Source organism: Clarias gariepinus, chromosome 14 (assembly GCF_024256425.1).
Source record: "Clarias gariepinus isolate MV-2021 ecotype Netherlands chromosome 14, CGAR_prim_01v2, whole genome shotgun sequence".
NCBI classification, from domain to species: Eukaryota; Metazoa; Chordata; class Actinopteri; order Siluriformes; family Clariidae; genus Clarias; species Clarias gariepinus.
In genome coordinates, this window is record NC_071113.1 from 1,827,029 (window position 1) to 1,882,606 (window position 55,578).

Sequence of the window (55,578 nt, forward strand, 5' to 3'; positions counted from 1 at the left end):
ATGCTGGAGACATATTCAGGATTTTGTGTTTTTGACAGATTTAGCATCGGTTTTGTCAGTGTGGTCCAGTAGTTAAGAACCTCGATTAGTCTTCAATAGAAACATTTCTTCATCAGAATAATCTAACATAATATGATCGACTAATATCAATTTGATTGATAAAAATAGGAAACACAGCTAGTTTTGCTCTCTTGACTCCTGGTGATGGATCACTGCAGAGTCGTTGGGATTCAAACTCACATCTCTCCCAGGAATATTACAGTTGACCTTATGTCAGTTTCTCCACTTGGTAAACGACCACCTGTGAGATCCTGCAGAAAGCGGCAAAAAAAAAGTGGTGAAGTCAAGGTTTTTATACTCGTATAGAGCTTGAAAGGCTGGGTTTTTAACATGGCAGGACAGGTTGCCAGATTTCTGCAACATGTCTACCTCAACTACAATAGACCATCCCCACAAAACACCTTCAGAAGGATGGTGGTGTGCACAGATTTCTGGATTTAGATTTTATACTGTAAAATATAATGAACAATTTCTTGTTTTAGAAACACATCACTATTTGGAACAATAGCTGGTTTTTGCTTTTTTTTTTTAAGTAATTATTGATCTTAGTGCTTCCAGGTCATAGTGGTAGGATACAAATATTTGTAGCATTGAAAACAGATACAGTATAAAATATTTGCAAATATTATGTCAGCTTGCTTGACCTGACACAAGAAATCTGTAGCATACTGTAATGTTTTTAAATTTTGGGCATTTTGCTTAGAATTATTGTTTAAAGTGATAGCACAATTAAGATATTGAATACAGTTATATATGTCTCACAATTTATTATTACAATAATTTAAATTTTCGATTTGATGGAAATTTCCCCAGATAAATCATTAACAGATTTTAAAACTGGGCATTGCCATGTCAAATTTAGTCAATTTGTGGGCTTAATTAGTTTTCCTAACCAGTTTTAGGGCAAAATATTTAAAATATTATTCAGAATTTAACTGTTTACATTTTATGGCTTTGCAACCGCTTATTTTGCAGCAGCTGCTTGTTTTCGTCGTTTGAAATTGTCGTAGATTGAATCAGGAAAAAAGATTTACTTAAGTAAAAGTCAGTCTCTTGTTTATGTATCATGGTTTCACTTTGGTTTAATTATATTAATTTGTCTTTTTAAAAAAAAACCTTTAAACCTAATGAAAGTTGCTGGATTATGCTTAAAATTGTACCCACGTTTCAGGGTTTCAAAATCTAGCAGTTGGTGCAATAATTAAGAGGGACAGAGACATTTTCCACTACAGTATCTGAAACGCAGGTCTACGACTCAGGACTTTGCTTTGACTTCTGAATTTTAATGGTGTTTTGTGAAACATGCCCTTCTTCCATGTCGTTCTTTACTGAGGGCTTCCCATTGCCTGTCCAAATTTGACATCCAGCTGTGAGAATGAAATTTTATTGCTTGCACACAGTCACTCTATTGATGCAGTCTTTCCTCCAGAGTGTTGCTTAAACCCGTCTCAACCCCTTGCGGTAGTGAAAATCCAGGACTGAAAAGTTATACAATTTATTTTTTTGATGACAGTTATTAAGCTGTGATTGCTAATCGTGTCCTGATATAAACACATGGCTGTTTTTAAATAGTGTTCTGTAGTGATTCAGTTTTAGTATTTTACTTATTACTTTGGTGTGGAATTCTGTGTATTATTTTTATCATACACTATAATTTTATTTTATTTATTTATTACCATAAATCTTTCAGCGCTGACCAATTTTTATAGTTATTCAGTCTGTTTAAAAGGTTTGTTAGAGTAATTATCATAAATATCTGTTTTATTTCAGGGTACCAACCCCAAAATGGTGGCTTTGGCCAAATGTTAATGCCATTTAAAGGTAACACAGTCTCTTTAAAACAAATCGTAAAATTGTTTAAAACATTATTTTTTTAGATTTATATTGATCTTAAAAATGGTTTCCTGTTTTAGGTTACGGCATCGGTACACAAAATGCCAATGCTTACCAACCCAACACTAAAGCACAAGGTAAGAGATAAAACAGACCCTTTTTTGTTTGTCTTGTTTGTGAATGGACATCATTTAATCAGCTTTTATCGCATTTTATGATTAAGTGAACATATTGCTAGCTAGAAACTTCTACATGCTGCATATTAAATTGGGTTTCATTAGCTAGCTATATCTAACCATGGCAAAAGCTGCAAATAGAACTATTATTGGTAATTAATAATAAAAAAAAACAGATTAAGCTCACAGTTTTAAATGGATTTATCATTCTTTTAAGCTGTTCTGTCTCAATTGGTTTATAAAAAGGCAAACATTTTACTATTTTAAATACAACTTGTATGTAACATATCTTTATTAATTTTAATATTGGTTAATGTAGGTTTTTTTAGTTACTAGTTCTTCATTTTAGTACAGTTTATTGTGTATAATTAATATGATAATGTTTAGATTTTTGTTCAATATTCATTTATTCAGGCTAATTTTGGTCTCTCTCTCTCTACAGATATTAGTACATATATGCATTTTATATGAATAGTTAATTATATGTAAATGTTAAAAAGCTTTTTAGAAATTCTTAAGCAAGTTTTTTAAAAATACTTTATTAACTGATAAGTGAATTGTATATTATCTTAAATAATATTTGATATAATGATAATAAGATGTAAAAATTAAACAAATAATTAAACATTCATAAATACAATAAAAGCATGTTGAATAAAATAAAATGTAATAAGCATGTTTGTCTGATTTCTTTTTATTAGGTTACGGACCTGCAGCTCCTCAGCCCAATGGAAATGGAGCCAAAGGTAAATTTACGTTCAGTCAAAAGTTGATTTAGATGAGTTTGTTTAGTGTTAAATGTGTCTGAAAGTGTTTAAATTTTTTTTTAAATGTTCTTTTTACAGGTTATGGTGCTGCACAGACTGCTGGAAATAGTGGCACACCCAATGGTAATTTTTTATAACAAAAAAAGGGTTTATTTTGATTTATTCATTTAAGTTCACATTTGAAAAGCAATTTTAACAATATACATTGTTTCACAATTTTAACAATACATGGTATAAGATATAATAATAAAGATAAACAGACTTTTAAAATGTTTGTGAATTAGTGCTTTGAAAGTTTAAATAATGAAATAATTGTATGTTTTAGGTCCTTATAAAGGGTACGGTGCTCTACCTGCTGGAGCACCGCTCAGGAATGGAAATGGAGCCAAACCTAATGGTAAATATAAACATGTCAAAATACACAACACGCCACAGACAGACATTACCCTTTTGCCAACATAACATGATAAAACTATTGAATTTAAGTCAATTATAGTTTTAGGTTTACCATAGAAAATATTATTTAAAAGTTTGGGAAGCATTAATAAAAATACAAGTGTAGTAAATGCTAATGTTTTTCCTCATAAGTAGACGTTTATTGCCATACACAGTTAGTGCTATTAAAGTTATATAACGAAATAAATGTGCATATTTTTTGTTAGGTCCATATAAAGGGTACGGTGCTGTACCTTCTGCTCTTGGAAATGGAAATGGAGCTAAACCTAATGGTAAATGAAAATATGTCAGAATACGCTATACTGTACTATTTATTGTTACATTTTCAATTAAAAAAGCTTTAAAAAACTCGATTTCAACAGAGAAATTGGTTTTAAACTAGATGTAGAGATAAGTTTAGATGTTAGTTTCTATAGCATATTCTATTCTATTCTATTCATGCATATAACAAAACTGTTTTATAAACCAAGATACATAAGATTGTTTTTCATTTTGTTACTGGGATCTTAAAAAGGAGTAAATAATGAAATGAAATGGAAAACTCCAGTGTTACGTGAAATGGGTATTGTCTTTAACTTTTTGGAAGTATGCAACTAGTCTTTTGTATACAATGTGTACATGTGAATTACTAATTAAATAAATATTGTTCAGGTCCTTATAAGGGATATGGTGCTGCACCTGCTTCTCTTGTAAATGGAGCCAAAGCTAATGGTGAATAATAATAATAATACATTTTTTTATGTTGGCAATTAAAATTAACTGCAACCTAGAATATAAATCTAAATTCTATATGTATTCCTATATATTGGAAGAGCATGATTCTTTATGGATGTTACATTTTAATATATCTTGCATGTCAAGTAATTAAAATTAATATTTTTTATCATTTGCAGGTTATGGAAATGGCGGCAAACATAATGGTAAATTTTGTACATTATAAGCTTATTTATACTGTACTTGTATATGTTTTTGTATGTTTTCAGAATCTAACATTTTATATATGTGTTTTTTTGTTGTTGCACTTGTATTACTCGTATGTAATCTTACATGTATTAATAAGATTAAAATAGATAGAGTCCTTTTTAATCCTAAAGGGAAATTAACATATATTGTGTAGTTTCAAGCTATAGTTTATAGCTATATGTATGTACGTTTGTTAGCGTATTTGCGGTACTACTATAGCAGTTATGTTAAGGTTCACTACTTTAAACCAGACAATGTATATACTGTAAAATTCTATTTTTTAAATTTTGTTGCATTTATAGCTGTAGTTAAAGAAAATTAATGAAGGAATGAATTAAACATTTTGAATGATACATTTTGAGTAAATTAAGCTCTAATGTAAGTTGTAATTTTTTTTGTTATTTTGTTCTCATTTACTGTAAAGGTTACAGACCTGCACCTGTAGCTACTAAAGGACAGGGTCACAAACCCTATGGTAAATTATACAGTACTTATTTTATTTATTCAAAATATTTGACATTTTTATATTTACATTCAAAAGGAAACATTAATTTTCAAAACAATTTAAAATATCTAATGCGTTTCTAATATTTCGTTTTTAATACTTACCAGGCTATAGAGCTTCACCTCTTACATCCAATGGCCAGCAAGCCAAGCCAATCTCTAATGGTATCACCATCCTCTTTACATTATATGATATCTTTAGAAGTCACACAATTAATGACATTTGACCCTGAGCCCAGTTAAAAACTCTATTTAACCAGACAATCTGAAAATGTCATATTTGGAAGAAGTTTACGCTTAAAACTTTTTCATCCATATATTTTTATCTGACAGGAGGTTATGGGTCCAAGCCCAATAAGCCTGGATATGGAGCACAACCTTTGTATGGTATGATCTGTATTATGTTTTATTCTTAAATAGAATTAAATAAACATAGATATATAGTTATTATATGCATCATATTTACTTGTTAAATCTCCTCTTAGGTGGGTTTGGAGCAGCGATGAGGATGGCACCACCACTGGCCACCAAAGGTAGAGGAGGTGAGCAGATTTCCCAATTTATCTCTGGGATTTACCTTCAACCAAATTTTATTGAAGTTAATTAAATACATAAAACATTTTATTTATTTATTTATTTATATATTCATTTATTTTTATACCAGGCTATGGGAAAGGCAATGGATTTGGCCAGGCAGATTCCTCAAATAATGGTATACATTTGATATAATATTGCATTTCTCTGTGTCAACTCGGTATCAATATAACGAAATATTTAATCACTGTGCATCCAGGCTACAGAAACAAACCGGCTGCTTATCCCCAAGCTGGAGCTGGCTTCGGTAATCATGGTTCAGCAATTTGTAAATTATAAATGCCTGCTGTGATATTAAACCTTAAACTTATTATAATTACTCTATCTTGTAGGCGGAGGATACACAAAAGGAGTAAAAGCTGCCAAACCAGGTAAGGACATTTTATTTGTAGACTGAATCCCAATTATTTTTTTCCCTATTCCATAATAAATGTATACAGCATATAAACCGTAAATTATATTTTCCAGGCTATGGTGGTAAACCATTTGTGCCAAGTGGACAAGCAGCCAAGCCCAATGGTAAAAAAGAAAGTTTATAAAGTTACACACATGTTAGTTTAGGAACAACACATCATACTTTTTATCCATCCATCAGAATCTGTAATCCAACAGACAACTTCCTGTGTGCCTACTTTAATCCAGAAAGGACTAAAAGTTTAGGAGCGTTCTGTTTGAACTGCAGAGAAAAACAGGATATTAATTTGGACGTTTTTAAAAAAAAATTAAAATGTTTATAGCTTTTGTTCCAGGCGCTGGTGGTCCGAATGCACAGGGAGCAAAACCTGCAGGTAAATCTCGAACAACATTTACATTAAATACAATTTTATTTTGATGTTATCTATTTGAATCAGAAATTAATTTAGACTTTTGTGTAATTTATATATACACACACACAGTGGGGCAAAAAGTATTTAGTCTGCCACAAATTGTGCAAGTTCTCCCTCTTAAAAAGATGAGTGAGGCCTGTAATTTTCATCACTGGTATACCTCAACTATGAGAGACAAAATAAGAAAAAAATCACATTGTAGAATTTTTAAAGAATGTATTTGGTCAATAACAAAATTTCATCTCAATACTTTGTTCTATACCCTTTGTTGGCAATGAGGTCAAACGTTTTCTGTAAGTCTTCACAAGGTTTTCACACACTGTTGCTAGTATTTTGGCCCGTTCCTCCATGCAGATCTCCTCTAGAGCAGTGATGTTTTGGGGCTGTCGCTGGGCAACACGGACTCTCAACTCCCTCCAAAGATTTTCTATGGGGTTGAGATCTGGAGACTGGCTCTGCCACTCCAGGACCTTGAAATGCTTCTTACGAAGCCACTCCTTCGTTGCCTGGACGGTGCGTTTGGGATCATTGTCATGCTCCAGACCCAGCCAAAATGCCCTTGCTGATGAAAGGGGGTTTTCAGTCAAAATCTCACCATACATGTCCCCATTCATTCTTTCCTTTACACGGCTCAGTCGTACTGGTCCATTTGCTGAAAAACAGCCCCAAAGCATGATGTTTCCACCCCCATGCTTCACAGTAGGTAAGGTGTTCTTTAGATGCAACTCCTCCAAACCTGACAAGTTAAGTTTTTACTAGTTTTCATCAGACCATATGACCTTCTCCCATTTCTCTTCTGGATCATCCAAATGCTCTCTAGCAAACTTCAGATGGACCTGGACATGTACTGGCTTAAACAGGGGGACACATCTGGCACTACAGGATTTGAGTCTCTGGCGGCGCAGTGTGTTACTGATGGTAGCCTTTGTTACTTTGGTCCCAGCTCTCTGCAGGTCATTCACTAGGTCCCCCCCATGTGGTTCTGGGATTTTTGCTTACAGTTCTTGTGATCTTTGTGACCCCACGGGGTGAGATCATGCGTGGAGCCCCAGATTGAGGGAGATTATCAGTGGTCTTGTATGTCTTTCATTTTCTAATAATTGCTCCCACAGTTAATTTCTTTATACCAAGCTGCTTACCTATTGCAGATTCAGTCTCCCCAGCCTGGTGCAGGTCTACAATTTAGTTTCTGGTGTCCTTTGACAGCTCTTTGGTCTTGGCCATAGTGGAGTTTGGAGTGTGACTGTTTTATACTGATAACAGATGCCATTAATACAGGTAACAAGTGGAGGACAGAGGAGACTCTTAAAAAAGAAGTTACAGGTCTGTGAGAGCCAGAAATCTTGTTTGTTTGTAGGTGACCAAATACTTATTTTCCAATTTTCCTACAATATGATTTTCTGTTTTTTTTCTTATTATTTTGTCTCTCATAATTGAGGTATAACTATGATATGATAAAAATTATCATGATAAAAATCATGACGATAAAACGTGTGATAAAAATTATGATAATTACAGGCCTCTCTCATCAATTTAAGTGGGAGAACTTGAGCAATTGGTGCCTGACTAAATATTTTTTCCCAACTGTGTGTGTGTGTGTGTGTGTGTGTATATATACACACACACTGTATATTCATACTGGTCTCTCATCATCTAATTCTCAGGATACGGAGGTGCCACAGGAGCCAAAGCTGGTAAATTATAACAGCAAATGTTTTTAAAAAACGTATCGCACATTTCATGTCATCACTGATTGCAAATTTGTGTTAACAGGATACAGCAGATTCCCCAACAATGGTGGATTTAAGGGACCAAAACCAGGTAAAGTTTATATCCTTTTGAAAACAATTTAAAGTTAAAAATGTGTTTTTGGGGCCATTTTTCACATTTGCCGTTCTCATTATGCTAGGTTATGGTGGTTTGCCCACAGGTTATGGACAGAGACTCAATGGTAAATAGGCAAAATTTACCTTATAGATATCAGGTTACACTTAACTTATGATGAAAAATGGAATGCATTGACATTAAATGTTGCTTAGATGATTGTATTTTTTACAAATTTCCCCCAGGATATGGAGGTTATCCCAATGGGGGCGCTAAAGCACCAAAACCAGGTAAACTTTAAAACAGGTTTCTGTTTTGAAAATGATTGTTGGAGCATTGTTGGTACAGACTGATGGAGTTATTTACCATCCAATTAGTCAATATGATAATAAATCTGTCTGTAATCTCCCCAAAGGGTATGGTGGTGTTGGTAATGGAGAAGCAAGTAATGGACAAGGAGCCAAATCCAATGGTAAAGTATATATAATTATTTATTTGATTTTTTTTTTGCCATTTTCTTGTTATAAAAGTAATTGAAAGAGTATGAATCAATTTAATTTTACATTTATTATCTAATTCAAGCATTAGAGTGTGAATAAATTTGGATTTTTGATTTTCTTTATTGGTATCAATAATAATTCACATAAACATTAGATATTCAGTATTTTCAATTTTCCCTTAGGATTTGGTGGCTATCCCAATGGGGGCGCTAAAGCACCTAAACCAGGTAAACTGTCTTTATTTGTGTACGACTGTTGCAGGATTTTATACACTGATGGAGTTAATAAACATCCAGTTACTAAGTATGCAAATAAATCTGTCTCTAATCTCCATCAAAGGGTATGGTGATGGTGTGGGTAATGGAGAAGCAAATAATGGACAAGGAGCCAAGTCCAATGGTAAAAAAGTTAAGCTAAATAATCAATTTTTTATTAATTAAAATTTATTTGTTTAGATTTAAAAAAAAAAAGTTCCTTATTGGTGTCATTGTATCATCAGTTTTGTTAATAACATCTATATGAAGGGTGCCAATAATTTTGGAGAGCACTGGTGGGGAAAACATACAAGTCTCCTGTATTCCCCTGAGTATTTTTTAAATGCTGTGTGATTTTTGCTAAATAAATATCTGGAAATTATTAACGGTAAGTTCATCTTCTTGTTTCCAGGTTATGGCGTTCCTGGTGGTGTACCGAAAATTCAAACGGGTAATTTATGCCTCATATTTGTGTCTTTGTGAGTTTCATCGTGTTAGTGAGATACGGTTGATTTGCTTATGTTTGCTGAAGACTAACCGAAACCCTGATGAAAAATTGTAGGATTGTTGATTGTTTTTGTTTATTTGGGTGTTTTTGGGTCTGTGAGTGTGATCCTGAGAGATTCTGTATTATATACACAATATACCACATTTACAACCCGTACAAATAGTGAATAACTCCTGTGTTTTATTTGTATTTTATGTACTTATTATGATGTGCATGTTTTAATTGTCCTGCTAACATGGAACTGTCTGTTTATGTCCACAATACTGTATATTTTGCTTCTAAATGTAAATTATGGATTTTTCTATTTTCCATAAAAGTGGTTCTCAGATCTAGTCGTTACATCATTTGTGACATTGTAAAATGTCATTGTCATTGTATGTTATTGTTGTTGCACTGTTGTTAGAGCTGCTGTTATAGATTATTAAGCAACACCTCCTGACCACTCTGACATTCAAAAACAACATATGTTAGGGCAGTGCGACCCCATGACTTAATCTGAGCACCACTGCATGAAGGAGCATGATATTTTTTATTTTCCAGTTTGCTGTAATATTTCTTTGACTTCTAGGACTCAAAGGAAAAAGCCTTAACCATGAAGTCCCAAGTCTTTCACCAGTAACAGGGTTCATCAAAGGAGTCATAAAGCCAGTTGAACCTGAGCCTACCGTAGGAGTACCTGCACTCCCACTCACCAAGGGAATGCCATCACTTGTAACGAGTTGGAAAACCCCAAAACCTCAGGATCCTGTAGTTTCACAAAGCTCCCCATCTAAGCCAATACCTCCAGAGCAGACTCCAGTGATTCCACAGGATAACACACCCAACCCTGTGCCGTCTGAGCCACAAGGACAAACGCCTGCACCTCTCCTTCCTCAGGCTAATGGTACCAATCCACCTGCACGACCATCTCCAGAAATTCCTCAAGACAGTTCTCAGAAACCAGTTGCTCCCATTTTATTTCCACAAGAGAATGACTTAAAGCCAACCACTGAAGTGCAACAATCTGTTTCACCAGCGTCTCCACAGGGAAATGATCCAAAGCCAGAAGTTCTACACCCAACTACACCACAAGGGGACAGTCCAAAACCGACTGCTGCTCCAGTGCTGCCCTCAGTGCTCCCTCAGACCAAAGACACCAAACCGGTTGCTCCAGTTCCTGAGATTCCACAAATGAAAGATCCCAAACCTGTAGCACCAGAACCAGATGTTCCACAGACCACAGTTCCTTCACTTGCTATTGAACCAACCCCTGCTATGCCTCAGATGAAGGGTCAAAAATTACCAAATCCTGGTAAAAGCCTGTCAGTCAATAAAAAATGCATGTCCTGCATGTTAAAGGACCTGACTAAAAAATATTATGGATGTTCTTTAACCCTCAGAGTGCTTCAAAGTTTAATACATTCCCATTAGATACATCTAATCAGAGAGGTTGTAATTTTATTAACTCATTTATTTATACTCATCGTAATTGGAAACTTACTCGTTCTGTTTGTATGTTTAATTCTTGTCAACAAATGGTCAGGTTTTGAGCATAATTCTTTGCTATGATATTGGGTATGATATGATGTCACTGTAGATTCCAACGTTTATATCACTCACTCACTCACTCTTATCCTGTCGCCAGGTGTCCCGGAGCCTTGGCCTTGGTATTTAGACAGTGGGGATTCCCAGAGGAAACCCACAGAGCATGGGGAGAACATGCAAGTAGTCTGGTGACTAAAACGGTGTTCTGTGTAGGGAACTTATAACCCAGGCATTGGATTGTACCTGATATGGTTTAGGAACATATTTGCATAGTTTGGCAGACTGGTATTGAGTACCAAGCTTCTACTTATAGATAGTGGGTAAGGTTTGTGAATGAACATAAGAAATAACTCCTTACCTTCAGTGATTGATTTTGTCATTGGGCAAATACATGAGGGTATCTTCATGTTCACTCACTGCTAGGCATATGTACAATAAGTGTTCATTTATTGGGTCAAGCGTCCAAGAAAGCCAGTCCTGCTGTTCTGTAATGGACATGGTACGTGTGTGTATGAGTGTGTGTGTGTGTTTCTGTGTATATATATATATATATATATATATATATATATATATATATATATATATATATATATATACAATGTAGAAAGAAATAAAAATCACGAACCATCATGGAGTTAGAAAGTGACCCCAAACTTTTGAATGGTAGTGTATATTTATATATATAGTCTAAAACCTAGAGACGGAAGGTTTACAGAGCAGAAGTAGCAGATATACATCTCAATATTAACTGTTCAGAGGAGATTATTGTGTGTTTTGGATAAACGCTTTCAGTATTGTTTTACAGTGTAGAAAGAAATACAAATCAGGAAACACCATGGAGTTAGAATGGGTGTCCAAACCTTTGATTGGTAGCGTGTAGGTATTTTGTGGTGGTCCTCTAGCCAGTGATTTTAATTTAGACTAATTGCAGACTAATTGCATGGACTATATCATGTTAAAAACCTGGTAAATTCACATTTAAACTCAGTAATATTTTAAACCTAAATTAGAAATGCAGATTTTAATGTTACCCGATGTTATGTAGATTGTGGACATGGTGTGTCTGGACAATGGACTAAGCTACCCAGTGCTGGTAAACACTGATCATTTACTGTATATTTGTAATTATACATATATATTTGTTCATGTTTTGAATTATGATTTGTGTAAGAGCATGTTACTGTTATGCATGATTGCATTGCATTTATTACATATTTGTTTATGTCTGTCTTTCTGCATGGACGTAATGGGTTCTTGCATGAAAATGTGAAACTGTTGAAATGTTATGTCATTCATTATTTACCATTAAACTTTGTGTTTATTTTATTTGCACACTGATATCATCTTTATAATTGTGATCCAGTAATACAAACTGTTGTGTTGTTTTTCCTGCTCTATATAAAACCTTTTAAATAATAAGAATAATCTTTTACTTTGTAATAATAATGAAGTGTCTGTTTTAAGGTCTTCTCTGTAGGACATTGTGTATGTTTTCCAGTGAGTCCTAGTGTCTGCTGCATGTATGTTCGAAATAATGAATTCAGTTCCAAAGTTAATTTTGTGTCTCTAATATCCTGGACTTTTAACATTATGAGATTCATTTCAGTATACTGTATAATTAAAGATTTTGTTTTAATGTTCATTTATATAATTTTTTTAATAATGTTATAATAATCATTTTAATAATGATAATAAATTATGATTATTTACAGGATATGGTTCTGGACCTTGGTACCCAAACAGTGAAGGAGCCAAAGCTTCAAAACCAGGTCAGAGTCATTTACTGAAGTCCCTCATTGAAATCGCTCAAATATTCACAATTAGTCGCTAATGTGAATGAATAACCCTAAAAATAAGTTAATTTACTTTGCTTTTTCCCCTCTCATTTAGGTCAGGGATATGGCCCTAAACCACAACAGCCAGGTAACACAGGATTTCCTGAACGTGCTTAATAATAATTTGGATGAACTTGACCACCATGTAATGTAATTATGCCTTTGTATCCAGACTACGTTAATCCAGGAGCAGGATTTGGATTTGGTGAGACTATTAGAATATATCATATTATTTTATTTAAATTAATTAAATGTGTTATTGGTTAATATTAATGTTTCCATCTCAACCCTTATGGTGCAGCTGGGCTTGGTGGGATGACCAAAGGCAAATCTGGTACGATTAACAAGTTTGTTGTTTAGTAAGAACATAAAGGGCAGTAGATGAGGTATACCAGGCGTTCCTTAAATTACAATTTTAAATCTTAATTTTAAATTATGTTGCATTGAAGCTCTAATGTTAACCAGGAACGAAGTGAACCTGAGATATTGAAAGTGATATTAAATGTTAATAATAACACCATGGACACACAAATCACTGGTTCGCTACTGGTTGCCAGGTGTCCATTATTTTCTTATAGTCATTCAAATATTGTCAAGGGTTCATCATACAGTATTTACGAGAAGATAACAATTTCGATATTCCTGATAACTTTACCTTGTTAAAACTGTCACTGCTTGTAAACTTAAACATACAGTAAAAAACTGCAGGCTATTTATATTATATATAGTTAATAGTATGTTTTTTGGAGTTTATTAGGACATCTGAGGCAAATGTTGCTGTTTCGACAATTCCTTATAAAACTTGTTCCCCTCGTCAGCTAATTGTTTATTCAACTCATAACTTCCTAAGGTATATTTCATAGGAATTTATTTGCTGATTTAATAATTTGTGTAAAAGCCAGCTAGAGGAATCTTTGACTTAGTCATTAGCTAGATTTCATACTTAGAATTCCACGTTTTTTTTTAGTTGCCTAGCAACAGTTTTCTGACACCGTCACAAATTTACTGTAACTTTGTGCTAGTTACAGTAGTTTTGCTAATTGTACCATGTAGCTTGTAGTGCGACTTTAGTGAACCATTTTAACGTGGAGTGTAAGTGAGTCTGGATGTTTTGTTGGAGCTGAGACATGTATAAATGTATGGTATGATGTTACTTCATATTAAAAGATGCAGGAAAAAAAAATTATATCCTGTCTTACATCAGATCACCATTTTACAGTACAAATACAAAAATGCCCCAAATGACAGTGTTTTGGCCGAATGTAAAAGTATTCTTTTTTAAATTATGTACCACATGTGATGTTTTTCATTTGAAAGTTCCAATTAAGGAAAAATTTTTTATACATTTCAAATCTGGATGTCTTTTTAGGTGGCCCAGGACAACTACCGTACAGCGGTGCCCCCATCATCCCTGCTCGATTAGATGGTAATTTATATTAACCATATATTTATGGTTAGCCACGTATATACAGTATGTATAATGCATACAGGTTGTGTGTATGCGCATGCGCTGGTCAGAAAATAAGTGTGTGCCTTGTTTTAAAACAGGAGCCAGTCCGGTCGAACCGCAGACCGCTGAACTCGGTCCTGAGGTGAAATCTGGCCATGCCTATGGTAAGTTTATGCTGCATACTTTGAAAATTAGCATTTTTAGATGTTCGCAGCTATAATTTATCAATAACCATCCGTGTTTTTCTCTGCTAGGTGGGCCGTATGGAGCTCAGCCAATGGGAATGGGCGCTGAAGGAATGCCACAAGTCAGATACGGTAAACTGTGTCAAGTGCCTTTAAATATAAGTAATTAATTTAACTTTTTTCTTTTTCTAACTGTTTTTGTTCTCTCCTAGGTATTGGTGGCCTCCTTTTTGGTGGCTCGCCGACGGGATACGGCTCCAATCCATATGGAAAATACGGTATGACATGTTCGATTCCTATTTATATATGACATCTTATATAAATGTTACTTTTAATTTATTAAACACTAGCCCAGTAATAAGTTATGATAATATAATGATATTAATATTAGCTAGCTAATTTAACAGAATTTACAAAATTCAACTATCCAGTGAGTTTTCTTAGGTAATTTACAGTTCCAGTTAGGTAATTTAACAAACTAAATAACAATACATAATTAATGTATTACAACATAACTAATTTTCACAAGAATTATAACGAGCTATAATATTTAACAAGCTAATTCACGCACCGTAAGTAACAAAGCTCAATTATACAACTTGAGTAGCTAGCTTCTTTCACAAGCTAATTTACACAACCTCTTTGAATCAATTCAATTCAATTTATTTGTATATCTAACTTTGTTAGCTGGTTAATTTACATAACTTTCTGGCTATTTTAAGTTAATTAATAAAATGTAACTAGCTAGCTCATTTGGTTAGCAAATATACACATCTGAGCTAACCAGCTAATTAACAAGCTGGCTAATAAAACATAACTAGGGAGATCATTGAATCATTTAATAAGCTTATGTACACATTTTAAGTAGCTAGCTGGTTTAACAACCTTATTTTTGAAGCTTGACTAGCTAGCTAATTCAACAAAACTAGCTAGGTCATTTACTAAGCTAATATACACAACTTAAACAGCCAAGTTACTCAATTTAAAGTGAACTCAACTTCTCTGTCCTGAACGTGTTAGAAAACCTAAAATTACAGCTTGGACACTCCTTCCACACACACACACACAAAGTAAACCCATACAGCCTTGCACAGATCTTTATTAATCTTCATGTTTTGTTTTTTTATTTATCTCAGGTAATGCCTACGCTGCACAGACTTTTGGTTCTAAAGCAGCTGGAAACTACAATCCGTTCGGATTTAATGCCGACCCCAAATCTGCCCCAAAATACAGTGAGACCATGTGACCAACTTGACCTTATTATTACTTCTTCAAACCATGATTAAATCATATGTTTTGAGCCTCCATCGCTCTCTCATTCTCTCCTTCCTTAGGGATGGAAGGCTCTCCATATGCTGCTAGTGCTAGTGACGCTAAAGCCTCTGGAAAATATGGTAATTACTTTACACCACAGGATTTATCGACATTTTTCCAGCTTTACTGGTATAACCTTTGACCTTTGACTTTGTGTTAGGACCTTATGGTGGCCAGCAGTTTGGTGTGCCTGTGAATTATGGAAAATACGGTAAAGCCTTATCATGTTCCTATGAGCTTCATCAAGTGTCACATTCACATTATTTGTCTTTATACCAAAGAATTCTGAACTCTGATTGGTGTTGATTTATTTTATAGAGCAGCAGCTCTGACACAGTTTCTCACTTTAACACTATAGATGAATTAACAATTAATTTTTGTTTAAATTCTTTGTTTTCTAGGCCATCCATCCCTCCCCTTCGAGGCCCTTGGTCCAGTCACAGATGGTCAGTCTGTCGATCAGCCCGGTACGACACTCACCTACACCATGTCCCATAGAAGCTCCCTAATCCCTGCTCCCTATTCCCTATGTAAAATCATTTCAGTTTTGGATTTGCTTCATTATCTTTCATAAAGCACGTCCCCTGTTCGCTACTGTATCCAGGCCGCAGAAACTCTATCTGTACGTGATGTGGGTGTCTCCCAAACCCAAAGCCTATGACCTATATAGATCACGTTAACTACTCTGTTGTGGCCTGTGTCCCAAATCACATTCACTACGAATCGATATGAACGAGTGCACTGAGTAATGTGCATGCCATTAGATCCCATAACCCTTTGCTCTTTGTGTGCAGCACTGCCGTATGAAGTTCCTGTTATCGATGGAGTGAAGTCTGTAGATCAGTTTGGTAGGTCGTTCTTCATCATTTATTGTTTTAATGTTGTTGCTAATCCACATCTTAACTTGCTTATTAAGTGTGTGTGTGTTCAGGAGACGGAGAGGTACCGCACCAGCCTATCGCTCCTCTGGTAGACGGTGTTGGAGAAGGTACACACACCTTGTTATACATTTATTCTACATTTACACCGTTCGTTTTTCAAGATGTACGTTACGAATTTGTGGAATGCCCTTGTTTTTTTAACAGGACCAGTCTCGCACATCAAGGGTGGAGTTCAAGCTGAGGGTAAACACTCACATTATTGTTCACAAGACACACACACATAAAAATGTAAATGAAACATCATTTTAAAGGTTTTCTCACGTTTGTCCCTGACTTTAAAGATGAAGGACGTAACTTTTGTGAAGTTCCTCTGGTGGAAATGTGTTGGATAGTTACATAGATGGATAGATTCTTTATCGATCCCTTTCTATTCAGTTTCTTTTGTTGTTTATAATGTGACAATTATATAATCAAATTAATTGCAAAAATTGCATGATGATTTTGAGCATGTAACCATTCCTTGTGTTCTTTAAATTTTCCTGCCTATTTCTTTATTTGATTGATTGCTTATTTACCCGATCGATTGTCTTTTTGCCAGCTGTCCCTACTGGTAGCCCCTTTACCGGCTCGGCAGCATCTCTAGGAAACTCCGCCCACCCGCCAGTGGACACGCCCAGTGAAGCAGTGACACCACAGCATCTTCTCATTCAGCAGAACCTTAAAGGCCCACAGCTGCATCAGGCCAATTCCTGGACAGGTATTAAAACCCCCAAATCATCCCTCAGGGGAGTTTAACAGTATGTTAAGTGCATTTTTTGCGTACATTGTATTTTAAATACTAATTCTGTTTAGGAGACGAGGAGCCAAAACATAACCTGAAAGGATTCTTTGGTAATGGATATCACGGTAAGAGTCCAGATGCTGCTTCTGTTCGGTGTCTTTAATGAATTAAATAAATAAATGAAATGGTTAAGGTTCAGGGGTAATGTAATGTAGGTAGCAAATAAGTGATGCCTCAATCATCACACATTGACCTGGAATAAGTCTTGTAAAAATTAATTATTTAAATTTTTGGCTGGAATTTAAAGATGCCATATGTAACTTAAGTGAGTATATAGTTTACGGAGACCCCGCTGGTGGAAATGTTATATTATGGAATGCAGTAATCGTTAAGGAGAAATGCTTTTCGTGCTTTTCCCTCAGCCACAAAATGTTTTATTTTTAAATAGACTTACTTATACTATTAGTTTTTTTTTTTTTTTTTTAACAAAAATATATATACTGTATTCTATTAAAGAATGTATAATTTAATATTTTTCTTCTTTTTTCAGGTTGATTCTAAAGAAGAGTAAACAAATATCTGTCCTGTTGTTGTTAAAGTTTTAGTAATTATTGTAAATTTATTGTCTGTTTTAAATCTAAACATATCTTTCTTTTCCCCGTCACATACAAATAAAATAAAATGTTTTTAGGGCCACTGTTAAAAAGCAATAAATTAGTAATATGGCAGGTTTTTATTATTATGTACAAAAGTTCATATTTAACACTTTCCCACATCCTTAAAATATAAATTTCCACTTCTAAAAGATTTTAATTCATTTTAGGATTTTTAACAGTAGCCCTAAAATGCCATTTTACCCGTGTTTGGGTTCCCAGTTTATAATGAACATAAATGTTTTTATGCCATATTGTTCATTTCCTTTTCTAAACTTTTCCCTGTCTCTAAAGTGCATGCTTTACTGTCTTATGTGTATTGTTTTGTAACTAAGCACAGGATAATTTATTGATTATGGATTTCTGTCTATGCCAAGGAGCTTTCTGATTTTTATAAAGTTCAGTTTTTAATAAAAAAAAAAAGGATCAAAGGAGGGACACTGGAACCTGCTCTTGGTTGTGAGTGTTTAATTGTTTTAGGAAGTGAAATCCCCTGGGCTTTATGCTTGAGTAAAAAAATATAATGAATGAAAAATAAATAATACTAGAATTAATTTTAATCAGAGTTTAGTATTTAGGCCGGTTATCACTCACATATCGCAGGTCAAAATAATCATTTCTTTAGCAGTCTCTCTTTATTCTCTTTTGAATTTAACACACACACACACACACACACAGGTATCATGACATGTTGTCAAGTCCTTCATCAAATTGTACAAATGACAGTTTTATAATGCGCTGACACTGTAGACTCCTTCCATGAATGCTTACTGAACATCTAACAAAAACTTTTTATACAGATAATTAAATAAAATTAAATAAAAGTGAAGACACTGAAGACATTTGATAAGATAAAGATAAAGAGACTTTATTGTCATCGTAGTGATACAACGAAATTAGTTTGTGCTCTCAGAGACCAACAGCAATAGGAAAATGTAGGAATAAACAAAAGATAATTGCACTAAAATATCAAAAATATAACAATATATACACTGAAATATATGTGAAGTGAGACTTTATATATAGAAACAGTAGAGCGCAAACACTTTTGTGCTTCAAATTAAATGATACATAAGACGGTGGGTCAGACTGTTCAGCTGTCATGTCCTGGTATTTATAACGACATGCGTTAAACAGCGTTGAACATTTCACTTTTTTGTACAGACCCACTTATTTTTCATGTGGTTGATAATATTGGAACAGGTTACTGACCTCTTCTTGTTGCCCAGACGTGTCCTGATTCTATATTGATTGATTAAGTAATCGTTGAATGCTGAATGTCTACTCTTGATTTGAGCTCTGGGTTTTAGCAGTAAAGAACGTATTCCTTGTTAAAATGGATAAACCAACATGGAGACCATGTTGAGAGCTGTATGTTGGGAAACAAAAAAGCCAGTCATTTTAAAGTGCCCCTATTATGCCATTTTAAAGGTTGCTAATATTGTTTAATGAGTCTTTTATGTATGCGAGGTCAAAAAACACCAAAAATAGATTTAATTTTACCCCATTTCTAAATGATTCGTGTAAAGCAGTTAGAAGATTCAGTTCCGCCTTTCCGTGAGCCCTCACTGATTTGTGATTTATGATTGGTCTACCGCTACAGCGTGTGTCGAAAAACGAAACGCCCATGACCATAACTGAACGACGGCTCTGGAGACCCGTCACTACATAGAAAAGATGGCGTCGGTTTTACCATGTAACGACCAGCTAATTTTATATTAACTGTGGCTACAAAAATCGAGAGGTCTTTTATCTTTGTGTCGGTGTTGCGTTGAAAGGCCGGTGAGCAAAAAGGACAAACACAAACAAGTAGATAAAGCAAACGTGTATTATACAAAACCAAATAAAGTAAACGAAAAAGGTGAACCACAACCAAACAAAGATATAAACAATATTTACAAACTGTATATAATAAACGGTATGTGTATGTGTGCGTGAGTGGAAAATGTCCGAAGTCCGTGTTTATTGTATGTGTGTTATCCGAGTATACCGAGTATGGTTCGGTCTCACCGGGGTTAATGAAGTGCGAGAGGCCGATGACGGAGGGTGAGAAGTCCGGGGAATATGTCCGGTCAAAGATAATCCGGTTAAAAAATCTTCGAAAGAAAATGATCCACAGCAATCTCTCCTTCTCTCGTCCAAACAAATAACACCAGTGCTGCTCCACCATTACTACTCATGCATTTTCCCCTTGGGCCATGGGGCATGCGCACTTCGCGAGTGTGTGATGCGTGAAGTTCGCATGCCCCATGCCCTTACACTTCGCGCGCGTGTGTGTATGTGTATGCGTATGTGTGATGCGCGAAGTGCACTTCGCGAGTGTTAATGGTGAATGGTGGTGAATAAACAGTTAAAAAGGATTTCGTGTGCTCTCATTTTTTATTGTTTTTTTTTTTATATTACAAAGTGTTTAAGCGAACCCGGCATGAATGCTCGGTCACATTAACAAGAGTGTGGTAACGTTAATTGTAAGATGGCGGGCAAATTGTTCGTGCCGTAGAACGTGGGCGGACATTATGCAAATATGTTATGGAGTGACGTGGATCCGTAACAAAGTAAAAATTAGATTTGCTAACAACTCGTTTAGGCGAATGTGAGTGTCACAGATAGTGCAGATAGTTTATGTTCACATACAGCTACATGACACACTGCATGAAAGATAATATTTGAAAAAGCATAATAAGACCTCTTTAAGGCTAAGAAAAGTGGGGCAACAATAGAACAACTTAGAATTTCCTGAAAAAGAAAGAAACGGTATACTAACGACCAGAAGCTGAACAGATTGGCCGAGTAAAATGTCAGCAGCTGGTGGCAGCAAAATCATGAAAGCTATGAATAAAAATCCAAAAACAACAGTCTGTGATACCACCAGCAACCTCCACATCACAATCCAGTGTTTGAAGAAGACTTCCAGTCTAGACCACAAGATGCAAACCACTCATTAGCACTAAGAACCAGAAAGTAAGACTGAAATTGGAAAAAAATGTAAAAATACGAGATGAACCCCAGAAGCTCCGGAATTGGGATTATTCATCTGCTTAAATGATGGAAAGATGAAGAAAGAAAGGATCTGCTCAAACCATACAAGGTCATGATTAAAGCACAGTGGAGGTAGCACCATGGCTTGGGTTTGCACATCTGCTTCTGGAACAGACTCGCTAATCTTTATTGATGATGAAACTCATGATGGTGAGATACACACCGCCAATTTACAGAGAAATACATCCAATGTAACTGAGAGATGCGTCATCATACCACAAGACCATGAACGAAAAATACACTGGAAACACAAGATGGGAAAGAAAGTGGAAGGTTTTAGACTTACCAGGTCAGTAACATATTCTCAGTGTATGCATCCAATGTTAATGTACAGTATAGACATACGTGTGCACTTGGTAAATGTAGCTCTTGAACCTTGAAACAATTAGCCTTGCCATTCCAATACTTTTGCAGTGGATGTGCCATTATAAAAAATTAAGCAACACCTTCTGACCAATCAAAAGGCAGAATTCAAAGGTTATTTATTTGTGTAAATAAATTTAAAGCTGACCATGATTTATAATCATTTAATAAATGTAGCAAAGGAGCATTGTACAGAAGACAAGCCTGGACTAACTGTAGGACTGAGGGAGAATAAAGAGCCTGGCACGTAGAGGTCGCACGCTAAGCCTTATCCACACTAAATACAGGTGGAGGATGGGATTGAGATTCTCTGGGACATCCCACTACAAGTCCTAAGTGAGAGTTAAGTCTGGAGGCTCGAGGGCAGATGTGGACTGAAAGTGTACTAATGGAGTGGTGTTCATCCAAATCCATGGAGCTCTACTTTCTGGTGTAGATTGAAGCAAATAGATGCTTGATTTGTTGCATGACAGTTGGTCAGTGTACTTGGTGAGGGTTCTGAGAGTCGCCCCAGAACCACAATGGGGTTCTTTACTGCGCCAAAACTTCTGGACTTTAGGAACTCTCCGCCACACCTTCAGTTCAACAGGTACGTTTTGACCGGATATCGTCCCGCGTCCACCAGCACAGGATGCCTGAGAAGTCTCTTTTACCTTCACAATGAATCAGGAAACATCTACACGCACGGTAAGGGAACGCTGATTTTTTCGACAGAATCTTCATGCAGTTTTTATAACTTTACAACTTTTTTTTTCTGCATTAAGGCATAATATTTATGCATTCATGGTTTTTTGAGAATCTTCTATCAGAAGTGTCAGTGTACTGTAAACGAGTTACATTTGATTAGTATATTGTTTCCATGCATTTAGCATTATATACAACTTTCAAACATAATGAATAAAATTATAAGAAGAATAGAAAACTTTCACTACTAATTTTATACAGATCACTTGGCGCATTAAGGCTCGTTCTTTCTCTCCAGAACTTTTGCTATCACACTGGAGTGTGTAAGTGGTATTAGCTGTAAATCTGTGTGTGTGGAATCGAATTAACGTCTAATCACAGGGTTGAGTTCAGCATACAGTCAGCACACAGCATAAAAAAGTGAAATGCTGGGTAATGATTTAGCGTAAAGGCTAACATTATCTACCAGCTAGCAACACCGTCCACTTGGGTTTATTAGACAGGATTTTTATAGAAACAAATGAAGGCTGCTGTGTAGTAACGCTCTTAACAAATGTCCCAAGTTTGAGCGATAACTAATCTAGAGATAACACATCTGGTGAAAATAAAATAAAATTCCGTTCATCAGGCTGTGCTGAAAAAAAGCATATGTCTAAGGATAACTCTCTATTGCCCGGTCCTGACCCTGTATATATACTGCACCAAAAAATTAAGGGACCACTTAGTCCTGGTATGAGGGGCGTTCAAGTCAAACCGAGACTAAATATTCCCTTAATTTTTTTGAGCAGTATATTTATATTAATATATTTCACACCTGTGGGAAACACTGTTCTGTACTTGTGACCTAGTGTACATCACTTCAAGTGTACTAACAAATGGTAATATAAAGCATTTACTGTACATAGAGAGACCCTTGTAATGTAAGACACTAGCATACTAGCATAGCATAAATGATTGGGCTTTCCTTAAGTTTATTGATGTGCTTGTATATGAAAAACACGCATGGCTACTCACAGCTCAAATCAGTAACTAATGAGGCGATAGTCATGGCATTAGCAGGACTGAAGTGATTGGTATTACATTTATGTAACATTTTTGCCGCGATGTGTTGTCCACTGTCCTGATTATTTAGACCATCTTTAGGCCATTGAACCCAGCTTTAGGTGAGAAATCTGGAGGATCGTTCACTTGGCCGACCTTGAACGCGCAGCCCTCTTTAAGCCTATTACACAGATTAAGAAGGTTAAGCGTCCATACAGGAGCAGGATTACCTACACATGGTCATTTTACTGTTCTTTACTTCCCATCTAGAACCTAAACGCATGTTCAGGGTTCCTCTTTTCTTGGCGGTTTGAGCATGTGATCTGTGTATTATTAGTGCATTACATGTTGCACTCATGCACTATGGAAGGTGACAATCCAAAACATTGCTACATGTTCTGTAAAACTCCGTAACGTTCACAATAATTTTATGTTCTCTCTACCCACACCAGAGAGATTTTGAGTTCCCTTCTGGTTCCCTTTCCCACAGGTGTCCCATTGGTTTGCTTTCTCTTCCTACTGCCTCTAAGCATTCCCTGGTCCGAAGTGGAGGAGAAGTGGCTTTGTGTCGTGCATTACCTAGCTTGCCTGTCTCCCACTGTTGGGTCTGTTCTCTATCACATCTTTATGAATCATGAGGGCGGAGCTGGAGTCTATGACACCCTGCTCTGCTTCGATATGTTCGGCGTCTGTCTCGTCAACACTCTGGGTGAGGAAACTTTTAACACCATAAAAGATAATCAGACCAAATACTCTCATATTTAAAGGATTACTTACACTCACATGAACTCTTGCATTTTCACAAAACACTCACATTCACATAAAACGTTCTTACATTCACACACAGGGCTCACACGTACACACAAAACACTCGTGCATTCCACAAAATGCCTTCACATATACGCCCAAAAAAATCAGTCATAGAAACCCTTTCATTTTCACACAACAATTTGCCCATAAACCTCAGAATTATACTGCGGTGTTGTGGACATATTCGTGCAGTGAGCCAGAGGAGTGATAAGTGGAGCATTGCGAGTGGGAAGGAGAAAAATCCACTCGAATCGAAAGAAAAGCAGGAGAGTTCAGCAGAAGAACAAAATTTGACTCACATGTACCACCTTCTTCTTTTACACAAGTTGTCCTGTCACACTGGTGCCAAAACCCAGAGTTGGAAGTCGTCACCAGAGGTCACCAGGCAGCAGACGGCACACCAACGTGGGTTTGATCCTGGCGCAACAGGAAAATCAACTTTGAAGCCTGGTGCATACCAGGGGTACGCCAATGGAAGACCTGTTGACCTGAGCAATGCCTCACCTCACCCTGGCCAAAATGGGGCCACACAGCTGATCTGCACAGCGGACTGGCCCTAGTCGCAATGCACATGTCTTTCCACTCCTTTTTGGCATTGCTGTTTTGCTGTAGTGTTTTTTTAATTGCCAAGTACGGGTGAGAAAAAGAGAATGGAATAGACTTTTCTGATAAACCCAAAAGTTTGTCCCATGGAGACGATGTCTCACCATTATAGAGAGTTGCTGAGAGAGGGTATACTGATGTGTTTTTGCTTCTACCAGATCGAACGTAACCCATAAATCACCAAATTGGGAATCTTCTCAGTGTGGTAGTATGAACTTCGAGTGGTGCTTAACATGGGGGTGATTGAGGAGTTTGGGCATGTGACACATACCCAATGCACTGAATTGATGAAGTGTTTGAATGGTTAGGTGCAGCTCACTTTTTCTCAATGCTGGATCTCATAAAAGGATATTTGCAGATTTCCTTGACTCCCATGTCGCAGTTTATACCAGTTCATCACTCTTCCATTAAGGTTGTTTAGGGCCCCTGCAATGTTTTAATGACCATGAACAGGGTCCTCCACCCTCATAATGCCTGTGCTGCTTCCAATTTAGAAGACATTATAAATTACATCAATGACTTGCAGTGGTGTCTGCAAAATCTTAAAACTGCCTGAGACGAGTGGGGCAGCTCATGACCAGCCATAGAAACATGTAAATGGCTGGTACATGAGTACCTGAGTTTTCTCTTGGGTCACAGGCAGGTGTGCCAAGCTGTAAATCAGGCGGAAAAACTCTCTATGTGGAAGAGTAAATACAGCTTCTTCTTCTTTGTCTTTCGACTGTTTCATCTGCCTCCATCTAACCCTATCCTCTACATCCTCTTCTCTCACACCAACTAACTTCATGTCCTCTCTCACTGCATCCATAAATCTCCTCTTTGGTCTTCCTCTAGACCTCCTGCCTGTCAGTTCCAACCTCAGCATCCTTCTACCGATATATTCACAATCTCTCCTCTGAACATGTCCAAACCACCTCAATCTGGCCTCTCTGACTTTATCTCCAAAACATCTAACATGGGTTGTCCCTCTGATAAACTTATTCTTGATCCTATCCATCCTCGTCACTCCCAAGGAGAACCTCAACATCTTCAGCTCTGCCTCCTGTCTTTTCTTCAGTGCCACTGTCTCTAAGCCGTAGAGCATCGCTGGTCTCACAACTGTCCTGTACACCTTTCCTTTCATTCTCGCTGACATTTTGACCGCTGAAGAGTAAATACAGCACCATTGAGAAAGCATGTTTTGGCCATCAAGTGGGTGGTCCTTACTCTCCGCCACTTCCTGTTTGGAAGAGTCTTTGCCCTCTTTTTGGACCACGCCCTGTTCCAATGGCGCCACACCAGGGGTGCAGATGACAGTGGCTGACCTCTTCTTTCATGAGGATAAAAGAGGAGAAGTCAGTTGCAGGCCGGCTAGCTCCCTGACCTGAGATGGATGTTTCTGGTATGTGGTGGTGAGGGTGTGTCCGAGTGTGTTCTGTGAAGTGGTGAGTGAGTAGTTGAGTGGAAAAGAATGCCCAATGAGGATATGTCTAATTAGTGCTTTTCTGTTTGCACATATCCATCCTGAGGTGGAGAGCGAGAAAAGACTGAGAAGGACAAGCAGGTCGGAGCGAGATAAATCCACTTTCAGCACACCTTAGGGTGAGAGTGTGTGTGTATTGTATACAATTTACAAGGAGCAAAAGAATAAAACTTGACTCAAATCTACCGCCTGTGTTCGTCTTCCTTACCACAAGCTGTCACATAAACAAACACAAACTAAAAACTGCTAAGACATTTGAACAATTAACTCAAAAATCATCTCATTTGCACAAAACAAAATTATTTCAAAAAATTTTCTCACGTTTGCGAAAATATTCACCTTCATACAAAATTCACAAAAAAAACCTCCCTTTCATATAAAATGCTCTTGCATTTGTGCAAAATACTAAAACTAACCTCTTTCATATAGTCAATGTTTTAAGAACAAACAGCTAGTGCTTATAATGCACTCAATACTCTCTGTTTATTTATTTACCTGCAGGTGCTTTGCCAATCGTGCACATCACGCTCCTGTGCCAGCCCTGGGCACGCTGCATTGCCATGTTCGGCTATGTGCTCTTCTCGTGCCGCTGTGTCCGTGATGCCCTAACTGCTCGGAGTGGTGCTCGACGTCTGCGATCGTTTGCCCTCCAAGCCTTATTCAGGGCTTTCCTCTTTTTCCTGCGCTGGTTCAAGCTTGGCACAGGAAACCCCAAGTCGCTCCATCTTTATGTCATCATGGACGTCCTCGCACTGACGGGCGGCCTGGTCAATGTCTGCCGTGTACCTGAGCGTTTCAGCCCTGGCACTTTTGACTACTGGTTCAACAGTCACCAGATCATGCATGTAGCTGTCATTCTGGCCATAATGTTCCTGCACTGGGGCACTATGGAGGACTTGGCATGGCTGAAAGACTACCAGTGCCCTGCAAAATGAGCGACATAAGAGTGGGTCCTCACTTAAGGTGGAACAATATGACATATGCAGTACATGCAAAATGTTGCAGTCTTTAGTGGTGTAGTTATTAACATGGTGGCCTCACACCTCCAGGGTCGAGGGTTCGATTCCCTCAAGGGTTCGAAGTGTTGCCCCCTTGCTTGGTGGGTTTCCTTCAAGTTTTCTGACTCCCCCCTGCTGTCCAAAAACATGCAGACTAATTGGCATTTTTAAATTCCCCATTGTTGGTGAATGAGGGTGTGCTCGTGTACCCTGCTATGGATTACCTCCCTGACCACCTTGTGCCCTGCGTCTTCTGGGATAGGTTCCAACTACCCACCACACACACAGATGACCAATATTCCATGGAATATGGCCGTGGCATCAGGGATTTTTCATTTTATTGCCACATAACGTTGCTGAGACTCTAGACCTGAGCAACTGAAGCAACTCCAGATCATAACACTGTCTCCAGAGGCTCGTACAGTGGACACTATGCATGATGGATATGGAAGCAAAATAGTCTCATTAATAATTCACACATGAGACAGGATGCGCACATGCGTATCCCAATTCACATGCCTGAAACATGAACATTGACCACCTACAGTTCATTTGCAGACAGGAGCTGGTGGTTATTGGTGCCCTGGATGAAATGATAGATATTACAGAAGATGTCATGACGGCATTTTCAAACCGAAGAAACCTCATCAGTGTCAGTGGATCAGAGAAATATACATAAAATAAAATAAAAAAAGACTAAAGTAAAATGCTGTACTCTGACATGTTTTGCCAGCTGCTATGTAATGCTGGTGTTATCTTATTTTATAAATGTCACTTTTATCATTATTGATAATTCACTCTAAGCTGCATGAATAGATAAATTGAGAGCCGTGATTTTCGATTCTTTACAATAAACATAATTCTCCCACAAGACTCAAGGCTTTACTTATTGCATTACTGGATAAATCAACATTTTAACCTCATCTCTTGAATAAACGATGTACATTTTTTGCAACCACTTTTCGCCACCTCCTGATATAATTGATACGACCTTTATTTAAAACTAAAGTTACTTTTTAAAGGTTTTACATTTTCTAAAACTCTATTTTGGTTTGTATTGTAGACGTTAGTGTTTATAGCAGAAATACAAACTTTGATCCCAGTACCTCTGATAATTTGAATTATTGTAAGGAGATCATATTGTTAGAAATAATGGTGACTGAAGAGAAGTTTGTGAAGCTGTTTAATAAAACCTATAAATGACACCCGCTCTCTGGCTCAGTGACGACACTAAAGCAAATGTGAAATCGAGCAGCTTTAATCCATTATGTTATACACATTTGAGCTGTTAATGAAATAAAACCAAATCTGGTGGCATTCAGATATAACAGAATCCCCTGTGACCCACAGAAACATCTATTCTCCAAATTAAAAACCAAGACTGTCTTAAATGACAAACATGTAATGAGGGTGTGAAGTGTTTATAAAGATGATAAAGTGTTTGTGTTATTTTCGGCGAAGTTCATTAATGAAACATTATGAAATAAAGTAATAACTTAGACGTGCATCCTGTTCTTGGTTTGAGTCGGTAAAACTTAATTTCCGTTGTAATTAACTCAGAGTGTGCAAAACTTAACCCTTTTTTTTTTTCGATGAGTCTCTCTAACAAGTATTTTATTTTTATGGACACACAGCTGTTTAGTTCCAGTCCTGTGCATTCTCATCACACTGTGTGTGTAAAAATTTCTCAGTTAAACACAGGTTTTTACTGTTCCATGCAACTTCACCCATTTCCCTTTTTTTATGACCACATTTCTTGCACAAAGTTGACAGTTAATTGTTATTATTATTATATAATATTCATTATCAACATTTTTGTTCAAAGCTAGCTCGCTAACTGCGATAATTTGGCAGAAATTGGGAGATTTTAAATATTCACAAATTTCTATATTCCTCTTTGCTAACACTTAGCCGGCTAACATGACAGGATTTCTCAAATGCTTAAAATTTTACAAAAAAGTAATTCCTCACTGCTTATTGCTTATCAGTTCAACAACAGTTCAAACAGCTAATCAATCAACCAACATGCTGATTTGACTGAATTCTGGGAAACTTTGAGGGCATACAGTACGTAATAAAGTTCATAATCTTCACCACTGTTAAATAGCTGGCTGGGAAATCTATTAAAGGCACGTACAAAGAAATGAAGGGTCTATCATTTTTATTATAGGTTTATGGTAAAGGATTGAGACAGAATATCAAACAAAAATCCGGAAAAGCACATGATACAAATGCTATGAATTAAGTTGCATTTCAAAGCAGATCAAATAAAACTTTTAGACCCTTCATTTCTTTGTAAGCGGGCAAACTTAGAAAATCTTTAGGGGATCAAATACTTATTTCCTCCACTGTACTGTATGTACTTCACAATTACATTGTTAATGGACAAAAAGAAATCCAACAAGACATCTTTATGCTTTTGAAACGCTGCAGCTGTTTTAATGAGAGTAACACATTTGTATTATTTACAATTGAAATTAAAACAAAAGCTACATCTAAATTTGTTCTTTCGGTTTCTTTCCTTTGGCACCGTAAAAAATCCAGGTAAATGAAATCCCTCTTATTACTGAGGTTTTTAAAGATTTAGGCTAAGCAAAGGGTTTTTTCCCTTAAATGGTGGCTGATTTTAAGTGAAAATAAATATTGATTCATTCTTGGTTTATTTTCTTGGTGGTATTGCGTTATTCATGTTATGACACAAAATAAAGTCTATGATTTGTGTACATCACTGCCAAAAAAAAAAAAAAAATCCTGTTGGATATTTCTTTATACTGTGATACCAATATATCACTATATCAGTCCTTGGTATCATTGGACCACATAGGCATTAAAGGCACATTTCATCATGCTGTTCTTATGATGGAGTAGCTGTTTTAACACGTTCGTGAGGTGTGTATGGTGTTAGAGATCATCCCGGACGCCCTGCGAGTTTCTCTCCCGTCAGTCTTCATCAGAGCTGCTGCCTTCTTCGCCATCAGAGACATCTGCGATCGGGAAGCGCAAGATGGCTGCCACGCCGCTGAGCTGATTTAGTTCTGATAGAGAAAGGGAGAGAGATAAGATCCAACCAGACAGAGAGACAGGCGGAGAGGATACATTTATTGGTGGTTTACTTTTTTAATAAATGAAAAGTGATGAACTTACGCTCCCCTGAAACGTGCAAGCTTGAAAATATCCTTTAGAGAAGTAAAGGAAAACATAAATAAGTTTAAAAATGTATGATACACGAACAAACTATTCAGAATTTTCTCATTTTTATTTAAATAATAAACAGGTTTTCAGATTATCTATAGCCGAGATTTAAACTTTAAATTAGGGATACAAGAACATTCACCATTAAAGACCAGAGGAACAGGAGAAACTCTCAAAAACTAAAGCTAACGTCATTTACAGAAAATATAATCATGTCCAAATATCATCATAGATCTACTCAGAAACATGATCCCTAAAGTCTTTGTTCTGCGTAACCATGGCAACACATCACAAGTAAAAGGTTTCCTGGTTTGCGTATTTACCATCATTTATTTCACTTGACAAAAATGTGAAATGATCTTAATAAGCTGAATGAGAATGTTGCAGTAAAGGAACAGGCTCGTCAAAAGCAAGAAGAGCGGAGGTGAAAAGCCGTCGCCATAGCAACAACTGTAACATGAATTGTTGTCTATTGATATAGATAGCGACAGTATGTTGGAAAGTTTCCTCGTTAAACAAGCATTTAAATTTTGTATCACGATTAGGAGGTGCATAATGTGATGTTTCGAGAGAACGCCTCTGGAGCATCGTAGCATTCTTCGGCTCAGCCGTGTCCATCATCGTCCTCTGATCAGGACCTGCTATGGAAGTCAGTGCCAACAAATCTCACTACAAACATAAAACATAGTATATACCTGACTGTCCCGCCGTTGTCCCTCACGTTATCCACAAGCCGCACGTATCGGCTCCGAGTAGCGATTTCTTGATGTCTAAACCACAAAGACACAAGGACCAAACTGATGACATCATAATTAAACGGTTAAACCGCGTACAGGTGTTTTTCCATGCTAAATCGTTAGCCGTGCTTCACCTGAACAGTTGGTCGCTGATCAACAGGATATCGACGGCTAACGCTTCGCTCGCTTTTTCCACATGTGCTAGCCTGGTGTGGAAAATTTCACAAATTAATTCCTAATAATAATAATAATAATAATAATAATAATAACAGAGCTAGAGAGTAGGAGGGTAAAATGCAGGCTGACCCGTAGAAAGCTCGATCAGGTTCGTGTTGCAGCATCTTGTAAAAATCCTCCAAAGCTTTCACTTCACCTGCAGCCTACACACACACAAACACACACACACACTTTTTTTTTATTATAAAATAAAGTTACACTCTGAATTAACCAGAACCCAGAGGATGAGTGACCTTTGTATCAGACAGACGACTCGTGACGGCCGGATCAGACAGAACCTCTGTGGAAACAAAAATCAAACATAAAATTTTTTTTACAATGAATTAATACTGGTGATTTTCCCCCCCAGTTGAATTGAAGTGTCTCTGCTAACCTTTGAGAGAGTACTTGTGGCCGGATGATGCGTGCACCAGCATGAATTTGGGCCTGTTCTCCAGTAGAACCTTGCACTCCTGCCTGACCGCTTCTTTATAGAGGTACGACATGAACTGATCCTTAACGAAACCTGGACTCGCCACCAGGACACACTTCACCACTGGGGGGAGGGGGAGAAAGGAGGATGAACACATGGAATACAGGAACAGGTTTGATGCTCGTTTTTTTAAAAAAAATAAATAAATAAATAAAAGTCTTACCATCAAAGTTGAAGTGTCTCAGAATTCCCTGCATGACAGCGTCGTAGAATCGCTCCAGCGCCTGAAAAGGAAAGGAAAAAGAAGCATGGGATTAGTGATTAGTGAAGATTTTGTAAAAGAAGAGTCACAGTTATGGTAATGAGCTTTAATATTTTACTGCTTTCAGAAGCCTGATATCCTCTTCTATTAATTTTTTTGGCTTTAGAATAAAAAAATCAGTAAAAAAAAATATATATATACAGTGGAAGCTTAGACTGCGAGCATAATTTGTTCTGTAAGCGAAAATCAAAGCGAATTTTCCCATAAAAAATAATGGAAACTCAGATTATTCGTTCCACAGCCCCCCAAAAATTAATACATAAAAATAGTTAATAAAAAAATATAAAGTAAAAATAAAACATATAAACCTGCACTTTACCTTTAAAAAAAAAAGGTAAAATAAATCCAGACAGATAAGTGTTTGTGAGCGCACACACTGCATGTGTTTGTGTGTGAAGCTAAAGTAAGAGGAGAGGAGGAATGACCCCACCCCCTTCTCGTCTTACTCTCTAACTCTTCCTCCTCTCTTATTTGAGTTTCAAACAACACACACACACACACACACACACATTAACGGAAACACTGTTTTATCAGAAAAATTAACAAGAAACCTCTCTGACACACGCGTGAACAACATACTAACGAAATCCCTGCTGTAAAGTAAAAATAAAACAAATTAACCTGCACTTTACCTTTAAAAATAATGTCTCTGTGTAGAGCAGAGAGAAAGAAACCGTTGGCTTAGTTGTAATCACGTGACGCTCGGCGTCAAAACAAGAAGCGCATGCGTGATACATGATACTCGGTGCACGTAAACCAAGACTTGTTCCGCGTTAATCACAATCCGGGATTCCACTGTGTATATATAGATAGATATTTATAAGTAAGCAGATTTGTTCATTTTGGGTAACGCTGCCACACATGCAACCGATCATAAAAACTCACAGTTTAGATTTTTTTGTACAGTTTTGCATTTTTTAAGTCATGGATCAAAATTTTTTTTTATCCGAATATAATGTTGCTTTGCATTTATTACTTGTATAACTTTAGGAATACTCAAAGCAAGAAAGTCCACAAAAGAAAAAAAAACTGTACAAAGTTAAGTGAGCATTGTTGCCAGATTTGGGTGGTTTTCCAACCCACTTATACTACTGTTTAATCATCGCGGAATGTGAAGTCTGTGTCTTGGCCGGGTGATTTTTAAGTAACAATACAGTACGTGTTCTAGTACTGAGGTTATTGTTTGGGTTGTTTTATTGTATGGACATGTCCAATGTCCCAGGTGAGATTTTGTCAGTGGCAGAAAAAAAGACCCTTAAAATAAAAATGCTTTGTTCGGGAATGAGGCCCAAATATAAGACCACAGTCACACTAATGTTGCACAGCATCCAGTTTCTGACAGCTTGAACATCTGGCGAAGGTGTTTTATATCCCCCTGTATACAGTATAACCTTCTGATGATGGGGAGGGAAATGCTAAGCCTTTGTACTCAGATACTGTGAATTGTTATGAATTGTTTTTGTTACTTTTCTATTTCAGATTATAATTTTTTACGCTATGCTACAGTATCTATATCTCTCCCGCATCATCTGCTGCTCTCTGTCATGTAAATGCAGTCCGAGGAGGGTCATGTGTCACACCCAGTCCTCTAACCGAGTACACTGGACTAGTGGACAACTAGAGGATTTTTCCAGGATTTTCATGGTCATGCAAAACCTGATATAAACAGCACATGTTACACTGTAGATTTTTTTCATGATGGAAATAAAAGGGACAGCGCTGCTCTGGAAGACGTCATTACTGTATTACTAGTCAACTCTATTTCCCACTATAATGGAGATATTTTGCAATTAATTCAGAGTTTATCAACATACAGTTGATGAGAGGTTCCCTCAATCCTGTCTAGTGATGGGTCCTTCATTATTGGTTCTCTTTGAACGAATCTTTAATGCGAATTATTATTATTATTCACCATCAGGACAGATTTACAGGACAGACATTTTCTATCATCGTGCTCACGGGCTGATTCATTGAAACTGGTGAGGCCGACTCATTTCTCCCACCCACCCACACATACACACACACACACACACACACTACAGCATACTTTAGACATTTTATACATTTACTTACACACTAAAAATATTGTACATAATTGTAAATATTGGTATCTGATGCACCGCACTGTATATTATTTGTACAACACACGTGAGCTACTTTTCTTATTTATTTCCGTGGTCTGTTCATATCTGCGAAAATTCTTAACTGGGATGTTTGTAAGTTGGGGACTCCCCCTGTATTTTCATTTAGCGCGTACATTTACCCTTCTATCATCCACAGCTCTTGTACAAAAATGTCCAAGACACCCGGAGGAAAGCAGGTTCTCCTCCACGTTCGCTTCTGCGCTTTACCTTTTCGTGCTGAGCGCAGCTTCCCCTCCTCTTGCGTGGAATATTGATCTCCACTTTGGCTCTCAGCAGCGTCATGGCCGGAGTCACGAGCACCAGGTTGGCGAGACCCTCCTGCATCACCACGGCCGCCACGTCTGCCTTCTGCGCCGGGTCGCACGCCTGGTCTGTGGGGTCAGAGGTCAAAATCGGACCGAAGTATTACTAAAAATATATATTTAAAAACTGATTAGTCATAAAAATGTACTGTAAAATTATTTCACAGAGAAACAGGAGACGTGCGTGTAAGGTACCGATGCGGTCGAGAACTATGCTGTCCCACACTTTCTTAGCCAGGGTGAACTTCCTGTTCAGCTCCAACTCAATGGTGTGGTAGGCACCCATCTGATCAGTGAGAGACACAGGACATCGCATCAAACACACACACACGAAAGAGGAAGTGAATTCTTTACTCTTTACACCATCCTGTGAATCCAGACATTCATGAACACAATCCAGACCTTGACGTATTGGTTCTCCTCGAGGTTGGTGCCTTTGACTCTAAGCTGGCACGCCTGCGAGTCAAAGTCGATGGTCTCGACGCAGATGGTGAGCATGGTACGTACTCGCGAGCTTCCCACGCTGCCTGTAGACGACTCTGTCTGCACTTTCCTGTTCGGGACACAAACAGGATTTTAAATAAAGAACTGATTAAATTAATAAGAACCTTATTAAAGTATTAAAGTGTACCCTGTGTGTGTATGTGTGTGTTTGTGTGTGTGCGCCCTTGGCACTGCAGTACCTGATGGTGGAGGCTCTGAGGCTGTCACCCACTTGTATCAGGTTATAAGTGTGCCACATGTCCTCGGCCTCCTCGGGGATCAGCGTCACCTGACTGACACAGACATAAACATCGTTAAAGGCTTTAGGATGATCCAGGATCAGTCTCAAACAGCTTCCTGTTTATTATGCGAGTGCACTACACCGGCTCAGTCCCAACTAACTCCCTACTTCCTATGCGTGTAGCTTATATGTTAGACAAGCCGTGGCTGCGACTTCGTTAGAGAGGAATTTAATTGCACACTCGTACAGTACGTAAGTTTACAGCTCCATCTGATGAATTTTGAGATGAAGTAAAGCGATATTTTTAAGGTTGATTTTTTTTTTTTAGGAAAAAAGGCGTTTTCTATTGAAATTTCAAAGCAGTACATCCTCTCAGTACATTGCTTCATCGCAGTATAAAAACTACATCATATTTACAGTATAATATGAACGATGTGTTACCTCAAGCTCGGACAGAACACCTGTAAAAACCCCATTAAAGCCATTCAGTAGTTTTTAGTGCACAAACAAACCGACTTAAATCTCAGTGTGTTCTGTTACTCATCTTACGTCCAATCAAATTTTCACAGGTATGTTCAACATACAGACACGCCCACTTTACAGTTTTATTATATATATATATATATATATATATATATATATATATATACACACACAGATAGATAGATAATATAAATATGATCATTCTCACCCTATACACCTTATAAGGACAACATTTGACAATAATGTATTTAGATTAGGTCAAATATGTCACTGTACATTCTAGTACAGATGGCGAAAAAAAAATCAGTTATGAAACGCGATTGTTTTGTGTGTGTGTGCTGATTCATGTATCTCCACACGGACCTCAAAATCGATTTTTATAAAAACTATTAGTTATGGAGATCGATGAACTGGTTTGCAGTTTGATTGGCCTCAGATATAAACGATTCTCGAAGCTTCCAAGTGGCACAACAGAGACGCGTTTTCATGGCGTCACAATATCAGAAATCACTCACTCACGAGTTTTTCCAAACTCTGTGAGAGGATTAGTCTCTTACTCCATGTTTGACTCAATTGTTGACAGCCGCTCGGCCCAGTGGAGTTCCTTTATGATCCTACAGGTGGCGCTCTCTGAACTATTTACACACTTTCATCCTGTGCGGTGGAAGTGAACTATTTGCTACGATTGTTTAGAAATAATAATAATAATAATAATAAAGATGGTGGATGACAGAGAGTGGATGACTCAGTAACAGCAGCTTTGTGTTTAATCTGAAGTTAAATGTTAAACTCTGAGACCTGAAGTTAGTTTGTAGTGTTTAAACGCTGCGCTGGAGGTTTAGGTGAGAAGAACAATGTTATAAGGAACGCGGTGTATTTAATTACTCCTTAAACATTTATAAAGATTGAATATTGTGAGGAGAATAGGGGGGGGGGGGTGATATTGAACTGAGATATTTATAATTATATAATCATTTATAATTATAAACCCGTGACACTTATGGTATCGAGGCGATAATATCGTACCAGGAGGTGACTGATGATTCCCACCTCTAATGTAACTGTGTGTGTGTGTGTGTGTGTGTGATGAGGAAGTGATCAGGTAACAGCTGTGTGTGGATCAGTGCACTTGATCTAGTGCACTCGGTGTGTATTTGGACGCGTCCTCGCGCGCTCCCTCAGCCCCACTTACCCGGCATTATCCTTCTCGATGTCTTTATGGACCAGCTTCATGCTCTGTCCGGTGTCTCCGTCAGTCTGTAATAAAGCGGTGTGTGTTTATTTCAAGCGCGTTCGCTCCGTGTGTTCATGGTTCAGACCGCTCGCGCTGCCCCGCTCATCCCGGCCATCGCTTCTGATTCAATCACCAGCTACTGGCGCTGACGTGTTGCGTCATCCGGATGCGTCACCAAAACCGGAAGCCGGAAGCAGGAAGTGAGACTTCGCCTGTATAACCGGTTTTAAATGTTTTTTATTAAATAAATAAATAAATAAAATAATGAATGAATGAATTAATTAATTAAAAGAAAACAGTAAATACATCAATGATTTTATTTCGCAGATGTATACTAGGCAAATCTTAATAATATTTACAGTGTATATGTATAAGTATACAAAACAACAAATATATAAAAAAAACAATAAACAGAAATTAAAGGCGCCATCTTGTTATCGTTGTTTATTATTATTATTATTGGTTAATTTCAGCTACTAATATATGCCAAGCAAACTAACTTACTGCTTTAAAAATAATTGAAATAACATTTAAATATTCTCACTGTATTACCCCACAACCACCAAGTTGCCACTGGTGGGCCCTTGAGCAAGGCCCTTAACCCTCATCTGCTCAGATGTGTAATGAGATAAAAATGTAAGTCGCTCTGGATAAGAGCGTCTGCCAAATGCCTAAATGTAAATGTAAATGTATTACATTCTTTTTTTGTCTGAACAAAATTATCATAATAAGTTGGCACAGGTTTTTACGCCGGATGCCCTTCCTCATGGAACCTTCCTATTTTCTTTGTTGCTTGGGACCAGCGGCTGGGGTTTGGGGCGTTTGGTAGGAATCGGACCCAGGCGAGAAACCTACCACTAAGCCACCGGTGCCCCAACAAAACTACCACAATATTCAATTCAATTCAATTTTATTTGTATAGCGCTTTTTACAATTGTCATTGTCGCAAAGCAACTTTACATAATCAAAATAATTATTTAAGTTTGTATGGATTGTGAATGTGTATGAATCAAAATGGTCAGATAGTCCCTGGTGAGTGAGCCAAGGGCGACAGTGGCGAGGAAAAACTCCCTGAGATGGTAGTAGGAAGAAACCTTGGGAGGAACCAGACTCAACAGAGAACCCATCCTCATCTGGGTGAAACAGAGAGCAGGAATTGATCTGCATTTATACAGTGTGGTAGTTGGCAGGCAGTTCAGCATAACAGTTAATGTTAATTAATATGGAGTCCAGTTAGTTATTGAAAACTCAGGTAGACTTGTACAAAGTTCCAGTTCTGAACTATTGAACAGTCAAGTCGGCAGAGGAACAGCTGCCAACACCAGTCGAGGCCAGAACCGTCCTCTAGGTAGAGAGAACCATAGCCAGACATGAGAAGCATCCCAAAGAGACACACGGGGCATCCATTTGATGAGATCTCCAACCAGAAGCGGGGCACCAGGATAGTCCGAAGGGTATAAAATATGCAGTACCCACTCTTACTTACATTCTCTACTACGCTTACACGGTTCAGAATCCCGGGAAGCCTGGAGCCGGTACCAGGAAACTTTGGGAACAAGTTGCGGTACACTCCTTGGACAGGGTGCCGATAATCCAACCCAGGGTACACATGCATGTCTTTTGACTATGGGAGGAAACCAGACTACCCAGAGGAAACCCAAAAAGTGCAAGGAGAACATGCACACGTGATGCTCTCGTGCAGGAAATATATGCAGGAAATGTGGATGCTGTATGACGGCACAGCTGATCAGAGAAAGAAGCATTTAATATTGTTTTTAAGAACTGGACTGGAAAGTTGACCGGAAAGGGACTTTGAGGAGAGAGAGAGATCTATAGGTGGCAGTGATGCAACTTACAGAACTCCAACTAGATGCTGAGTGGGAAACGTGTCGAGAAACTAAGAGTGTGTGGAAGTGCCGGATAAAGCAGACGAGTTCACATACCCTAACTTTTTATTTATGTAACATGTGCAAGGAGTCTCCAGTGTCAGTGCTTTAGAACAGTTGCGGATAAAGCATTTTATGTTTTACAACATCTTCATGACAAGGAGGTTAACACTTTTTGTGCTTTCTTGTACAATTTGCATGGTTGGTCATCTTTGATTTTTGAAAGAGGGACAGACAGAAAGTAAGAGATAGAGAAATAAAAAGAGAAAGTGAGAAGTCAGTCTTCAGTAATTAAATATCATTTAATTAAAAACTGACGACTTGGAGACATGCTGTTATTGGAAAACAATAAAGTTAGGCATGTAACAGAAATTTCCTTTTTCAGGCCACCATACAATTAAATATTTTCTCACACCAACAGCACCGCAAGATTATTATTATTATTAAATTTTAGTCGTATTTTGTGAGTTTGAGAAGATCTTCTTCTTCTATGTTGTTCAACAGCGGCATGAATCCAGTAGGTTACATTACCTACTTATCCTTCCTTATAATTTCCATGATCTTGTCTTGACTTATTTTAAACACTTTGTCTGCTTTATCCGGGCACTTCCACACATACATTCTTATCGACACGATTCCTCTAAGTACCACTTTTCATCTTCAGTTGGAGTTCTGTAAGCTGCATCACCACCACGTATAGATCTCTCAGTCCTTAACCTTTTTAGCCGACTTTCCAGTTCAGTCAAAATTAAATGCTTCCTTCCCTGAGACTCTTTAACATCGCATTTTACCCTCCCTATTTCTTGGAGCTGTGCCACCATATTCATCCTCTCCTGCATATATTATCGTATCCCCTGCACGAGAGCAGAACATGCTCAACAGTATTATTGTATATGTATGTGTGTGTATATATATATATATATATATATATATATAGGACCATATAAGATGTAGAAACAAAACATTTATCCCATATGACTTAAATAAATGTTCTAATAGCTTAGGGTGAAAACTTATATATATTCCAAGTATTGACAAATAATAAAATAAATAGATATATATTATATATAAATTACTTCATTTATATATTTATATATATTATACGTATATATTAAAATATCTATATCACATCATATGGCGAAACAATGGGAGCAACGACAGTGACGTGACGTAACCGGAAGTGACGCAGCCACAGAGAGCCCTAAAGCGGTAGGTGAAACCGGAAGCGGTCTTGACGCGCTTGGTAAAGCCGACGGCGCTGTTTTTTTTTAAATACGGATAGTACGGAACTAGTGAAAACGACAGAACTTGTTTATTTTAGTTGAACATTCATTAGTGCTGTGAGTGAATCGGGGTTATTAACTGTAACTGTGTGTAGTTATATTCCGCTCTAGTCGTATATCGTGAGAAAGAGAGCGAGCGCGAGGCCGGGTGTGCGCAAGCTTCCTCCTGTTGCTGGCAGGTTAGCTTGCAGCTAACTTCTGTGGCAAAATCTTTGGGACAGAGGGAAAAATAAAACAAACCCACAGAACAAATATGACCGAATCCGACAAATTAAACATCGATTCTGTCATCCAGCGTCTTTTAGAAGGTAAGTAGCCCTTCTGCGTGGTTTTATAACCTTCGCTTTTCCCCCCATTTCTCCCGTCCTTCCCTAGCTTTATACACCTAGCCACATCCAGGCTGAGTTTTAGCCTACTCGACAGAAATATGGCAGCTTATGGCATTATAACTTATAATTGACGAATATGGTCTAACAATTCATGACTTATCTTTTTTTTCAATAAAGCTTGTTTTAAATTTGTATATCTTTTAAAGTGGTAAAATGTTGCAGTTTCACTATAATCCTGCAGGTGGTGCACTCCAACCTATTCCCCCAATATTGTCAGGCCGCACAGCGCCCCGTGTGGTAGGAGCGAATTATTTGCCAAATTTGTTTAGAATTGTAACCAAATCTAAAAAATATATAATTAATTGGGGTATTTATAAAACAGTGATGCAGTACAAATCAAATTGAATCATTACCCAGATTTCATGATATCATATTGGCTGGTCCGTTAGTCATGTCTCTTTTTATCATATATATTATTAAAATTCATTATTATATAATGTGTTTTATGTACAAACGCACTAGATGTACTCTCTACTTTGTTAGCATGAAATTTAATTGCACACTCAAAAGTGTGTTTAAAAAAAAAATATACAGCACCATCTGTTAAATCCTGGACTGAACTAAAAAAATTTGCGGGTTACTGCGAAGTGTGCGGAATCACGAGGTGTGAGGTCATGTTTAAGTAAATTTCAATTGCTCACTCATATTTTAAAAAATGTACAGCGTCATCTGTTGAATTTTGAGTTAAACTAACATAAAAAAAATAATAATGTAAGGTTGTTTTCCATTTAAATTTCAAAGTAGCCTCTCTTTCATGTACAGACACACCAATTTTACAATTTTGTTATATGTACAGATAAAATACACTATATGGTCAAAAGTATTTGGCCAAACTTGTTATTCAGTTCAAGTGTTTCAATCAGGCCCCTTTTTCCCCTCCAACCTCCAACTTTGTGCCAACAGTTTGGGGAAGGCCCTTTTCTATTCCTACATGACTGTGCCCCAGTGCACAAAGCAAAGACTTTAAAGACACGTTTGATGAGGTCGGTGTGGAAGAGCTCGACCAGCCCAAACACAGAGCCCTGACCTCAACCCTCTCGAGCACCTTTGGGATGAACTGGAACAGAGATTGTGAGCCAGGCCTTATCGTCCAACATCAGTGCCTGACCTCATAAAGGCTCTGCAGAATGAATGGGCACGAATTCCCACAGAAACTCTCCAACATCTTGTGGATGCTCTTCCAAGAAGAGTGACCATCTACATATTGAAGTATGACGTATATTTGGATATGATATCATTGCACGTTTGGGCAAATACTTTTGTCCATATAGTTAATGTGTGAATAACACTGATTATCTTGTTATAATGCCTGACAACTGTCAGTTAGGTTGCAAATGAACAGTTGGGTTTTTAAGTTATTGTGTTGGGAACAGGAAAAATGGGTGTGAGGATCTGAATGACTTTGATGTGGGCCAAATTGTGGTCCCTGAACTGGGCCAGTACAACTCCAAAACTAGCAAATGGTGGCCAGGAAAGGTGTCAGAACACACACCCACACGCTGCAGATTGCTGTGTGTGTAGCTGTGTAGCTATAGACTGGTGAACATCTGAACTGCCCCATGAAGCAACAGAGGAAGGGGGCCTGGTCTGATAAATTAGTTTTTTCTCCTTACTTAAAAAAAAAAAAAAATCATGTGGATGGCTGCTAAATAACTTTGGGGCCTGGTATTCATGTGGATGTTCATTTGACACTTCCCACTGACCTAAACACTATTACAGACCAAGTTACACCCTTACATGGCATGTTTCCACTAAAGTCAGTGGCCCCTTTTTGCAGGATGTTGCACCCTGACACACTGCACACATTGTTCAGGACCGTGACTGTGCTCCCCAGCTCTTAATCTACTTGAGTGTCTGTGAAGTTGTCACAGAGTGGTCTTGACAGTACAAAGATGATGTAAACAATATTGGGGTGGATCCATTAATTAGTGAATGTGTATGTCGATAGATGGGTTAAAAATGTCATTTCTAAATTTTTATATATATTTTTTAAAATCATTTTATTTATTTTTTGCCCTAGTGAAAGGCTCTAGACCTGGTAAAAATGTGCAGCTGACAGAGAACGAGATCCGTGGGCTGTGTCTCAAATCCAGGGAGATTTTTCTCAGCCAGCCCATTCTACTCGAGCTGGAAGCACCTCTGAAAATTTGCGGTAAACATTTATTCTAATCCCTTGAAATCCTTTCTACGTTTACATCAGCTCCAAAGTGATTTTAAGCCCCCCGTTCTTGTCCTCAGGCGATGTCCACGGTCAGTACTACGACCTGCTCAGGCTTTTTGAGTATGGCGGATACCCCCCGGAGAGTAACTACCTGTTTTTGGGAGACTATGTGGACAGAGGGAAGCAGTCTTTAGAGACCATTTGCTTGTTGTTGGCCTACAAGATTAAATACCCAGAGAACTTTTTCCTGCTCAGAGGGAACCATGAGTGCGCCTCCATCAACAGGATATACGGCTTCTACGATGAGTGTAAGTCTGATTGCACCCCACATTTGAGCATGTCGGTTAACGATAAGCTCCTCTTCATTACCTGTCTCTCTCATTACTCTCGCAGCAGTTCACTGTCAACTTTTTTAACAAATTATAAACAAATAATAAAAGTGATTTGGTTAGACTTCCAGTGAAATGTTTCTCATCTGCATTTTTCTCGCTGCTTGTTTCTGATGGCAGGTAAAAGACGCTACAACATTAAACTATGGAAGACGTTTACAGACTGCTTCAACTGCTTACCCGTGGCAGCCATTGTCGATGAGAAGATTTTCTGCTGCCATGGAGGTACGTATAACCTAAACCCCACTAAAGAGTCGCTAGAAGTCTTGTCTCACACTGCTGCCTAAGAGAACTGACTTACTCACTCTTGTATCGTAACACTATTTGCATACTTTCCCTTCGCCTGACAGCATAATTTACATGCAATCCTATTGGGAATAGCTTCAGGCAGGTGGTATTATTATTATTATTTTAATAGCAAGGATGTCTGTTTTTTATAAATCGAAGGTTGGGATGGAGCAGGGGAAAAAACTAAAATCAAATGGGAGGGGTCCTAGGGTGAAAATTGTGAGCAATGAAATTGTACAAGGACTGCTGTTGAAATAAGGAGATTGTCTCCAGTCCCTAACTCATGATTTGAATGGTGTTTTGTACACATCGCCATTCCTTTGTGAATTTCTGCAGATTGAGGTGCTTGTATGATGCATCTAAGCGTTGTGTATTGCAAATTTTAAACAAGTATTAAAATATTTAATTCCATAACATTTTACATTTTTGTCTAAAATATGATTGTACATATTCAGGAAAGGACTTCATGTTTTCTGACTTACTAAAGCCAAACTCATTACACATGACATTTGCAGCTGGCTTTCTATGATGAACTGCTGAAAGTTATAGCGAAAGTTTGTTTCATCCTTATCCAGACTCTTCTGGAGTTTTATTGTAACTGTGTGTGTGTGGTGCAGGCCTGTCTCCGGACCTGCAGTCAATGGAGCAGATCCGGCGTGTGATGAGACCCACAGACGTGCCGGATCAGGGGCTGCTGTGTGACCTGCTCTGGGCCGATCCTGATAAAGATGTGACAGGCTGGGGCGAAAACGATCGTGGCGTCTCCTTCACCTTTGGCTCTGATGTTGTTGCCAAGTTCCTGCACAAACACGACATGGACCTCATCTGCAGAGCACATCAGGTCTGATTCTCCAACACCTGAGATATAGGTGTATATAAATAAAGATGAATACATACATTAGTTGTTTAGTTAGATATTGATCAGGGCTGCACGATACTTGATAAAATGTGAATCATGATTCCCTCAAACCTCTTTGAGCTTTTCATTCTTTTAGAGCGTTTAAAGTAAATAATTTAGCAACTGATAAAAGTAAATAGAACCTTAACAAGAAAAAATGAAAATAACTAAATATCACCTTTGCTTTTTGGACACTTGGTCGACTACAGCACTTTATCACCACATGTTAGTTTATATCATCATTATTATCGCAAATTAATTGTAAATTAAGTTGTTAAATTGTGATTAAATACCTGATTTACGGTGTAAAGTTTATTGCTTACGCCGTGTTCCAAGTTATTATGCAAATTGGATTTAAGGGGCATAAACATCAAATGTTTAGTTTTTAAATTAAATTCATGGATGGTGGTGTCTCAGGGCTCTTTGGATCACTGAAATGAATCTCCGACACCCATGATAATTACTTAGGAAAAGTACTGAAGAAGGTTGTTCCACATTATTAAGCAGGCCACAGGTTTCAAGCAATATAGGAAAAAAAAAAAGGATCTCTCTGCTGCCAAAAAGCATCAAATATTGCAATGCCTTGGACAAAGTAAGAAAACATTAGATATTTCATGAAAACTTTAACGTGATCATCGTACTGTGAAGACCTTTGTGGCTAATTCAGCGCACAGACAGGTTTGTGCAGATAGAGGCAGAATGAGGAAGGTTTCTGCAAGACAAATTAATTAGATTAAGAGAGCAGCCGCTGAAATGCCATTACAAAGCAGCAAATGTGTATTTGAAGCTGCTGGTGCCTCTGGAGTCCCACGATCCTCAAGGTGTAGGATCCTTTAAAGCCTTGCAATTGTGCATAAACCTACTATTCAGCCACCCCTAACCACTGCTCACAAGCTGAAACGGTTACAGTGGGCTCTGGCATAGACGAAGACAAGTTTTTAAACAGTCTTGTTTACTGATGAGTGCTGTGCAACCCTGGATGGTTCAGATGGATGGATGGATGGTTGAGAGATGGCCACCATGTCCCAACAAGGCTGCGACGTCAACAACGAGGAGTCATGTTTTGGGCCAGAATCATGGGGAGAGAGCTGGGAGGCCTGTTGCCTTTGGAGCATTCTCAAGCAAAAGATCTATGAGGGTGGGAGGTGGTTCGCATCAAAACAGCAGCTCTGGGAGGCTATTCTGACATCCTGCAAGACATTCAAGCAGAAACTGTCCAAAAACTCAAGTTCAATGGATGCAAGAATTGTGAAGGTGATATCAAAGAAAAGGTCCTATGTTAAGATGTAACATGCCTTGTTAGGATGTTTTTGATTTGAAATAGTTTTTGATTTCAGTAAATATGACCTCCTAAATCTGCAAATTCAACAAAAGTCCATTTTTAGTTCTTTACTACCTATAAAATATTTTAACTCTGTTGTGCATAATAATTTGGAACAATGCATTTTCAGTTTTAAATTTTTAAAATAAACATTATTAGGAGGTTTGTTCAATAAAATTCAAACTATACCCTAATGGTTGATGACTTGAAAATTATACTGACTGTCATTTGCATCGACTAATTATGAAAATCAGGGAAAGATATCATTCTTGTGATATCTTCATGTGAAAGAGAGAGCAAGAGAGAGACATTTACCTACCTAACTGATAAAAATAATATAAATGAATGCCTGCAATGTTAAAGTATATATTGTCTGCTAAACATAAACAGAAGAACAGTTTTATGCATGTGCATCGAGGTGACATGGAGAGCATCTAAAGGGGCCAATCAGTAACAGGTAGTCAAAATGTACCCGCCTCCAATTTCTGATTGGCTATTCTTCTCTCTCCTCTAGCCTCTGATTGACTGGAATTGAAATTAATGGTCGTGCAGGAAAATACATGCACATGATTTTCTGTTATTCAGAAATAAGATCACGTGTGTATAAATTAAGATCGGGTTGTATTTATTTTTTCAGATTAATTGTGCAGCCCTAATGTTGGTAATGCATGCTGTTTAAGTGCTTCATGTGTGTGTGTCTCAGGTGGTGGAGGATGGATACGAGTTCTTTGCAAAGCGGCAGTTGGTGACGCTCTTCTCTGCCCCGAACTACTGTGGCGAGTTTGACAACGCCGGCGCCATGATGAGCGTGGACGAGACGCTCATGTGCTCCTTCCAGGTAACCATGTTTTATTGGAATTCGATGAAGCAGGAATTTTCATTTCCAAGGTCTGAGCGAACGTTGCCTAGAAGTATGCAGTAGTCATCCTTCACGTTGTGTGTGTGTGTGTGTTGAGGGTATAAAACCGTGTGATTTATAGAGCTCTGCGCTGACCCCTAGTGGACATAGAGTAACATCTCTGCTGTTCCATTTTTTTTTTTGGGATGAAGGGAAACTGCTTAAAATATTTTGAAGAGATCTTTTTACATTTTGTACAGTTTGGCTTATGCAAATATTTACATATAACCTAAAGCCTGTTCAGTGATTTGCTCAGTGTTGCGTTGAGTTTTAGGTTATTCTGTTTTTACTCGTGATTCCTAAAGGGTTGCTTGTGCTAGTTTCGTCATTTGTCTACATCAGTTTGTTAAATCTAACAAGAAGACTGAAACTGTTCTTTAAAAAGAAAAAACTTTAACACAACTATCCCAACTCACTCCCCCCCTCCTTCCTTTTCTCAGATCTTGAAGCCTGCCGACAAGAAGCAGTTAGCGTACAGCGGTGCCGGAGCGTTTGGCTCCGGCCGACCTGTCACGCCCCCGAGAAACGCTGCCAAGGGAGGCAAAGCCAAGAAATAACACAAACTCTCACACAACACATTCATTTTTTTCTCTCTTGCGCGCACACACACACACACACACACACACACACTGTCTCTTCCTCTCCTTTTTTCTTCAGTCTACCTCTCCTTTTATTCCTCATCCTTCACATTTCTCTCTCTACTTGCTGTAAATGTTTTTTATTTGATGAATTATGAGTGTGATGGTATACTGTTTTAGACTGTGTGTATGTTTGGGAGATTACAGTATCCATTTAACTTTACCTTCATTCACTTCATCATAAATGTATAGAAATAAAGACACAAGTCCCTTTGAGGGATTTTAAACTTTTTTTAATTTTTATTCTTAATTTTTTTTTATTGGACCTAAGCAATTGTTCCCCTCTTGAGTCTCAGGGTCCGACACACCTTTATCTCCTGAAGCAATCGCTATAATTGTGTGCGCGCGTGCATGCACGTGTGTGTATGTATGTTTTATCACTGCCACTCTTAAATGTGAAGTGTGTATGTTTCCTATTTTATCAGCATACAGGGAGCTGGAGTTTAGGACCGAATGCGTTTGAGTGTGTGAGTTCTTTTTATTCTTCAGCTTAGAACTCCTAATTTTACACAGGCTGGGCCGAGTCTGACCCATTTGTACAAAAATGTCTCTCGCTTCTCTCCTCACGTTTACTTCCTTTACTGATGTGAGCAATCGGCTTTACTGTCTTTTTCAGTAGGGATCATCAGACGTTAAAATCGGTAATCATCGTACATGATGCATTAGATTTGTACAGTGCATTACTTGAATAAGAAAACCTCTTCCTTGTTTTGTAGTAATTCATGAACTTGGACAATAAAGTGACAATTCTCTTAAAAGAATGAATTCATGAATTTAGTTTTTTTTTTTTTTTATTTCACATGAGGTGTAAACCCAATTAAGATTGGGTTATGTGTTGGATTTTTTTCAAAGTGGTAGTATGTGTATCGCCACACTGAAAGAAAAAAAAAAAATTATACAAATAATTTATGTGGTAAAAATATTGCAGTTCCTCTATAATCCTACAGATGGTGCACTTTCTACTTGCAACTCTCCACATGTTGGCAGACAGCACAGTATCCAGTGTGGTAGGAGCAACTGACTTTGCTAAGTTTGTTTTGAGTTGCAATAAAATCTGAATAAAAAAGAAAAATCATAATAAATTAGGTTATTTAAAAAATTGTGATACTAAAGGAATCGCAATACAAATCGAATTGGCACCCGGGTATCGTGATTTTGTAACCTTGGTGGTTCCAATCCTTAATGATTGTGTGCAAAGTTAGTTGTGTCACAAAAATTTTTTGTGGGTGCAGAGTTTGGATGTGCTACAGTAACAGGCTCATTTTTAATATAAAGAGTTTACATTCATTAGAAATTTTCTAACCTTTTATTACAACTTGTATATATTTAATAAAAAAAACACATTTATGTTCAAAGTAAGAATTCTTAGACAGCTGTTTTTATACAATCTGAGAAAACAGATTGTACTGAGTGGGTACAAACTTTTATCTCAGTTATTAAAAAAATTCAACGCTTACATTAACTTTTTTTAACCACTTGATGTAGCAAAATGCTTTTCAGCTCACCACAGTTGTAAAAAGTAATTATCAAAGTTTCTGACACTTAAAAACAATTCTGTGGCCAACGTTATAGCGACCGGTTTCTCCACATTTTAATGTTTGATCTGAACATGTCCCGACATGGCCCTTGATCGAAATCTACGTAATATTTTGCACTGCACTGTATAAAACATTGCAGTGCAATGTAAACATGTGTTCCTCATAAAGGGGAAGGTGTGTGTGGCAGACTACATAATTTTGAAGGTGACCTGCAGTTAAATACATGAATATGATAAGTAAAGGTTGCTATAAATTTCTTTTTTAACACCATGCCAGTTTCTAAGGCTATATTCATGCTGAGTCAGTTTTTGTTATTCAATATTAAAACTAGATAAGATTTTAAAAAAGATTGTCAACAGAATAAAACAAGTTCCTCACAGGAGTAAAGTATTACAGTCGAATATAAAATGTTTGAGGGACAGAAGGGTTTTACATGATGAACACTGGTGTCAATTTTCTCTAGATAGTAAAGAGTTGTGTGTCACTTTTGCGAACACCAGAAATGGTTCAGTAATACACCATGAATGGGATGCCAGTCCATCTTGGGGCACCATGTGTTCACACGCATGTAGTAGCACTTTAGAGTCCCCAATTTTGGGAGGTGAGAGGAAACCCATGAACACGAGGGCAACTTGTGAAACTCTGTAACCTGAGCTCAAGATTAAGCTGGGGTTCCTGCAGTTGCGAAATGCCACCCACCCCTGCCTGTCTCTCACAAAGCAAGATATTCAGTTATATATTATATTCAAGATATTCAGAGATTTGGTTCCTCACTTTTATATCACGTAGTTGATGTCGTAAATGAAATTTGACAATTTGGAGTCCGAACAATAGTCACACATTGACTCACACCAATCTCTCAGTCTCTGTTAATTTATGTTGTAAGTTTATGTTGCATGTAGCACCTTGGTCCTGGAGGAACGTTGTTTCGTTTCACTGTGTACTAACTGTATATGGTTGTAATGACAATAAAGCCTACTTGAACTTGAACTTGAACTTGAACCATGCCATATCACTCACCGTCTATAACGCTTAATCCTGCATTCAGGGTCACAGGAGGCCTGAAGCCTATTCCGGGAGATGGGAGGCAAGGTACTCACGGCACATTGCAGGGCACACACACGCTACAGGCAATTTGGGAACACTCATTAGCCCAATCTGCATGTCTTTGGACTGTGGGGAAAAAAAACGGCGTACCTGGAGGAAACCCACCAAGCACGGGGAGAACATGCAAACTCCATGTACACAGAGACAGGAATGGAACCTGGCTGGGAATCGCACTGAAGGTGCAAGGCGACAGTGCTAACCACTAAGCCACTGTGCCGCTGTACCATGCCATACCATTTTGAGAAAAATTCATAATGATGCAACCGTGGCCTTGGGTTTTAAGACAGCCATGACTTGTCCTAAGTCCTCTCGGTATGGTGGGGGGATGGTAAAACTACATTTTAGCTGGTTTAAACTCCTTTTATTTCTCTATACAATTCCCTGCTACAATTATGCACTCATCCCAGTGTTCCACTAGTGCTTGTACACCATCAAGGTAGAAAGTTTTCTCAGTAAGTCGGAGCATCTGAAAAGCTGGCCTCCCAGGAACTCCTTTAATGGCCTAAACATGTGGAAAGGATGTGGCAGTAACTCCCAGCCAATTTCCTATAATGTGCAAGTGGTGCAGTAGACAGTATGAGGTGGTGCATCGTCCTGCAAAAACAGGACACCTTTGGCGATGAAACCTGTGCTTTCTTTCCTGAGAGCCTTCCACTCGCTGAATGTTAATGGGAACGACTGCAGAGGGCTCTGAGACACCTCAGCCAGGATTGCCATTCACAGATATTCTTTTTTTAAAATGTTTGCACCATTCAAGTGTTTTACTACAGCTAAGATTGTCCTCTCTTAGAGTCTTCTGTAAATGTCTATCGCTTTAACGCCTTCATTTACCAGAAATTTGCATTATGAATCTGGGTTTGATTTGAACATCCTTCGTACAATCTAGCTTGATATGTTGAGATAAGATTTTTTTCCCTGCTAATACCGCATGCCTGAAATGCAGGACGTGTGGCTAATGGGAATATGGAAAGCCAAGACAGATTTGTTAATTGGTCTTTCACAGCAGCATGGGGCAGCAAATGAGGTAACCTTTGGGGTAAAAAAGTCTCAGGATTTTTGGGAAAGAAAAAAAAGAATCAGGACTGTGTCGGCCCTATTATTACTTGTTTGCACATTCTTGATGTAAGCCCTCGCTGCCCTGTTTCACTTGTTCCGTAGGAAATTTAGTCCAAAAACGCAATGTAATGTAATAAGTAACACACCTTAAGAAAAAGCTACATGTACACCACTGAACCGCTGTTCAATAATGGTAATGGTACGGTGACGTTACCTCGTCACCACGAAGTATTGAAATGTGTCATGTGGTCTTGTTGTCACTTTGTCGCATTTGCATGTCCACTTTATGTTGTCTCTTTTGTATAGAACTTAGATAGCTTTCTGTTAACTTCAAAATGTCAATCTCTCTTGTCTCAGCTATTCAGCTAATTAGGTTTGTTAGCTACTTAGTTTTGTTAATTTATGTTGTATGTAGTACCTTCCCTCTAACACTGGAAAGGTTGCCTCGCAGTTTGGACAGTGGCGAGGAAAGTGAAATCTACGATTGGCGTTCGAGTCAAAGCAAGACTTTTGATTGTGCAAAATAACAGAACACAGTACAGAGCATAAAAACCCTTGGTCCTGGAGGAAAACTGTTCTGTTTCACTACGTACTAAACTGTATATGGTTGAAATGATAATAAAAGCCCACTTGACTTGGGATAACTACAGTGCCACCAAATATTAAGTAGGTCCCCCTGTCGCCACCAAAACATCCTCGACCCCTTGAGGCATGGACTCCGCTAGACCTCTAAAGCGGTGCTGTGAAATATGGCGATAGCAGCAGATCCTTTAATCCTGAAAAACTGTGAGGTCGGGACTCCATGGATCAGACTTGTTTGTCAGGTGCATTCTGCAGATGCTTCATTGGATTGAGATCTGGGGAAATTAGAGGCAACACTCTGGTCCCTTGAACAATTCCTAAACATTCTTTGCAGTGTGGCAGGGCGCATTATCCTGCTGGAAGAGGCCACTGCCAATTATTTGTCACATGTACCTTACATTACAGTGAAATGATTTTTTCACATGTCACAGTTAGGAAGTGGGGTGAGCCAGGTCACAGCTCCAGCACCTGGAGCTGACCACTTGTTCAAGAGCTCAACTGTGGCAGCTTGACGGTGTCGAGGCTTGAACTTCTGACTTTCTGAGCCACCACTGCCTTCCTATTCATTAGGAAATACTGCCATGAAGCTCGGGTTTTTTTTTAATCGCGCATACATTTTTGTCCTAAAAAAGAGGCCTTATAAAGATTTCTTTGGAGAGGATCATTGATGAGTTTACCATATTTTTGTGGGCTTTGTAGCTACAAAGCTGCCTGTGCTTGGGGCTGATTTCATCTGATTTTGGACTCTAAGCAGGCTTAGTCCTGGTTAGTACCTGAATTGGAATACTGGTTACTGTAAGCTATGAGGCAGTATTGGCCTAAATGCTTAAGGCTATAGGTTACTTAACTGAGCACTATATCCCTGGCACTCTGACCCCAGATTCCTAGCTTGAATATGTGGGGAAAAATAAAACATTTTATTATGCTGTAAGGTACATGCAACAAATAATCAAATCGTATCTTATGAAGGGGTATATTTGGTCTGCAGCATTGTTTAGGTAGATGGTACATGCCAGAGTAACATTCTAATGGATGCCAGGGTTTCAGGCAGTTTGCCGATGCTTCCCATGTCCTTCAATGAGCTTTGGGTGACCAAGATCATGTAATGGGTTTCCCCAGATTGTCCTTTCTACCCTTGTACCAGGAACATCCCAAAAAAGCTACCGTTTTTGAAAGAGCTATGACACTATTGTCTAGCCATCACAATTTTAATCTATTCCTTCATTCTGCATCCCTTATGTTTTACTGCTTATTCTGTTTAGGGTCACAAGGCACTTGGAGCATATCCTTTGAGGCAGGGTGCCATTTGGTGCAATTTCTGAACACCAATTAGCCTAACCTGCATGTCTTTGGAGTGTGGGAGGAAACCCACCAAGAATATGCAAACTCCACACACACAAACCTGAGGTGGGAATTAAACCCAAAACCCTGGAGGTGCAAGGCAACGGTGCTAACCACTAAGCCGCAATTCTCCCGTGCCACCACAGTATTTGTTGTTAGTCTTTAAGCTGCTCATGTTGACGGGCTGCCACAGAGGGCCATCCGATCCACACACAAGCTTGGCAATGGCTTTACGCCGAATGTCGTTCCAGACGCAACCCTGGCAACACTTTTATCCGGGCTTGGGACTGGCACTGAATCCAGTGGCTGGGGTTTGGGCATTGAGTGGGAATCAAACCGGGCCTTCCGTAGGCGAGAAACCTATCACTGAGCCACCAAAAAATCAAAAAACCTTTAAATAAATAACAGCAATAGACCGAATAAGCCAACAAACTAAGCAACAGTGCTAACCAATGCGCCACTGTGCCGACTGACTCTATTCAAAGTCAATCAAATCTTTACACTTGTCCATGTCCTCTGTTCACTGTCATTGCCGTTGTGTGACACTGACTTAGATTTTTTTATTTAAGAGCTTTGCAGAATTCTTACCGAAATGCTGCCAGTGCCTTCTTCTAAATTCTACCTACCAGCCAGACTGGTAAAACCAGAGAACAGCCCAAGCACAAGGGGACCATTGCCTCTGCAGACACAGAGACTGGACTATAAACTCTGGATTATGATGTGGCATATTTTCGAATTCAGCGGCATATTAAGTGGGAGGGACTTTTAGCGGCTGGGGATTAACTGCATGAACAGTAGTTTGAAAGCGTTCTTCATGTGTCTCAGGGGAACTCTGTTTTAGTCTTTGCCTTCTTAGGGTCACTAGCTGTCCGTATTTATAACTAACAAATCTTTAGATCATTGTAGACACACGTTACTTGCAAGACACTTTCACATTTTGCTCACACGTCTTCTCCTACTAAACATCTAAGAAGGCTTTAAATAAGACGTAAGGTGTGAATAATTTCATCAACTGTGAATCATATCTATGTCCATAAAGGCTTTTACTAAAACAAGCAACTGCTGAGCATTTTCTAACTGAACAGCATTTTGGGGCAGGTTTGCTGTCATCAGCATGTGTGAATCCATAGTGTGTGTGCCATCGCCTGGCTTGTCTTAGGTTATTTTTAACTTGAACACAAGTGTCGCAAAAGCAGCTGCTGCCTGCGTACTCCCTGATCCTTAGCCCAGAATTACTACAGCGCCATCAGTTATACAATACTCCATAAGAAACAGAAATAACAGGCTTGTGACGCAACTACATGCATGTCCACATTTATATATATAAATATGATCTCGGAGGACTTCAGTTCTGCTTTTAAATACAGAGACGAATGGATGAAACGTAGTTAGAATTGTTTTCCTTTCTTTTTTTAATCACAATTACATCAAGTATACAAGTAACCCTATTAGTATGGTATTTGGTCTTCATTCATTTAGACTAGTTTAGAGAAGTGATCTGAGAAATTTTGATCTCTGACAAACTTCTATTTAATAAAGAAAACAATATTAATGGAATCTCATATTTATTAATTTATCCAGTGATGGATCAGTAGTCTATCCAGGGGCACCTACGGTACATGTATACCAAGAGATATTTGACAATATTATACACGTTTATACAATTGTTCACTCCTAACATTTTCTTTTTCTTGGGGTGAGCGAAACTGGAGAAGCTGAGGAAAGTCACACATACAAACAGGAAAACTTGTGAAACTGTACGGTAACTGGAGCTCAGGATTGATCTTCAGGACCTAGGTGCTATGTGGTGTGATGATTACTTTCTGTGCCACTGAGCATGATAAAACAAGTTTTTAAATACATTCTAATTAGACAGAATAATTCTGCAATACAGACATTGATGATAAAAGATGCATTGAATTTGAAGATACATTAAATGACTGGCATAAAATGTACATGTAATTACTAACATACCTGAATGATAATTCTTCTCCAAACCAAATCCTGAATTATGAATCATTAAATATTTGAAATTTGTTCATGCACAGTTTGCAGATGGAGCCATTGGGATTCCCATTGGCAGGTCGAATTAATTTCAGGATTGAAATTGAGCTGGAAACCCCCCTGGACAATTATCCTCTATCATCCTTGAGAGGGCGGACGTTGTACATGCTTCCTCTAATGCAATTAAAGTCTATTAAATTGCATTTGGACGGCTCAGTGGAGAGCTGCAATGGTTGTTAAATAAATAATCATACGTTAGTCAGTAGTGTGCATGTTGACTGAATTAGAATTATTATTTATAATTAGTTTTTGAAAATTCTGACCAGTGAGTTCGATGTGAATGAAAGAGGAATTAAATGTATCATTGATCATGTTGCTTCGTTTGCTCTAATTTAATCTTGTACATTTCAAATTGTTAGACGATATCGGACAGATCTGCTAGATCCAAAATTTAAGAAAAAATGATTACATTTTGCTCATTGTTCAAACTCCAAACATGCATACTTTCCTATTAATAAGCTCTACACACACACACACACACACACACACTGATTGAACATGGGCATATCACTTTGCTATGTGCTGCACATGGAAATGCACATGTGTGTGTACATGTAAGCGCTATCCATAGTGGCGTTGAAATGTGTATTAGCTTCTTTAGGGTTCACCCCCGAGGCCGAGTATATCACTCTCAGTCTTTTGCCCTGTCCCCCTCCCTGTAGAAAAAAAATAGAAATAAAACATGATCCTCCTCTTCCTTATGTAGGCTCCCATATTGAGTGACGGTCCTGCATGCTTATGTCTGGTCGTCTCCTCCATCTATCTCTGCGTCTTATTCCTAACCAACTGGCCACACTGGCAACATTTTCACTATTAGCTGTACATTTTCCCTGTTTCATGCCATAACATGATGAAATTGCAGAATGAGATGGACGCTATCCGAATACTAAATGTTAAAACTTTATGTTATAGTAATGCGTTTTAATATTTGATCTCAAAGGGTGGATTGTGAGGACTTTGAAATATTTTGCCCCTACACTTCATACCATTTGCAACCACTGAAACTTCTAACAACTTTCTACCACCTAGCACTTTCCCTCTTTCCCCTTTGACCTCCTGAGGG

At 38.0% G+C, this 55,578-nt stretch overlaps 4 protein-coding genes across 4 annotated transcripts; 3 read left to right on the top strand and 1 right to left on the bottom strand.

Annotated features, from left to right (window-relative positions):
• The first annotated feature begins 3,166 nt into the window (after nucleotides 1-3,166).
• On the top strand, nucleotides 3,167-18,327 carry cmn (calymmin). The gene is made up of 41 exons (XM_053510780.1): nucleotides 3,167-3,233; nucleotides 3,499-3,564; nucleotides 3,944-4,003; nucleotides 4,186-4,212; nucleotides 4,680-4,730; nucleotides 4,868-4,924; nucleotides 5,093-5,146; nucleotides 5,245-5,301; nucleotides 5,424-5,471; nucleotides 5,553-5,600; nucleotides 5,686-5,724; nucleotides 5,822-5,872; nucleotides 6,103-6,141; nucleotides 7,845-7,874; nucleotides 7,954-8,001; nucleotides 8,090-8,131; nucleotides 8,250-8,294; nucleotides 8,420-8,476; nucleotides 8,687-8,731; nucleotides 8,844-8,903; nucleotides 9,171-9,209; nucleotides 9,835-10,557; nucleotides 11,836-11,883; nucleotides 12,503-12,559; nucleotides 12,681-12,713; nucleotides 12,798-12,830; nucleotides 12,927-12,959; nucleotides 13,995-14,051; nucleotides 14,174-14,239; nucleotides 14,330-14,392; nucleotides 14,473-14,538; nucleotides 15,397-15,492; nucleotides 15,595-15,654; nucleotides 15,735-15,785; nucleotides 15,976-16,041; nucleotides 16,369-16,422; nucleotides 16,506-16,562; nucleotides 16,660-16,698; nucleotides 17,054-17,212; nucleotides 17,308-17,361; nucleotides 17,787-18,327. Exons 8-41 carry the CDS (start codon nucleotides 5,262-5,264, stop codon nucleotides 17,789-17,791), a joined length of 2,451 nt encoding a protein of 816 aa, XP_053366755.1. The 5' UTR covers nucleotides 3,167-3,233; nucleotides 3,499-3,564; nucleotides 3,944-4,003; nucleotides 4,186-4,212; nucleotides 4,680-4,730; nucleotides 4,868-4,924; nucleotides 5,093-5,146; nucleotides 5,245-5,261; the 3' UTR covers nucleotides 17,792-18,327.
• A 3,485-nt stretch (nucleotides 18,328-21,812) lies between these two features.
• paqr4b (progestin and adipoQ receptor family member IVb) lies at nucleotides 21,813-26,826 on the top strand. Its single transcript, XM_053510795.1, has 3 exons — nucleotides 21,813-21,978; nucleotides 23,507-23,725; nucleotides 26,393-26,826. Exons 1-3 carry the CDS (start codon nucleotides 21,813-21,815, stop codon nucleotides 26,824-26,826), a joined length of 819 nt encoding a protein of 272 aa, XP_053366770.1.
• Nucleotides 26,827-29,299: 2,473 nt separating this feature from the next.
• pelo (pelota mRNA surveillance and ribosome rescue factor) lies at nucleotides 29,300-36,828 on the bottom strand. The gene is made up of 13 exons (XM_053510787.1): nucleotides 36,635-36,828; nucleotides 34,919-35,011; nucleotides 34,638-34,788; nucleotides 34,431-34,521; nucleotides 34,141-34,304; nucleotides 31,691-31,751; nucleotides 31,429-31,590; nucleotides 31,289-31,335; nucleotides 31,125-31,198; nucleotides 30,953-31,024; nucleotides 30,777-30,851; nucleotides 30,034-30,065; nucleotides 29,300-29,924 (listed from the first exon to the last, which is right to left on the bottom strand). Exons 1-13 carry the CDS (start codon nucleotides 36,673-36,675, stop codon nucleotides 29,830-29,832), a joined length of 1,158 nt encoding a protein of 385 aa, XP_053366762.1. The 5' UTR covers nucleotides 36,676-36,828; the 3' UTR covers nucleotides 29,300-29,829.
• A 2,949-nt stretch (nucleotides 36,829-39,777) lies between these two features.
• ppp1cab (protein phosphatase 1, catalytic subunit, alpha isozyme b) lies at nucleotides 39,778-46,907 on the top strand. Its single transcript, XM_053510791.1, has 7 exons — nucleotides 39,778-40,153; nucleotides 42,255-42,386; nucleotides 42,473-42,703; nucleotides 42,905-43,009; nucleotides 43,690-43,913; nucleotides 45,995-46,129; nucleotides 46,630-46,907. Exons 1-7 carry the CDS (start codon nucleotides 40,099-40,101, stop codon nucleotides 46,744-46,746), a joined length of 999 nt encoding a protein of 332 aa, XP_053366766.1. The 5' UTR covers nucleotides 39,778-40,098; the 3' UTR covers nucleotides 46,747-46,907.
• The last annotated feature ends 8,671 nt before the right edge of the window (nucleotides 46,908-55,578 follow it).

Coding starts and splice junctions, on each gene's coding strand:
- cmn (XM_053510780.1), top strand. CDS start 5,262: ATGAGGATGGCACCACCACTGGCCACCAAAGGTAGAGGAG. Junction 5,873..6,102: donor ACAAGCAGCCAAGCCCAATG/GTAAAAAAGAAA, acceptor CTTTTGTTCCAG/GCGCTGGTGGTCCGAATGCA. Junction 14,393..14,472: donor AATGCCACAAGTCAGATACG/GTAAACTGTGTC, acceptor GTTCTCTCCTAG/GTATTGGTGGCCTCCTTTTT.
- ppp1cab (XM_053510791.1), top strand. CDS start 40,099: ATGACCGAATCCGACAAATTAAACATCGATTCTGTCATCCAGCGTCTT. Junction 42,387..42,472: donor AGCACCTCTGAAAATTTGCG/GTAAACATTTAT, acceptor TCTTGTCCTCAG/GCGATGTCCACGGTCAGTAC. Junction 46,130..46,629: donor CGCTCATGTGCTCCTTCCAG/GTAACCATGTTT, acceptor TCCTTTTCTCAG/ATCTTGAAGCCTGCCGACAA.
- pelo (XM_053510787.1), bottom strand. CDS start 36,675: ATGAAGCTGGTCCATAAAGACATCGAGAAGGATAATGCCGG. Junction 34,305..34,430: donor CATAGTTCTCGACCGCATCG/GTACCTTACACG, acceptor CTGACCCCACAG/ACCAGGCGTGCGACCCGGCG. Junction 31,025..31,124: donor CCTGATCGAGCTTTCTACGG/GTCAGCCTGCAT, acceptor TTTCCACACCAG/GCTAGCACATGTGGAAAAAG.
- paqr4b (XM_053510795.1), top strand. CDS start 21,813: ATGGGGTTCTTTACTGCGCCAAAACTTCTGGACTTTAGGAACTCTCCG. Junction 21,979..23,506: donor AGGAAACATCTACACGCACG/GTAAGGGAACGC, acceptor CCTTTCCCACAG/GTGTCCCATTGGTTTGCTTT. Junction 23,726..26,392: donor CTGTCTCGTCAACACTCTGG/GTGAGGAAACTT, acceptor ATTTACCTGCAG/GTGCTTTGCCAATCGTGCAC.